Consider the following 53,389-nt stretch of genomic DNA (forward strand, 5'->3'; position numbering starts at 1 on the left):
AGGTGGCGCTACAAAGTATTATCTTAAGGGGGCTGAATAATTTTGCACGCCCAATTTTTCAGTTTTTGATTTGTTAAAAAAGTTTGAAATATCCAATAAATGTCGTTCCACTTCATGATTGTGTCCCACTTGTTGTTGATTCTTCACAAAAAAATACAGTTTTATATCTTTATGTTTGAAGCCTGAAATGTGGCAAAAGGTCGCAAAGTTCAAGGGGGCCGAATACTTTCGCAAGGCACTGTAAGTGGAGAGCGTTTGAGGGTCGCTTTATGCACGAATGGATAGGACCAATGATATCCGTGTTTGTGAGCTTTTTTGTCTGTTTCGCTAATCCAGCTCGGGATAGGACGTTTTCTAAGCAACGTCTCTCATTGAATTGTGGAATCTCTCTCTCTGACGTATGACAGCGAAGCACAAGGGTTGCCTAGCGGTGTGTGTGTTCACACTAGAGGTGTGGAGGCTGCTTGGGCATTATCCAGGGCATAACAATTGGTGAAAACTCTGCTGCAGCGAGTTGGGGTTCGTGACATACCTTTGAGGTTTTATCGCTTGCATGTAACTGCTCCAAGTGTGGCTCATAGTGTTCGTATTGCTGGGCCCGGGATTGGGTGTTTGGCAGGACGCAGGTTGCACATTTATCCAGGTTACCACAGTTCCCAGTAGGTTTGAGCCTTCAAATTAAAGTTTATTCTCCACGTGCGCCGAATACAACAGAGTGAGAGTGAAATGAGTGAAATGCTTACTTATAGGCTCTAACCAACAGTGCAAAAAAGGTATTGGTAAGTAAAGAAATAAAAACAACAGTAAAAAGACAGTGAAAAATAACAGTAGTAAGGCCATAACTGTAGCGAGGCTACATACAGGCACCGGTTAGTCGGGCTGATTGAGGTAGTATGTACATGTAGATATGGTGAAAGTGACTATGCATATATGCCGGTGGAACCTGTATGTGTTTGGGCTGCCATGGGTACCCTCTGAGCCGGCTTGGGGCGTGATTGTATGTCCCCATAGAATTTTATACATAGTGACAGACTGAAAGGAAGTATACGGTTATGAATATAATCACTGTTCCTTGAAAGAGGGAATGAGGTGTAACATATTTTTGCCCAGCGCTGTCAGGGGATTTATGCTCGCTGAAATGGGTGCAAGTCTGTTGGGTGTGATTTCATATTTGATTGGTCGTTGACTCCCCTATAGTATGTTATAACTCATTCCCTTCTTCAGGGAACAGTAGTTATATTATGATCGTATGTTTTGCGGTAATAATTCTAATGTATTGTTGCTTCAGGATTATTTTCCTGCTGTAGCAAACTGTCTCAAATTAAGATCCTATATCTGGATCCTAAAGATTTGGTTCTGTTTTGTCTTGAAGTGGAGCAGAATTTATCACATCAAAGGATCTGAATTAAAAGTTCTGATAAACTGTCAGTTATTAGCATACTGTTGATAATACAAAAGTATTGTACTATTCAAATGACTCTTCAATCTACCCGCCGTGGCTGGTGGTTTTTGCAGATTGTGTTCTTGTCTTAAGTCTGCCCATCCATGTTCAATACCTCTTGCACTGAGATGCAGTGCCTTAGACCACTGCGCCACTCTGGAGTACTACATTCATGGAATTGTAAAACACTTGAACTCCTATCAATGGCTAAACTTTGATTTCACTTAAGATAAATTGACAATAAATCTATTTGACTTTTTCTACAATGTTGTGCTTATGAGTTTCTGTCTCGAAATAGTCAGCATCGACGTAGGCATACGAGAACGGCCTGTGTATGGTAATTGTGAAGGAGTTGTGCGGTAGTATTGCTCAGTTTCTTTAACACTGATTGCTGCCTGCCAGCATGGAAGTTCTGGAATCACATTTCTATTCCTCAAAGATGGGATGTCATCCAGAACCTATTTGAGGTTCGTAATTCACACAAACATTTGAGCTGTATATGTTCACTCACCTAGATTTATTGTCAATTTATCTTAAGTGAAATCAAAGTTTAGCCATTGATAGGTGTTCAAGTGTTTTACAATTCCATTGATGTAGAACTCCAGAGTGGCGCAGTGGTCTAAGACACTGCATCTCAGTGCAAGAGGTATCACTACAGTCCCTGGTTCAAATCCAGGCTGAATCACATCTGGCTGTGATGGGGAGTCACATAGGGTGGGGAACAATTGAGCTGTATTTGTTCACTCACCTAGATTTATTGCCAATTTATGAAATCAAAGTTTAGCCATTAGCCGTTATTGTAAATAAGAATTTGTTCTTTACTGACTTGCCTAGTTAAATAAAAGGACTGGGATTCAATCCAATGTTAACACTGCACATTTTATAGGCAATGTTGGTAAACACTGCATATGTCTGCTCAATCCACATTTTTATTGTGTTTTTTCCACCTCATAATGTGGAAATATAATTTAAAAATACAGGGAAATTACGTTTTTGACTGCGCTTCCCTTAAAAAAAAGTCCACTCTACTCTGAAGTGTTGAAGGCAACACAATTTATCTGACACAGCAGTGATCTTTAGGGAACAGTTTGTTCATAACACCTTTTGAAATGTATACATTGGCTTTAAAAGCAGTGACACTAGAAACCACTGCAAAGAACAGCTGACAAGTAACAAGTCTGACAATAAGCCTACACAGAACTCTCCTCTGAAAATCCAGGTTTAGGTAATTCTAGGTGGGCTTATAGTGCCATCTATTGGGACAATTGCACCGGGTCTCTCACAGATCTGCAATGCTGTGAAACCATCAACCAAGAAATTTGAAAGGGAGGACTGTTTTACACGTCTTCAGAATGAGGTAATACAGTACAGAAAGTGAGCAATTTGAACATGTTAATCTGTCGTAGTGTGATTATAATTAAATACAAACATTCAAATCATTTAAAAGGCTTTATTTGTTTGGTAACAGCTTAAACAGCAGGAAAGCAGTATACTGTGCAACATATTTGTTTGTTTTACATTAATATCCTGTATGTTACCTTGTAATTGCAGAAGTTATGGCACAATTGCATTGCAATCTGGCCAATTCATTGTGAATTGATTTTGTATAAGAAACCAAAAATATTGAACTATAAACAACCATGACTATCTACAGATCCCAGCCTAAAACCAAAACAATGTTGATCTTTCTAAATGTTTACCTTATTCATATACAAAAATACAATGAGCTTAAACATGTTATATAACGGTAGGATGTGGGTCAGGGGCAGAATTAGATAATGCCTTGTGTTGTACAGAATTTCTCTTAATACAATAAGAAGAGAGGTTAAAGAGTATGTTAAATATTTGAGCAACTATATAGATAAAGCAACTACATAGATTAAGCAACTACTGTACGTCAATCAATCACATTTATTTATAAAGCGCTTTTTACATCAGCCGATGTCACAAAGTGCTATACAGAAACCCAGCCTAAAACCCCAAACAGCAAGCAATGCAGATGTAGAAGCACAGCTTATACGTAACAAATAAAAAGGTGAAAATTGTGGTCCATCCAGATTTCAATTTCAGTCAACTACCGGTTGCAACCCAGTCACAGTCTAGTACTCTTGGAGTCAAAGGGCCTTAACATGTACTGGGTCAAAGACGTGTAAATTTGGTGTCTGAAGGCTATTCATTTAACAGAAAAATATCAATATGTATGAATATAATATTAAATCATTCAACTCTTACCCTTCTTTTCACCCAGAAATATTTGTGTTGCAAACTATTAAATTAAGAGAGTTATTGAGCTTTAAAATGTCAAAATGTCCTTCAGTGTAACTGTCCGGGTAAAAATTTGAATGACAAAAGTGTTTTTAAAATGTAAAAATTCATCCTAAAAATATAAATGAACACCCATGGCATAATTGTGTTAGTGTTTGCAACAATGTATAGAATAATGGGCGACATACTGTATCTAAAAAACTTTTGTTGATGAATTTTGAGTTTCATCAAAGTCATTCAGTATAACAAAGGTAAAAAGCCATTTTTAAGCATATCACATGATGGTAATCATTTGACAGTGTGTGACATCACAAAGAAGACCCATTGAAGACCCTCTATCAATGTGATGAGGTGAGTAAATCTCTCTCGAATATTTGATGATTTCACCTTTTCACCCTCTAGTAACCATTGTAACGAAAATGCATGTCCTTCAGTACAATACAGAAAATAATATTTTAATGTTATTATTGTTATGGTGAGTGAATGAGGACCCAAAAGCGAACTAACTTAAACAGAGCTTCTTTAATAACAAAACATAGGTAGGCTCAGATAGACCGGCAGATTCCGACAGGACAGGACAAGGTTACAGCAAACATGACGATAGTCTGGCTCAGGCATGAAACACAAACAAACAAACAAGAATCCGACAAGGACAGGAGCAGAAACAGAGAGAGATATAGGGACCTAATCAGAGGGAAAAAGGGAACAGGTGGGGAACGGGGTGAATGGGTAATTAGGAGGAGACAAGGCACAGCTGGGGAAAAAGAGGGGGAGAAAAGGTAACATAACAACGACCAGCAGAGGGAGACAGGGTGAAGGGAAAGGACAGAGACAAGACAACATGACAATTATTTTATAAAAAGCTCTATTAAATATAAAAAGTAAGAATAATCTTTATAGGTCAATGTCATTAATTTTATATAGATGGCCAAGGAACTGCCTGTTAAATATGTTTATTTATGAAATCCATCCTTAAGGATCACGCTTTTGTTCTTCAGCACAACAAAAGTTTCATGTTATACCACATTGTCACCATTATGCTGAATGACAGTAGCTTTGTTATCCCATGTTTTCACTAGTTTACAACATTTAATCATGCAATTGATATTTACTTGATGTTTGAATACTGAATATTAACATTGTAAACTAATTTATGACATTTTAAGGTATTTCAAGGCACATTATATTTATACTGTAGATGCCGTTGTCTAATAAGAAGAGGGCTGCACGGCACAGACAACAGATTAATGCAGATCCAGTTGCTAGGGAGGAAAGACTAGCCAGAAGAAAAGCAAGGTATTGTTTTCATTGTTTCATGCTACTGTCAGCAACAGAATAGGATACAATAGCATATAAAGCTGGGTGGATAACGCTGAACATTAAGTTGCACTATTACACTGTAGTTAATGTTTTATTGCACTGCAGTTAAGGTATAACTGATGGAGTATATTAGTTAATATAATATTACAAACACACACACAATTATGGATTAAAAATGGATTTTGGTTTATTGCTGCTTCACATTTGGGGCACTATATGAAAAATCGAGACTGTACAAATTTGAATTGAAGTAGTTTGATGGCCATTTTATGTAGCTATTTTGTGTAGGTATCTTGGAATTACATTTGTGTACCTGCATTAAATATACATTTACCAGTTACAGTGTAACAATGTATAATTATAACATTAACTATTATGTAATAATTGTGTAATAATGCAATTTAATGCAACGTAAAGTGTTGCCACAGGCTCAAATTATAGTAAAGTGATTATTATTAACATTAGCAATGAAATAGTAACAAAACATGTTTGAAAGAGAAAAGGAGAGGGAGTTGATTTAACTTTTAAACTTTGATTAAGTGTTATCATTGTATAGCCTACTTTTAATAGACTACTAATAACATTTCATGGATGTGAATCCCATTCTGTGCCAGTGTCTATTACATTTTAGTATTACATTACATGCCAGTGTCTATTACATTTGAGTTTTTTAGCTATCAGAGAAGAAAGAAGGACGTCTATCCTGATCATCCACCGATCCATACAATGACACAATCTCATGCTGAAAAAGAGGGAACATTTGAGATTAAATTAGAGGAAGCACCGTGAAAGAATCGAACAAATGAATGTGGTGATGAACTTAACTCCAGTATCCACTGAAGGAAACTATTTTGAGCAGCCCCCTGAACAACTTGTACAAGTACAACATGAACCTGCACCTCCAGAACTGGAGCAACCATCTGAGTCCTTGAAAAATACTATTGTGGCTACTAATAATCATTCATAGGATCATTGTTGTTGTTGCTAAAGGAATCACATTTAATCAATATTTTTGGGCCGTAGTGATGTGTCATTCAGGGTAACAAAATATTGTCGTACAGTATAACACCAGTATTTTATATTAAAATGCAATAACTTTGTTTTGTTGACTCAGATAGATAAAAACAAATCTCAAAGGATGAAGTGAAAGATATTTTCGTCGATTTTACAATTTTTTTCAGTGTAAGGCAGGAAGTTTTTGTAAAAGACCTTCAATAGATTTTGAGTTGTACCTGTGACACATAAAATATGTGGTATTCAAAATAAAAATAATGGTCATTTTTTCTGGGTAGTTATATTTCTACCAGTCTAAGCATGAATATAACCTTGGGATTATGAAAAATGGGCATACATTTATTTTTTTAACACTTAGTGTTATACTGAATGACATTTTACTAGGGTACATTCATATCAATCACATTTTTTTTATTGACTTTATTCTTGAATATAACTAATATAAGGGCATATATGACACTCCAATGAACATAAAAAGGATTTGAAGGGAATTGTAATTGCTGTTTTATTTTTTTGCTACTTTGAAAACCTTATATGTCTTTGACCCAGTTTACAAAATACATTTTGTATTTTAGGGGGCTCAAATCAATTCATAGAGCTGAAGATTTGCACTGTAGTGCGATTTTAATTGAACGGTCATTTCTGATCGAGCTGACAGCACCTTCTTTGAATGCAGTCTCCACAAATGCGGGAACATTATCTTTAAATTTCTATTGAGCTTTAGTGCAGGTCTTCAGCGCTACAAATTGAATCAAGGCCTTGGTATCAGTCCTTTCAGAGTTCTCCCTCTGTCTGTCTACATGTGCTGAGAATCCATGATGTCCAGATACTTCGCCTCGATTACCCTTGGCAGCAGGTTAGTCCTGGTGAAGAGATACAGAGACACACATTAAACCCAATTTATTCAAAATCAAACTCACTACTGTAGTAAGTGTCATTGAACTACAGTCTTTGTTGTTTTTAATGGTAAATACACCTGTTATAATCTTTGTTAATAGAAAGCCACAACAATCAATTATTGGTGATCTTGAATATTTAACCATGGAAATCAACCAGGCACGTTTTTCTAACCAATAGAGGCTACTGCTACCCTTTGTTCAAAGCCAAACGCCCCTGGTTCAGCTTCCCAGTTTTTTTTGTGGACTTCTCTGCCCCCTGCTGGTCAGGAGGACTATACCAATTCAATAGAGGTACAATAAAATGTGTTCTATTTAATTATGTGTCTGTTACCTGATGGGAATGAGCAGGATCATCAAGAAGGGGAAGATCATCTTAATATAGGGCAGAGGGTACATGCCAAACGCACACAGGATGATCAACTGCAGTATCTGCAGGGCTGTGAAGAAGTGCACCTTCTTCTGGGGCACCCTCCGAATGTAGTGGGTGGGAGGGTAGGAAGTCTGAGGGGAGGGAGAGGAGATGGTTTAACATCATGGTTAACTAGGATGTCTGAGGGGAAGGAGAAGAGATGGTTTACCATCATGGTTGACAAGGACATCTGAGGGGAGGGAGAGGATATGGTTGAACATCATGGTTGACTAGGACGTGTGAGGGGAGGCAGAGGGAGAGGAGATGGTTGAACATCATGGTTGGCTAGGACGTCTGAGGGGAGGCAGAGGAGATGGTTTAACATCATGGTTGACTAGGAAGTCTGAGGGGCGAGAGAGGAGATGGTTTAACATTGTGGTTGACTAGGACGTCTGAGGGGAGGCAGAGGAGATGGTTTAATATTATGGTTGACTAGGACGTCTGAGGGGAGGCAGAGGAAATGGTTTATTATCATGGTTGACTAGGACATCTGAGGGGAGAGAGAGGAGATGGTTTAACATTGTGGTTGACTAGGACGTCAGAGGGGAGAGAGATGGAGAAGAGATGGTTTAACATCTTGGTTGACTAGGATTTTTGAGGGGAGGCAGAGGGAGAGGAGATTGTTTAACATCATGGTTGACTAGGATATCTGAGGGGAGGGAGAGGAGATGGGGGAAGATCTTCAAAGGTAAGTGATTTATTTTATCGCTATTTCTGACTTTTGTGACACTTCTGCTGGTTTGGAAAATGTTTTTAATGCTTTTGTGTGTGGGGCGCTATCCTCAGATAATCTCATGGTATGCTTTCACCATAAAGCCTTTTTGAAATCTGACACGGCGGTTGGATTAACAAGAAGTTAAGCTTTTAAACGATGTAAGACACTTGTATGTTCATGAATGTTTAATATTACTATTTTTGTATTTTGAATTTCGTGCTCTGCAATTTCACTGGATGTTGTCGAGGTAGGACGGTAGCGCCCCACCTATCCCTTAACATCATGAGGGAGGGAGAGGAGATGGTTGAACATCATGGTTAACTGGGATGTGTGAGGGGAGGCAGAGGGAGAGGAGATGGTTTAACATCATGGTTGACTAGAACGTCTGAGGAGAGGCAGAGGAGATGGTTTAACATCATGGTTGACTAGAACATCTGAGGGGAGGCAGAGGAGATGGTTTAACATCATGGTTGACTAGAACGTCTGAGGAGAGGCAGAGGTGATGGTTTAACATCATGGTTGACTAGAACGTCTGAGGGGAGGCAGAGGAGATGGTTTAACATCATGGTTGACTGGGATGTGTGAGGGGACGCAGAGGGAGAGGAGATGGTTTAACATCATGGTTGACTGGGACGTGTGAGGGGAAGGAGAGGAGATGGTTTAACATTGTGGTTGACTAGGACGTCTGAGAGGAGGCAGAGGGAGAGGAGATGGTTTAGCATCATGGTTGACTGGGACGTGTGAGGGGAGGCAGAGGGAGAGTAGATGGTTTAACATCATGGTTGACTAGGAGGTCTGATGGGAGGGAGAGGAGATGGTTTACCATCATGGTTAACCCTTTTAGCTGCTCTGCTATTCACCATTACATCACTTATTGCTAATATAGATACAGTGGGGAGAAGTATTTAAAACACTGCCGATTTTGCAGGATTTCCTACTTACAAAGCATGTAGAGGTCTGCAATTTTTTATCATATGTACACTGTGAGACTGTGAGAGACAGAATCCAGAAAATCACATTGTATGATTTTTAAGTTATTAAATTGCATTTTATTGCATGACATAAGTATTTGATACATCAGAAAAGCAGAACTTAATATTTGGTACAGAAACCTTTGTTTGCAATTACAGAGATCATACGTTTCCTGTAGTTCTTGACCAGGTTTGCACACACTGCAGCAGTGATTTTGGCCCACTCCTCCATACAGACCTTCTCCAGATCCTTCAGTTTTCGGGTCTGTCGCTGGGCAATACGGACTTTCAGCTCCCTCCAAATATGTTCTATTGGGTTTGGGTCTGGAGACTGACTAGGCCACTCCAGGACCTTGAGATGCTTCTTACGGAGCCACTCCTTAGTTGCCCTGGCTGTGTGTTCCGGGTCGTTGTCATGCTGGAAGACCCAGCCACGGCCCATCTTCAATGCTCTTACTGAGGGAAGGAGGTTGTTGGGCAAGAACTCGCGATACATGGCCCCATCCATCCTCCCCTCAATACAGTGCAGTCATCCTGTCCCCTTTGCAGAAAAGCATCCCCAAAGAATGATGTTTCCACCTCCTTGCTTCATGGTTGGGTTGGTGTTCTTGGGGTTGTACTCATCCTTCTTCTTCCTCCAAACACGGCGAGTGGAGTTTAGACCAAAAAGCTGTATTTTTGTCTCATCAGACCACATGACCTTCTACCATTCCTCCTCTGGATCATCCAGATGGTCATTGACAAACTTCAGACGGAACTGGACATGCGCTGGCTTGAGCAGCGGGACCTTGCGTGCGCTACAGGATTTTAATCCATGACGGCGTAGTGTGTTACTAATGGTTTTCTTTGAGACTGTGGGCCCAGCTCTCTTCAGGTCATTGACCAGGTCCTGCCGTGTAGTTCTGGGCTGATCCCTCACCTTCCTCATGATCATTGATACCCCACGAGGTGAGATCTTGCATGGAGCCCCAGACCGAGGTGATTGACCGTCATCTTTAACTTCTTCCATTTTCAAATGATTGCGTCAACAGTTGTTGCCTTCTCACCAAGCTGCTTGCCTATTGTCCTGTAGCCCATCCCAGCCTTGTGCAGGTCTACAATTTTATCCCTGATGTCCTTACACAGCTCTCTGGTCTTGGCCATAGTGGAGAGGTTGGAGTCTGTTTGATTGAGTGTGTGGACAGGTGTCTTTTATACAGGTAACAAGTTCAAACTGGTGCGTCTCTCGCAGTTGAAGTGTACCTATGATAAAAAATTACAGACCTCTACATGCTTTGTAAGTAGGAAAACCTGCAAAATCGGCAGTGTATCAAATACTTGTTCTTCCCACTGTTTATATTTCTACATCAAGGACGACGCACAAGACATTCTCCAAACACCCCACAGGGCCAACATCCCCGTTATTTGCAAGAGGAAGTGACGCAGGTACAGAGGACAAAGAGCCGGATGCCTGGTCAGGACCCGGAGAAGGCGACAGGGAAAGCTGCCGTTACTGCCAATACTACTTGCCAATGTGCAATCATTGGACAACAAATTAGACGAGGTATTAGACGAGGTACGATCACGAATGTCCTACCAATGGGACATCAAAAACTGTAATATCCTATGTTTCATGGAATAGTGGCTGAATGACGACATGGATATTCAGCTAGCGGGATATATGCTGCACCGGCAAGATAGAACAGCACACTCCATTAAGACGAGGGGGGGCGGTCTGTGCATATTGGTAAACAATAGCTGGTGCACAAAATCTAAGGAAGTCTCTAGATTTTTGCTCGCCTGAAGTAGAGTATATTGTGATAAATTGCAGGCCACACTACCTGCAAAGAGAGTTTTCAGCTATACTTTTCGTGGCTGTTTATTTACCACCACAGACAGATGCTGGCACTAAGACCGCACTCAGTCAGTTGTATAAGGAAATAAGTAAACAGGAAACCATTCACCCAGAGGCAGCGCTACTAGTGGCCAGAGACTTTAATGCAGGGAAACTTAAATCAGTTCTACCAAATTTCTATCAACATGTTAAATGTACAACCAGAGGGAAAAAAATTCTAGATCACCTCTACTCCACTCACAGAGACGCTTACAAAGCTCTCCCTCTCCCTCCATTTGGTAAATCCGACCACGACTCTATCCTTCTGATTCCCGCTTACTAACAAAAATGAAAGCAGGAAGCACCAGTGACTCGGTCTATTAAAAAGTGGTCAGATGAAGCAGATGCTAAACTACAGGACAGTTTTGCTATCACAGACTGAAACATGTTCCGGGATTCTTCCGATGGCATTGAGGAGTAAACCACATCAGTCACTGGCTTTATCAATAAGTGCATCGAGGACGTCGTCCCCACAGTGACTGTACGTACATATCCCAACCAGAAGCCATGGATTACAGGCAACATTCGCACTGAGCTAAAGGGTAGAGCTGCCGCTTTCAACGTGCGGGACTCTAACCCAGAAGCGTACAAAAAATCCTGCTATGCCCTGCGACGAAAGATCAAACAGGCAAAGCGTCAATACAGGGCTAAGATTGAATCATACTACACCGGCTACGATGTTCGTCTTATGTGGAAGGGCTTGCAAACTATTACAGACTACAAAGGGAAGCACAGCCGCGAGCTGCCCATGACACAAACCTACCAGACGAGCTAAATCACTTCTATGCTCGCTTCGAGGCAAACAACACTGAGGCATGCATGAGAGCATCAGCTGTTCCGGACGACTGTGTGATCACGCTCTCCGTAGCCAACATGAGTAAGACCTTTAAACAGGTCAACATACACAAGGCTGCGGGGCCAGACAGATTACCAGGACATGTGCTCAGGCATGTGCTGACCCATTGGCAGGTGTATTCACTGACATTTTCAACATGTCCCTGATTGAGTCTGTAATAGCAACATGTTTCAATCAGACCCCCATAGACCCTGTGCCCATGAACACAAAGGCAACCTGCCTAAATTACTATAGACCCGTAGCACTGATGTCCATAGCCATGAAGTGCTTTGAAATGTTGTTAATGGCTCACATCAACACCATTATCCCAGAAACCCTAGACCCACTCCAATTTGCATACCGCCCAAACAGATCCCCAGATGATACAATCTCTCTTTCCCATCTGGACAAAAGGAACACTTATGTGAGAATGCTATTCATTGACTGCAGCTCAGCGTTCAACACCATAGTACCCTCAAAGCTCATCACTAAGCTAAGGATCCTGGGACTAAACACCTCCCTCTGCAACTGGATCCTGGACTTCCTGACGGGCCACCCCCAGGTGGTGAGGGTAGGTAGCAACACATCTGCCATGCTGATCCTCAACACTGGAGCTCCACAGGGGTGAGTGCTCAGTCCCCTCCTGTATTCCCTGTTCACCCACGACTCCAACACCATCATTAAGTTTGCAGACGACACAACAGTGTTATGCCTGATCACCGACAATGACGAGACAGCCTATAGAGAGGAGGTCAGAGACCTGGCCGGGTGGTGCCAGAATAACAACCTATCCCTCAACTTAACCAAGACTAGGTAGATGATTGTGGACTACAGGACAAGGAGGACCGAGCACGCTCCCTTTCTCATCGAAGGGGCTGTAGTGGAGCAGGTTGAGAGCTTCAAGTTCCTTGTTGTCCACATCAACAACAAACTAGGATTGTCCAAACACACCACGACAAAGCCTATTTCCCCTCAGGAAACTAAAAATATTTGGCATGGGTCCTGAGATCCCCAAAAGGTTCTACAGCTGCAACATCGAGAGGTTCTTCAGCTTGCAATCCTCCCCCTTTTTCTTCCAAACATAACAATGTTCATTATGGCCAAACATTTCTATTTCTGTTTCATCAGACCAGAGGATATTTCTCCAGAAAGTACAATCTTTGTCCCCATGTGGAGTTGCAAACCGTAGTCTGGCTTTTTTATTGTGGTTTTGGAGCAGTGGCTTCTTCCTTGCTGAGCGGCCTTTCATGTTAGGTCGATATAGGACTCGTTTACTGTGGATATCGAAACTTTTGTACCAGTTTCCTCCAGCATCTTCACAAGGTCCTTTGCTGTTGTTCTGGGATTGATTTGCACTTTTTGCACCAAAGTACATTCATCTCTAGGAGACGGAACGCATCTCCTTCCTGAGCGGTATGACGGCTGCGTTGTCCCGTGGTGTTTATTCTTGCGTACTATTGTTTGTACAGATGAACGTGGTACCTTCAGGTGTTTGGACATTTCTCCCAAGGATGAAACAGACTTGTGGAGGTTTCCAATGATTTGAGGTCTTGGCTGATTTCTTTAGATTTTCCCATGATGTCAAACAAAGAGGCACTGAGTTTGAAGGTAGGCTTTGAAATACATCCACAGATACACGTCCAATTTACTCAAATGAGGTCAATTAGCCTATCAGAAGCTTCTAAAGCCATGACATCATTTTCTGGAATTTTCCAAGCTGTTTAAAGGCACAGTCAACTTAGTGTATGTAAACCTCTGACCCACTGGAATTGTGATTTAGTGAATTATAAGTGAAATAATCTGTCTGTAAACAGACAGGGAAAAATTACTTGTGTCATGCACAAAGTAGACGTCCTAACCGACTTGCCAAAACTATAGTTTGTTAACAAGAAATTTGAGTGGTTGAAAAACGACTCCAACCTAAGTGTATGTAAACTTCCGACTTCAATTGTATAAATAAAGAAATAAAGAAATAAATACATACATACATACGGATGGATGGACAGACTTATGGATGGATGGATGGATGGAATAGACACACACACACACACACACACACACACACACACGTCCCTATTTTCCTCACTCTCACCTGTTCTTTGAGGAGGAGGAGCATGCGGTCAAACATCTGGTTGCCGTCGAGGGAGGTGGCTGCTATGTAGAGGAAAAGGCCGTAGAGGACAGGCTTGGGGATCCACTGCAGAGGGATGGGTAACAAGAACACTGACAGGCCGATCAGGATGTTAGCCGTCAGAGCCGTGATCCGCGTCTCCTTCACATTGACAATGCTGTAAACCGACAGAAACAGAAACAGGCATTCTTGAAGAGAGAGCCTCTTGTTTAGTCTCATTAGAAACACCCACCCATAATCTTGTTTCAAGGGCCATTGAACAACAGACTCCAGATAGAATATTGGAGATCGCACAGACTACAGGAATAAAACTGTTAAATGAAAAATCTTCATTAAAGTAGGTTTAAGTTGTCTTCATCTGGGACTCTGCAACCGTCCTTGTAAGTAACTGTTTCAAAAAATAATAAATGTTCACAACAAGTTATGCAGAAAACTGCCTCTAAATCTTTGGTCAAGCTGCCCTCACTCACGTTTCATAGAGGTGTCCCCCCTCCACGTGCAGCTCCACCTTGGCCAGCTGACGTGCGTGCAGGGAGGAGTGTGGGAATGCAGCGTGCATCCACGGCAAACCCAGACACGACATGAGGATGTTGATGAAGCCGGTCAGCATCAGGTCCCAGTGGAATGCAGTTCCCTTCAATAACCTGAAACATTACCACATAGACACAGAACAGTTTGGCATTATACAATTCAGACATACATGGACTAATCGTGGACCATGGATGACATCGCGCTGGATAGGCTACCAACATACTGGCTGGATAGGCTACCAACATACTGGCTGGATAGGCTACCAACATACTGGCTGGATAGGCTACCAACGTGTTTGTTGAGCTGGTCAAAGCCAGTGCTTAATTTGTAAAGGGGCTGGAACAAAAACTGAGCAAAAGAGTGGGGCACCGAAAAGCATTGCATGCATATCATCATATTTGTGTAGTGGTATAGAGCAGTAGAGTAGAGGCACTTACAGAAGTAGCACACATGGGACCCTAGGCCACATTTTAGTGGCCTATGGTCCAGGACATATTGGGCCTTTAATAAACTAATTTCATGCAATTCTACCTCATTTTACATGAATGTAGACTTTGGCATAATCTTTTTATGGAAATCTCAGACTTCCGACTTTAGTGCGTTCAAGAACTGGATAATGGGGGAATTTAACGCAGGTTTTTTTCAGAGTTAAAAGCACCATAATATGGAAATGGCAGGCTACTTTGACACTCACAAACTGAGTATCTGAGATCAATGAAAACGACCTTGTCTTGAATCCATCAATAGTCTAGTCCTGTGTGTGTGGACGCATATTGTAGGCTACAATATGAGGAGGAAATTATAGTCCTAAAAATGCTTTCCAGTTTCACTGACTCTCCCAATGAATCGCAGCTCACTCACTGGTGATGGCATAATGCACTCATGCCAAAAGCCTCTCTCTCTTGTTTTACTTTGTTAAACAATATTTGGAAGTTTATCAAATATTTGGTTAGCTTACATCTGACAAATTTGAGTATTCTCCTTTCAGCGTTAGACATTTGCTTTCCAACCTGTGTTTTCCATGATTGTAGACTATTTGAAATATTGCGAAAAGCCAGTTTTGTCTGCATGCTGTTTGTTCACTGAGAGATTTGTCGCGCATTCCCTACTGTAGGCTAATGCCTCATTGGGCTACACTCCACAGCTAGGCTATTTTTTAAATAAGCAATTTATCCTCTGTGGCAAATATTTTGTCTTTCTCATGGTGTAGTAAGCTATTCTGAATTATTTCATTTATTTCGGAACACACAGCAGTAACTCTATAACTTTGGAAAATGTATTTCAATTTATCAGGCGTGCTGAAGCTCCTCCAGAACCCTTCGCACGGCTCTAGAATTAACAAAGAGGCAACTCGAATGAACTTTGATCGCGTTTGTTAGAATTTTTACATTGCAAAAAGTGACCATTTTTCATGCCACGAGAGGTACCGAATCCACCTCAAATTAAGCACTGGTCAAAGCCTTACGACAAAGTCATATTTAATGAAAACCAAATACAATATACAGCATAATAGAGTAGCGTTATAGAGTATACTATAAGGTTGAGTGTGTTGAAAAAATGCATGTGCTGTGCTGCAGCAAAAGTACATAATTGTGACAAACTCTCTTGCAGGTTTGTTTGCAATCATCAAACGTTAATGTAATGATTCTGCAATATTCTCCTGGCGGTGCAGTTATATCCACTCTGCAGCACACATTCTTAACCTAGAGTATAAAGTAAAAATATGGAAGATCCTACTTTGCTTCGGGGACGTGGGTGAGTGATATGACAATATTCTGGTCGATGAAGATGAGCAGCGCCAGGAGGAAGCCTAAGCCTACAGCGCTCAGACAGTTCATGCCCGTCAGCTTGTCAAACTGGGCCAGCCTGAAGATCTTCCCGTTGTGGAAGTTGAACACAGGAACTGTTTTGAAATGTTGGGAACAGTTTAGAAAAGTGGCATGATTTGTCTTGTGGCATTTATCTAGTATTTTTCAAGGCTTGCTTGAAACATTTTGATCAATGACAAATTGGCCATTTTAAAACAGACAATTCCCTTTTCTGAACAATAATGTGTACTACTCACGCTCTACATCAAGGAAAAGGAAGGAACCAATGAAGGAGAATATAACGACAGCGATGGGTAAGGCACAGTCGGACACCACCTCTCTCACTTTGGCATGCAGATAAGGACTGTGGGAAGTAAACCAAGCCACAAGGCAGTATGTCAACTATGCATTGGGCACACAATAACATTTTGCTACTCTAAATTATATAAATTGAATTTAGCAGTAGACGGTTCGACAATGAAGTGATAGTGCTGGAACAAAAACAATCAGCAGACTGAAGTTGGAGACCCCTGAGATAACGTGTGTCCTTTAGCCACCATTGAACGGGGCGGTGGTCAGCCTGGTAGTGGTCAGCCTGGCAGTGGTCAGCCTGGCAGCGGTCAGCCCGCATATTTGTGCAACTTGATCTGAACTTACCTCCTTCTCAGCTGGTAGAGGGCATACCCCAACCACAGAGTCCCCAGCATGAGCAGGAGACAGAGGATAGGCCTCTCCCTGGTACACAGGACCAGAGACTCGGGCAGAAACACATGCGTGACATGCTTCACCACAGGGGCCCCATCGCTGGTCCTACTCCCCAGCCTCTCTGTTGCATTTGCAGCCTTCTCCATTAACTCCTTGATCTCTAGAAGCACCCGAGTGCTGTTATTGGTTGCCAGCGTGGGCCCGTGGTAGAAGTAATTAAAGACTATAGAGAGAGAAAGAAAGGGGTAGAAATAGGGATAAGGGCAGGGAAAGAAAGAGTTAATCGGGCAGCCCAAGGATAAGGGAGAGACCGCAACATATGTATACGCTCGTCTGCCACTTCCTCAGCCACTGATTTGTGCTTAACTCAAGGGCGTCCTCCGGAACACATGTCAGTTCCCTTCAGAGCCTGCCCGGGAGAATAGTTTGATTGCATGCTTCGCTGGCCTCTTAAAAAGACTGATGGATATATGCTGGGTACATTTACTGTGCAGATGACCGGTAGCCCGCTTAGGTACCTCTACATTTACACTAAGATGGATTTCCCTGGCGGGCGGAACACCTGAATATGTTGTGTAAATGTAAGCCCCCCATCCCCAGACTCACTTTTGACAGTGCCTTTCACCGAGTCCCCAACAAAGGCTATTGAAATGAACAGGGCTATGATTTCCTCTGATGAGCTGTAAGGAAAGGGTATAAAAGAAACACAGAGTATACCCCTTTATCTGAACAGAATAAACCACAGACCAAGACATAACAAACCAAGGCAAAGTCACAACACTGATTACAAGTGAGTACCTTCAATGAAATGATGAGTACCTTCAATGATGTTTATGGGAAAAATGAAGTCAAAACAGACAGGAATGTCACATGTTTAGTGGGTTCAGTAGTCATGCTGTCAAGGTCCTTTCCTAACTACAAAGTTGAGCCAAACAAAGCTGAATCAAGCTGTACTGCAATGGCCTGCACTGGTCTGGTTATACATCCAGCAGAAGCCTGATTCACTGAATGGCTGTTTGTCCACTGACCGTTTGAAGAGCTTCATGAACAGACTGACATTCAAAAGTGCTCCCAGGATGAGAAAGAAGCTGTTCCACAAGCCGATGCAGGCATAGAAGGCAGGGAAGTCCAAATCGTAGTCATCACAGATTCCCCGGATCACTACAAACATAAAATATCAGACAAATAATTCAAGTCTACAGGATATTGATGTAGTATTTATGTTGTCCAGCTGTTTCTCTAAGATCATCTTCCAGTGTAGTAGACATACCGCTAATAAAGATGGCCAGGGGTGCTGTAGTCAGTGGGATAACCAAAGGAGCACCAGCAAACAGAGAGTAGATCACTCCTCCGATGCTCTGGCCAACGATGACTTTCCGGACATCTATCAAGAACAGACCATTATAATGTTAGTGTAGGCAAAGATTTATATATATATATATATATATATATATATTTAAAGATGCAGTGAGTGACTATATACATTTTCAGGATTCAATCAACAGAAAATATAATTTTTTTGAATTTAATTGAAAGCTGAATTATTCAAACATTTAAGTCAGGGTCATTCAGGCTTTGACAGATGGACAGGCACAAGACAGAAGGATAGGGAGACATCCAGATGATTGTACCTATCTCTCCCCGCGTGCTCTCATCGTTCAGCGAACCAAAGGCGATGTTAGGAAGTAGAATTGCAATGTACAGGAAGATGGCGGTGGTGGTGTACTTCAGCCAGGAGCGGTCTTTGCCGTACATACCTATACGGACCAACAGGTGAGCAGTTTAGAACTTTGCCAACCAAACAGAAAGCAGTTTAGAACTCTGCCAACCAACCAGAGAGCAGTTTACAGCTCTGCTAACCAACCAGAGAGCAATTTACAACTCAGCCAACTGTAAATACAGGTACAATCTTGGATATGAACTAGCTGTGATAATCGTAATGACAACAGCAATTGTAAGGTGAAAGATTGAGCTTTTTTCACAAGTTTAGGCTATGTGATGTGTTAAATATGATTTAAAAAACTGTATGTCATATTGAAGTCAATTATCAAAAATAATTATCCATGACCGGTCTAAATAGAGGGGCCATAACGGCAAAGTATCTTTTAAAATGTAGTGACAAGAGGAAGGCTAAGCTTAAAAGTTATACCGTCTGTGAAGTCTGAGGGATAGAGTGGTAGTCGCCGACGAAGATCCTCATAGATACCTCGGCCAACTTTAAAGAAATCTGCACACTGTGGAGAAACAAACGTTTTATTGATTGGTTGAACTATCCTGTACTATTATGTGGTCTGTAGGTCTACTGCAAAGCACGTAGTCCTTTAGGGATAATAAATACAGTAATACAAGACACTAAACCAGAGGGGCCTGAAACCACAACATCCACCACAGTTGTGTTTGTTAAGGCACACAGAAATAAAAGCCCTCTGGAATAAGGATTTGACCTGGATTATTGTGGATGCGTTGGTTGGTTATTCAAAATCATTTTTACTAAGGTACTTCAAGCGCAACTTTTCTTTAACCGGGCAGGCATTTCTGTGTTGCGCCTCTGCACACTAAGCCCAGAAATTTCCCCTTGATTAAAGAAGGCTACATAATGAAGTACTTTGTCGTTACAAGAGCCTAGATGCAGTCTGCTGCCAGGGAAATACAACATTTTGGCATACAGCTGAATGTGCAGTCCAGCTGCTTACCATTCCTGAGGACTTGATGATAGAGGGGGGAAAGGGATAAAATAAATTGGCTGAAGTATTACTACATAGTGGAGCGAGTCTTTATATGTCTGGATAAAGGAAAACCTGAGGGTGGTCCATCTCCACATGGGGGAAATCTCATAAGGGGACCACACCACTAACGGGGAAAATACTTTTATCATGCCGCTTTAAAGGAATAGTTACTCAAAGTAAAAGTAAAGTAATGCTCTTTATTTTATTTGCGTTTTAGCTTATTTTCGACTTAGTGTTTCATCCAAACCAAATTTAAGATTGTTAGCTGGTTATTTACATCCAGAATCTTTTGAATGAAACAACCACACCCTGTGTCAAAAATAAGCCTGAAAAACAGTGAACCATCCCTTTAACTAGCAGGTACAGTGACTTCGGAAAGTATTCAGACCCCTTGACTTTTTCCACATTTTGTTACGTTACAGCCTAATTCTAAAATGGATTAAAACATTTTTTTAAATACTCAGCAATCTACACACAATACCCCATAATGACGAAGCAAAAACAGGTTTTTAGAAATGTTAGCAGATGTATTCAAATTAAAAACAGAAATACCCTTTACATAAGTATTCAGACCCTTTGGTATGAGACTCGAAATTGAGCTCAGGTGCATCCTGTTTCCATTGATCATCCTTGAGATGTTTATACAACTTGATTGGAGTCCACCTGTGGTAAATTCAATTGATTGGACATAATTTGTAAAGGCACACACCTGTCTATATAAGGTTCCACAGTTGACAGTGCATGTCAGAGCAAAAACAAAACCATGAGGTCGAAGGAATTGTCTGTAGATCGCCGAGACAGGATTGTGTTGAGGCACGGATCTGAGGAAGGGTACCAAAACATTTCTGCAACATTGAAGGTCCCCAAGAACACAGTGTGTTGATTGATGAGGGGAAAAAACAACTTAATGCATTTTAGAATAAGGCCTAACCGAACAAAATGTGGAAAAAGTCAAGGGATCTGAATACTTTCCCACGGCACTGTGTTTCCAATTGAACAGTGAAGCTGCTACATGTTGGCCATGTCAGTCCCCGTCAGATTGATGAGGTAGTCCCTGCCTACTTTTAGTGTTTTTTTGCTGCGTGGGTCTGTTTCTGCATGGATCATCTGCTTCTCTGTAGCTGGTTTCTCATTGACTATGGAGAGATGATGACGCTGGTGCACCAGCTCTTGTTTGAACTCCTCCTGGGTCTTGGCGTCCAGCAGTTTCTGTCTGAAGGAGATGTCTGAGAACATGGTGGCAAATGTGCGGCCCAGCTCGATAGCAGTCTTGGTGCTTTTCTGGGGGAGCGAGAGAATACTTAGAGAATATTTGAGGAACATAATGGAACTATTAAGATATTAATCAGTTGCCAGTAAATTTCCCAACTCACAAAACACATAAATATGGGCATTACTGTAATATTGCCACAGACATATTGGTATTAGTGTAATATCATGTTCTGCTTGTTAAATCGTAGATGGGTCAAATGGAGCATTACCGTTCTAGGTGGGGAGAGAATGAGGATGACATATCGAGCCTCACAACAGTTTGCTCCCCAGTTCTGTGGTCTCTCCAGACGGGCGATGCAGACGTGGCGTCTCTGGAGGCTCTTCACATTGCATCTGGACCGACGTACACAGACAGACAAATTCATGATCAGAGGTTTGAGGTTTGACTGTGTCAAACCAGAGGTTTGACTGTGTTGGAAACATTACTTACGTAAAGTAATAACAAGTAATGACCGATAATACAGTATGTCAGCTGTTACTCACAGGACACAGAGCCAGGACTGCTGGTAGCGGACTCCAGTGGCAGAAGCAGTCACACCCTGAATGGTCTCGGACAACAATTGCACTGGAGAGAGCAAACAGAGGGTACTAATATCAACAAGTGTATCTTTTTCTAGTACATTGAAAAACAAAGCTAAATCATGATAAATGTTTTCACTGAGATATTAGGCCTACCTTGATATAATATTCCATCTCATTTATCACCAATACCCTGTGTGCTTCAAGGGATACTGCACGATTTTGGGGATTCTACTTACCCAAAGTCAGATATAAGTTTTATGTCTGTACGTAGAGTTTAAAAATAATTGAAGTTAGCTTATTGTTAGCTTAGCACAATTGCTGGAAGTCTCCAGGCACAGTAGCCAGCTTCTCTCAAAAGCATAGAAATTGATCTAACTATTCCAAAGCTGGGTGGTTGGTCATTTATAGTCTGACAAAGCTTTACGTAGTAATCTATCATTTTTACATACAGACATTTTTACTGATAATCTTAAGAAACGAGATTCTATCAACTTCCTCATTTTAGAACTACACTGGCCTCTTCCAGCAATTGCCATTTGCAAACTGCACTTTGCATTTTATTCCCCGATGCACACCATTGTCCTCATCTCCTCCTGTGTCTGTGAACACAGTGTTCATGACCTCGTCCATGTCACAGCCCCTGTGGCCGTCTTCCGTTACATGGGTCAGCATGCACCTTAGCACCTCGTCTAGAGTGGTTGCCTTATCATCCAATAGGATACTGGCCTGGGCCAGGAAGCCATCTAGGTCCCGGTCGCCACGCACTTCCTCCTGGAAGTTCATCGGCTTCACATACTGGTGGAGACAAAGCCAGGGAAGATGTTGGTAGGAGTAGACTTGTAAAGGGTTCCAACACCATACAGATACACTATGCGAATCTCAAACCTTCTCATGCAAACATCCCATTGAAGTTAGTACTCGGTCTGGGTGAAAGTTTGATTTCAAATATGTCATAATTCCACTGGGATTCACTTCTCAAGTTCCTTTAGCTAATATTAGAGCTGTACATAGAGTGTTGTAAAAGAGTAGCTTACTTTTCTTGATGTGTTCAGGAGCCCAAACCCAGGGTCATCCCCAGGGTCATCTGGAACTACAGATTAAAGGTTTTTATGTCGGCATCGTTTTCAACAGACCACATAGGCACATAGCTCTCAAGAGATCTGTTTCTCCATATTTATAAATAGTCAGTTCTGACAGCAGGTGGAATAGTAGAAGGAGACACAATGACAGACTGTTTATTTCCTTGACTTCTGAGGAACTCTTGGCACTGACTAATACCTCATTACTATAACAAAATGTCAACATATGGAAGTTAGAAAATAAAGGAGAGCCGCACACTCTAGTCTAGAAGCTCAGATGCAAAAATGTAATATCCAACGTTTCGACAGCCAAGCTGTCTTCATCACGATTATACCCTGATGAAGACAGCCTGGCTGTCGAAACTTTGGATATTACATTTTTGCATCTGAGCTCCTAGAGTGTACGGCTCTCCTTTATTTTTAAGTTTTCTACTCCGCTAGCCAGCACCTCGCCTAAATAGGTGTGCGTTTCTTTTTCTTCTAAAATATGGAAGCTAGACAGAGAATAGTGGTTTTTGGCAGCCCTTGGTAAATACTATTTAATTAATTAGTATGATGCACACACACACACGCACACAAACACGCACACGCACACACACACACACACACTGACCTGAAATCCCTGTTTGGATCGGAGTGTCATGGTGGTCCTTAGGTGTATTGTCATGGTTCCCCACTTTGCCCTCAACACATTCCTCCCGCTCCACGTCTCGCAACTCTGCAGACACAACAACACAGCAAAGGTCAGAGGTCAGGGATTAGGATACCCTCTCCAATGTCATAAATTACCATGCAGGTTCTTCTATCTCTGAATAGGCTAGTTTACTTCACTGGAGTGCCTTGCTTGATGTTATGGTACATTGATATATGAATGATGGAAAAGTACAGTTATATTTTCAGAACCTTGCCCTCCAAAGACAAAGCTGCAGAAAACGCATAGTGTTAGCCTAATAGATGTAGCTACTACAATATCGATTGATTCACGATAACCCTGTTTTGGTCTCAATGTTAAGGTATTAGACAAGGTCAACAGTATTTAGAGTATGAAGCTATTGGTCTGCCCTCTGGCTGTGTTACCATCTGTTATAGAACACACAGTACAGAACATTGAGGTCCTATAAAATAATCCCCCTAAAACCAGAAATGGCACAATATAACAATAGACGTCCCCTCGTAAATTCTTTCATCGTATTGAAGAGAAATATGTGTTGTAGATTCATGCATGTTTTATGAGAGAGAAAGAGGGCACGAAGACTGTATCCATGAACAACAATGCAGCTTGATCTGGTAATTAGCTTGGCTGAGCTATAACTTTGCACACATGTGATATATGAGTATTCCTCCATGGCATCGGCTCATTTGTCATCTACCTAGTTATTTACTAGTTTGTTTTCTTTGTTACTACCGCTAAAGGCCTGACGGTGCTCATTGGTGTATGAAATGAAGGATTAGCATAAGTAACCACTGCAATCAGTGCATATTAGCTTTGCCCAGAGTGATCTACAGTATTTCTTACCACTGGTCAGTACCTATTCAAAATGTACACATTTTGTCAAACAAATATGAAGTATCTCATCATGTGATATACTGTCATGTCACATCCTATCTATCATCCTATGATGTGAAATAATGCAATGTAACATCCTATCTATCATCCTATGATGTGATATAATGCTATGTCACATCCTATCTATCATTCTATGATGTCATGTCACATCCTATCCATCATCCTATCATGTGATAGAGACCACAGCAGATGAGAGCACCGCTGAGCAAAGGGATCAACAATGAAAATCTGTTCCATACTCACCCATCTCCTGGAAAACATATCCATTCTTTGACCTCCCAGATGATGGAGCCTCTGCGGGGAAAAGAGAGAGAAATATGGGTATTAAAAAAGAGGAAATGGTCTGAGTTTTGTAATGTCAAAGAGTGTTTTCGATATTTTCACTTGAATCGATAAAACAATCGGTCAAGCCAGCTATAATGTGTACCAAGAGACTGAACAAATCAATGTTGTAAATGTTTAATTACTCATGACATATTTGTACTCTGGCTGTACAACATAGATAGCATAGGCCTTACAGTATACAGATGTAGGATCTTCATTTGATCACCCTGTTGAAGGAGAACTTTCCTGCAATGCTGGAAATATAAAATGTGTAGTGTAGTTGAGGTTTAAAAAGGCTTCTGAAGTTTGTAATTTCCACTTAGAAATGTCATACTTGATTTTCCCTTAAGAAAAATGTATCAACCCCTACAAAAATGTTCATTAATTATAATCCACCTAATAATTCACATTTCCTTTTGCTGCAGGATTATTTTCCTGTTGTAGCAAACTGGCTTAAATTAAGATCCTTCACCTGTATTGGCTATGCTTGGTGAGATGCATCAGCAAGCGTTATGATGTCCCTTCTCTTTATACTGTATGTAAACGACTTTGTTATTTCCACATGGGATATCCTGTCCCCTACGTGTTACTAGGACATAGTGGAACCTGGCACCATACAGTGCAAAGTAAAAGGTTAAGGGTGTAGTAGAGAATGTCCCCAGGTCTCAGTGAAAATGGATCTGACACAGAGTCGATCTGACACAGAGATGACACAGGGCGAACCCAATGTTCTTGGCATTAGCATGCCTTCAAAAACAGCTCACAGAATGCAGGCGACAACAATAAATGTCGTTCGTTAGCTTTCAAATCCACCGGCAGGCTCGTAGCACTGAAACGCCTGACAGATATGCAGCAGCAAGTTGTGTGTAAAGTCATAGCATTGCAAATGGCATTACTAACATGGTTGAAGTCAATTCCATTTAATCTGGAAGCTTTTTATTTCCTATGAATTTATAGTTTTATGTATGCGTCTGTAAGGAGAAATATTGTATTTTGTAGAATGCCAGAGCACTATGAGAAGATATTTAGGACATTGAAAGAGGTGTCTTCTCATATGTCTCTTATTTGTATCATTGAAAGTGTCAAGACATTTGATCCCCAAAAGAAACACATGAATTCAGTTAAGTTACTGTGAACCTGACCCCAGATGGTGTTTGAAGGGCATGAGGAAATGTTTGTGTGTGTAGTCAGGTATCTCATAGAGACAGTCCTGTTCCTAGCAAACTACTGGGAGAGAGTAGCCTCACAGCCTTTCCACTATAGAAATAAAAGGACTAGAAGAGAGAAAAAAATTCAGACCACAGCACATCGACTTGAATGGGAGCGTCCGTTCAATGAATTCTATTTCTATGGCTCCAGTATACTGTATCTCTATGGTGATTAGAGGGAAGATTCTCATGCCTCTCCCATTTCACAGGGTTTCACCTCATCAACTGACTGAGGACCTTACGTAACAGGGCCCTTATGTGAATGTGAGCAATGTGTGAGGAGACCCTATGATATTTTATGCCAGCCTTTTTTGTGTGTTATATAGACGACCACTTGGCAAGTTGAAGTCTTCTGTCAATAGTGTATATTTTAGGTCATGAACATCTATAGGTATAATTATAATTATTTTTATTTTTTATTTTATTTAACCTTTATTTAACTAGGCAAGTCAGTTAAGAACAAATTCTTATTTACAATGACGGCCTACCAAAAGGCCTCCCGGGGATGGGGGCTGGGATTACAAACAAAAATACATGAAATTATGCATAATGCATTATGAAGTGGTCATAACCCACTGAAATACTTCCTCATACGGATGTATGATCCCTTACAGTGTGTTATTGTCATCTCAGAAAGACAGTGACTAAATAACAGCCATTAAGTCTGTTGTAGATGTTTCCTACGTGAACAGATGTAACAGTACGGTGTACACATGCAGTAAAGGATGATCCCTGTGGGCTGGTAAAGTCTTACCAAGACATGTAAAAAATAATTGTAGTACCAATTGAAGCCTACTGTACACCTCCCTCCACTACAGCATGTCCCCTCCCCAGGGCTTCTTCATGTACTTGTGCTAGAAGGCTGTCTGACTTCCTGAGGGCGCTGTCTCGTGGTGTTGACAGAGATATACTGTCCTGCTGCAGGCCGCATGGCAACTTGGCCATCGAAATCAATCCCCAAAATAGTTACCTTCCACTGTCCTGCTCCTGGTTGTATTCAGTTGCTAAAATGTGTATCTTCCTGTTTGCTTTGGAAGGTGACATTTTTTTATCTGCTTTTAATTGACCACATGATCTATTTTACAGTCACATTGCGCTCTGAGGCAGATTCTTGGACTAGAAATAGAGTTTTAAATTTGACGGTTTGATATTCCCAGCATGTTTTTCATTAAAATGGCTGTCTTGTTTCCAGAAAGCCATATGGGGTCTGAGCTAACATGTCTTCAGACAACTGCTGGAGGGAAATTCTATTTATCTCCTTTTATATTTCTGTTCTAATGATGCTGTTTGGTTTGTATTGCCTTCCAAAGTATGATAACATGTCATTCCTATGTTCTTTTTGAGGTACACAGTATGGTAAACTGTATGGTAAACGGTAGGGTTAACTGTACCGTTAATGGTATGGTAAACTGTATGGTAAACTGTATGGTAAACTGTATGGTAAATGGTATGGTTGATGGTATGGTAAACTGTATGGTAAACTGTATGGTAAACTGTATGGTTAATGGTATGGTAAACTGTAAGGTTAACTGTATGGTTAATGGTATGGTTTCAACTCTCCGAATGACAGCTAATGAGGGTATATTTGTGGTTTGGGGAAAAATTATTACCTTGAATAAGGACAAGAAGCTAGGTTCATACCTGGGGCGTGGCTCGGAAAGCCTCACTATCGTTGTTTGGGGAAAAGGCTATCAGCTTGAGGCAACTGGCCTTGGGAGTTTAGAAACAGAATAGCCTTGTCCTAGTTAAGTCTTTTCAAATAGTACATTCTGCTAGTTGCAAAACGTGGGAAATGTTATGAATTCTTTATTCTGTTTGAGCAGTTCCTTTTACCCTCTTTGGGATAAATATTATCAAGGTCATAACCCCTCTGGAAGAATGGGATACATTTTGCTAAATCAAATGATTATCTCCCCTTCTGAAATACAGTCTCCCCATATTGTATAATTTATGTGGATGAGAAATTAAATTAATGAATAAAAAATGCAGGACTACCGTAAACATGAAAAGCAACCGGCTGAAAAAATAGTCGTACTGCCTCACATGTACAGGGTGTAATAACATTAACGGCAGGTTGTGTTGTGTAATGTAGACCATGTCACTACGCCAGTGTGAAAGCAAGACATACAGCTCTTTCTACCACAATACCTTACACCAGTGAGAGTGCTTTTGCATGCCAGGTGGAGTGATTACCTCGTCAAGGTGCACAATAGGTTTGTCTCCGTAAAGATAACCGGACCAATAGTGTATGATTGTGGGGTTTCTGGCATCCGAATCTCAGATGCCAACTACTGCCATTGTGCTCTCCCGTTGTTTCAAGGCACTGAAGCCCTACCCTGCAGCTGTGCTGACATTACAGATATGCACACACATGCTGTAGAAGAACAAGGAAATCAGTCAAAGTATAGCAAGTTCCAGCTTGGTGCCAATACATGAATAGTAAAAGACAACTTCAAACAGTTGCTTCTCCTTGACACCAATTCTGTGTGGCAATGAGGGATAATCCTTTTTGGAGGCAAAGAATGTAACGACGAGAAAAATCAAGCTAATTATCTTCCGTTTTTAAGTGGATTAAATAAAACTATCTCAAGCAACTGGTTCAAAGTAAGGCCACAGGGAAGAGCGTCTTATCCTCTCCATGAAGTGCCTTATTAAATGATTCCGTATGGTCATGATATTTGTATTATTAAATAAGTCTCAACAAACCATCCCAGGTCTAATAATACATTCAACGAGTGGAAACCTTGAAATTTACCAGATTAGAACATGTGGCTTTTTTCTACTGGATAATCTTACTTAATCCATTGCCTGAGAAAATTCAACCAGAGCAGATTAACCCATAAAGACCACAGAAGAGCCAATACAGGAAGTGGAAAGGGGTGGATGCCCCAATTATAACTACGGAGATTGTCTGAGCTACCTGTGTCGTACATATTTTTAGTAAAAGGCTGTGCTATTCATAACTGCCCTGTTGTGCTATTCATATATAGTGCCCTACATACTGTAACTAATTGTTTGGTGGCATGCAGCCGTCTACGTTGTTTGTACAGTGAGAAGTTTGTGTGGTGAAGGACTTGAGTTGGTAAGACGTTGTAGTACAAATGAAATCCAATCAAATGTTATTAGTCACAGGCTACAAAAGGTGTGGACGTTGTGGTTGTATGTAGCCTATGAGTAGGAATAAGTAGGAGGTTATCTTGGTGTTTGGGAGGACGACTGTTACAGAGGCACATCTTCTGCCCTAAGAAAACCCATAATACTATTCACCTCAGGCAAACAGTTCTGTGCCTCAGACAAAGAGTCAGTCACCAAGCAAACAACCCGAGTCATATCAGAAATGGTCAAATACGCATCAGATGATATCCTTGTTATGTTCACCCATGGGCAACCAAATAAAATGTGTCAGCCCACTTCAGAATGATAGTTAACGGGTGCAGCTGTACTTCCCATGGCACGGCCAGGGTTCCATTTACAGTCATATTGTAAATATTGACCCACACCATTTGCTTTTGAAATTTCCAGCTGTCCAGGCCAATAAAGGCATCTCATTTAGCATGAATGGTTTCAATATCAAAATGTCAAACATGATTCATACAGTAACCAGTAGTAACAAGTTGTAAACACACATAGATAATGCCACAGATTCATTTAAAAACAATACTCACTCACACATTATACATGTAAAACTAGACAAAAATCAAGGCAAGTCTTGTTGAAGTGTAAAAGGACAGTCCTACCCTAAAATTCAACTTATTCACTAAACATACAAGACTTCCCTCCGGGTTGTCAGGTGTAAAGTCTAGAAGGCAAATGGCACACGCTTGCAAGTCTGGCACAAGGGTTCTCGGGTTGCACAGCAGGGAAACCCTACAATCCTGGGCAAACTGACTTACCAGATGGCACAAAATGAAGGACCTTTATGGCTTCCATAATTTCCAAGTTTTCAGGTGAGAGACCCTCCCAGGTCAACCCATCATCCTCAGAAGTTCTAGTGGGATCACCTCAGCTATACTCCCTATGCCCAGAGTCTTCACTGGAGTTCACACTCAGGAAGGGAGGATATCAGTACCTCCCCTAGCACATGGGGAAGGGGGGGGGGCTGTCAACTCCTGGGTCCTTGTGTCCATCTTTCATGTACAAATAGTAACATGCCCACTTTTTTGATATTTGGTAAACCTGGTTAATTTCAATGTCTGTATGGCCTTCACTCATGAAAGGTGCCTATTCAATCAAAATGGATTTCTGGGACAACGAATAATGAATGCTTGGAAGTTAAAGGGACAAATTTATGCAATTTGTTTCCACTAGCATTGCTACATCCAAAAATAGCAGCCAAGTGACTCAAGATGTCGGTAATTAACCAGCTAACAATTTGAGGAAAATAAGATAAAATAAACTATCACTTTAAAGCTATAATCTGCATTTCTAACATGAAGGGAGTTCGATTAAGCTGAACCACTGTGCACCAGTCTTTGGATCGTGACGTGAACGGACAAAAGCTGTGAGGGAGGAGCACCCTTCTTTAATCAAATCGTAATCTGAGTCGCTCTGTCATGTCGTCAACAAGGCAGCATAATGCATTGTTCAAAACATACAACACCTTTTCCACATAACATACATTTTCATAAAGGTAGGGTACAGGGGGAAGGTAGGGTAAAGTGTTTTTTATCAAAAGCAATCACTTTTGTATCACTTTTGCAATACTACTCATTACTCCACATGCTTAAACCAGGTCACTTTTGTTTTGAGCCGACATTGCCGTCAGCCAGAACAGGGTACCTATGATTTGTCAAACTAATACGTATTGATCTTAGCATGTATGGACTATAAGAAGATAGAATAAATCTCATGTCCATCAGATTACTTTGAACCTGGTAAGAGCATTGAGAGTCTGCCTGTAAATGAAAAGCGCTCTACAAATAAAATGGATTATTGGTATAAATGGATTAGGATCGAATACAAAAAAAGATGAAATGTGACATGCAGCTTTGTACACCTGATACAGATGTTGTTGTTGTTCAATATGTCCTAGAACATCATATTGTATAAACATAGGAAAATAAAAGACAATATGCATTCCGCTACTGCAGTTTTAATTTGTTGGAATGGGTTTGTATAAAATCTCCATTCAGGGTATGGCCTGAATAGGCTTACTCATCAGGGAGTGGAAGGTTGTTGTTGTAACACTGTGTACGATTGAAGACATAGAAACCGTTTTGGGCCTTGAGACCATATCTACTGGCTGGGGCCAAGAAAACTGACCTTGATAGGAAAAATAAATAAATGAAGCAATGAAATGTTTTACGCCATAGTCTGAATTTGTCTAAAGATGCATCAGAATATCTGCAGAGCCTGGTGTTTTTACTGTAGGTGCTTTGGATGCATGTGTCTTACTGATTACCAAATAGCATAATAATGAATTACCCTGTTCTGTTGGGCTGGTTGGTTATAGTTCCTCCTCCTCCTGTGGTTTGTCCAAGATGAAAAATAGATTTTGGAGTCAGATTTGCATATCCTTAATTCCTTTTTACTTTTTGAATTTGATACGGTAAAACATTCTCAGAAAATAGTTTCAGAGGGAAAAGATAAAAGGATGGGGGACTTCAAAATCATTTCCCAACCAAATAATGAGCTTAGTGATTTTATGCTCATATTTTTAAAATAGGTCTGCTCTGTTTGGATGACCCTGTGTTATATTTCCATGGATACCTTCCATCGAATTCATCCTATCGGGATGTAATTACAACTGTCGTACCTGCTTGTTATTTCTGCAAAGGTTACAAACCTTGTAAAACCTTTTAAATTGACATCAAAGGCAGTTCTGCAACACACCGTAGGCTCACAGTAAACTTTAATTTCAGATAGTACAAAGATTGCATGTGTGTTAATAGACAGATGCCAAACAAGTCTAGATAGTAAAGCCTCTCGCTGAGATGCTATAGGCATCGTAATAAGGTGGGAAAGGCACTGTGTTACCTCTGTGCATGTGGTTTCATTGCTGGTTTCTGTTGCCAAGTGTGATGTAGCCTGAGGCTAAAGCCAGGGGTCGGGAGCAGCACCTTACAACGGTAGCTCTGAACTATACAAGCTGTCTGAGCTTGAGAAGACAAGATTCTGCAGGATATACATTAAGTTTACGGATTTATAGAAGAGCGAATAATGAAAACCCCTTAAAATATAGATAAAGATAAAGATCTCTGAAATATTTTACGTGTAATGGTTGCTGTAGGTTTCACGCTTATGGGTGGCACAAATTGTGAGGGGATTGGGAATAGCATATAACAATTAAATACTGTAGTATTTACTATAGTTAAAGCAGTGTGTTTTTGTTGACTGTAGTGTTTTTGCAGATATTACTGTAATATTTACTACAGTGCTTTTTTTTGCTGATAATACTGTAGTATTTACTATTATATAACATGGTTGAGGGATACTACAGTGTGCATTATATTATTCTACAGTATACTACAGTTTACTATATAATTCTGTAGTAAGTACTGTAGTATTCTATAGTAAACTGTAGCATTTTTTCATGTGGGAGATCATTCAAATGTAGGACTGTATGACGGACAGTTGATTTACACAAGAGCTCAGGGCATGGAGAATTTTGCACCCTCCAATTTTTGTTGACATGCGCTTGAGCATTCAGCCTTAAGCATTTTGGATAAATGGGTAACATACCACTCCCAGTCAGAGTAATCAATTAAAACATAAGCTTTCATACAGAGGCTCCCCTCCTCCAATCCTAACACTAGCCATTAGTGGGGAAAATGCTAAACTGACCCAAGATCAGGCTCGAGAGGCAATTTTATCTGACACCCATATGCAGCTGAGCTGTGGAGTCGGACTGTGTGCTTAGCATAGGGTGATGGAGGGAAAGGGAGACAGAGTTCCCAATCACATCAACATAGCACCATCTTGTGGACCAATTGGGAATAGCCTTACTAGATCTGTCGTGATCTTAAAACCAGAAAACTGGCTGTTCATGACTCCAATGAAAAAGGCTTCTCTGCTCATATCTGGCATGTCTGTATGGATATTAAATGTTACCTTCATATAACCTCACCCAAAGTGGGATACCGCTATGTCCAAGATCAGCTCAAACACATACATTAAAACATATACATGACACTATTTGCTAACATACAGTGAAAATGATACTGTTTACAGTAGTAGTTGCAGAGTCACATGTACAAAGGCTCTGTGCTGGAGCCTTAAAGAGCCACTGAACTCTGGCTAAGCTATTAGATAGATAGAAATGACCGCAGCTGTTCAGCCCATGTTAGTGGGCTGATGGACATCTTCAAATCAAACCCAACCTTAATTTACCTGTTGTGACACATGGATGTTCCAAACTCTATTTTTGCAGAGTGACTTTATGATCAAACTATCCTATTTACACTATGTACTCAATTTTGACACTAGAATAACTGTTTCTGACTCATAGGCTGTTTCCAAAGGGGTTCGCTCTTTAAGGCAGTCGCTCTTTAGAAGGTGCAATATGCAGAAATTGCTCTGCCATTACCTGGTTGCGAAAATTCTAATAGTTCTCCTAATTTCATTTTATGTGACAAGATAATCATTGTACCATCTAAACCACTGTGAAATATATTTTCAAGAACCGCAAATATTGTATTTTCAGCTGTTTGAAGCTAGTGTACCAAACCCCAAAGCAAAAGACGCAAAAACTAAACATAACGAAAAGGAAGCATGGAAATAGCACACAAAGAACAGATCTACCGCTGTCACGGCTGATTTCCTCCTCTTCGTCTGAAGAGTGTAGCAGGGATCGGACCAAAATGCAGCGTAGTTCGTGTTCAACATGTTTAATGAAAGACGATAACGTGAACACTACACAAATACTCGCTACGGCTCTAGCAGCTCTGTACAGGCGGGAGACTCTAGCGGCTCGGGACAGGCGGGAGACTCTAGCGGCTCTGGACAGGCGGGAGACTCTAGCGGCTCTGGACAGGCGGAAGACTCTAGCGGCTCTGGACAGGCGGGAGACTCTAGCGGCTCTGGACAGGCGGAAGACTCTAGCGGCTCTGGACAGGCGGAAGACTCTAGCGGCTCTGGACAGGCGGAAGACTCTAGCGGCTCTGGACAGGCGGAAGACTCTAGCGGCTCTGGACAGGCGGAAGACTCTAGCGGCTCTGGACAGGCGGAAGACTCTAGCGGCTCTGGAGAGGAGGAAGGCTCTAGCGGCGCTAGACAGGCGGAAGACTCTAGCGGCTCTGGACAGGCGGAAGACTCTAGCGGCTCTGGACAGGCGGGAGACTCTAGCGGCTCTGGACAGGCGGGAGACTCTAGCGGCTCTGGACAGGCGGGAGACTCTAGCGGCTCTGGACAGGCGGGAGACTCTAGCGGCTCTGGACAGGCGGGAGACTCTAGCGGCTCTGGACAGGCGGGAGACTCTAGCGGCTCTGGACAGGCGGAAGACTCTAGCGGCTCTGGACAGGCGGAAGACTCTAGCGGCTCTGGACAGGCGGAAGACTCTAGCGGCTCTGGACAGGCGGAAGACTCTAGCGGCTCTGGACAGGCGGAAGACTCTAGCGGCTCTGGAGAGGAGGAAGGCTCTAGCGGCGCTAGACAGGCGGAAGACTCTAGCGGCTCTGGACAGGCGGAAGACTCTAGCGGCTCTGGACAGGCGGGAGACTCTAGCGGCTCTGGACAGGCGGGAGACTCTAGCGGCTCTGGACAGGCGGGAGACTCTAGCGGCTCTGGACAGGCGGGAGACTCTAGCGGCTCTGGACAGGCGGGAGACTCTAGCGGCTCTGGACAGGCGGGAGACTCTAGCGGCTCTGGACAGGCGGGAGACTCTAGCGGCTCTGGACAGGTGGGAGACTCTAGCGGCTCTGGACAGGCGGGAGACTCTAGCGGCTCTGGACAGGCGGGAGACTCTAGCGGCTCTGGACAGGCGGGAGACTCTAGCGGCTCTGGACAGGCGGGAGACTCTAGCGGCTCTGGACAGGCGGAAGACTCTAGCGGCTCTGGACAGGCGGAAGACTCTAGCGGCTCTGGACAGGCGGAAGACTCTAGCGGCTCTGGACAGGCGGAAGACTCTAGCGGCTCTGGACAGGCGGAAGACTCTAGCGGCTCTGGACAGGCGGAAGACTCTAGCGGCTCTGGAGAGGAGGAAGGCTCTTGCAGCGCTGGACAGGCGAGGCACACTGTAGGCCTGGTGCGTGGTGCCGGCGCTGGTGGTACTGGGCTGAGGACACGCACCTCAGGGAGAGTGCGGGGAGGAGGAACAGGGAGTACTGGGCTCTGGACACGCACAGGAAGCCTGGTGCAGGGGGCTGCCACCGGAGGGCTGGTGCGTGGAGGTGGCACTGGATAGATCGCACTGGAGCTCTTGAGCACCGAGCCTGCCCAACCTTACCTGGTTGAATGCTCCCGGTCGCCCTGCCAGTGTGGCGGAACCAGGGACACCATGCGTAAGGCTGGTGCCATGTACACCGGCCCAAGAAGACGCACTGGAGACCAGATGCGTAGAGCTGGCTTCAAAGCACCTGGCTCGATGCCCACTCTAGCCCGGCCGATACGAGGAGCTGGTATGTAGCATAACGGGCTATGCACCTGCACTGGGGACACCAAGCGCTCCACAGCATGACATGGTGCCGGTCCCTCTCACTCTCCGGTAAGCACAGGAAGTTGGCGCAGGTCTCCTACCTGGCTTTGCCATACTTCCTGTGTGCCTCCCCCAAGATATTTTTGGGGCTGATTCTCGGGCTTCCAGTCCTGCTTCCGTGCTGCCTCAAAATGCAGCGTAGTTCGTGTTCAACATGTTTTAATGAAAGACGATAACGTGAACACTACACAAATACAAAATAACAAACGTGGCAAAACCGAAACAGTCCTATCTGGTGCAGAGAACACAAAGACAGGAAACAATCACCCACAAAGTACCCACAGAATATGGCTGCCTAAATATGGTTCCCAATCAGAGACAACGATAGACAGCTGCCTCTAATTGAGAACCAATCTCGGAACCATAGACATACACTATACCTAGAAAAGAGACAGCCCCATAAACATACAAAAACAAAAAAACACATACATCACCCATGTCACACCCTGACCTAACCAAAATAACAAGGAAAACAAAGAATACTAAGGTCAGGGTGTGACAACCGCCTCTTAGACTTGCTTTCAATGAGAATGACAGATCAATAACTTACATTTCTATGTGAATTTGGTCGGGACGCGCAAAAAGTTACATATTGCAGCTTTAATAGCTTATTGGTTGGTGATGTTTGTGAACCATGGTGCATGGTCAGCGGGTTCATTGCAGGGACAAAGTTTTTCACACAATAGCTACTGTAAAACATTAATCAAATTCCATGCCCAGTACAGACAAACTGGGAGAAACACTGTCTGGAATACTACTATAAAAAATATATATATATTTCTAAACAATTGTTTACAATTGTTTATATTTGTAAACAATTGTAAATTGTATGCTCTCATAGGTCCAATACAAAATATAGAAAAAAAAGATAAACCAATTGAAATGGCTTCTGCATGCTCTCTAATTTCAAACCTTGGCCACAATTCATTGTGTATCGCCTAAGACAACCGCAAACTTCAAGGAGTAGGCCATTCAAGGAGTTGGTCTAATGGGGCTTCCTCATGCTATCGGCCTCCCCCCTCGCTTAAGGAAGAATAGAGGAGCAATAGAGAACAAAAGAGGAAAGCTCTCCCCCCTGTGGCATGTCATCATAACAACTCACTGGAGGAATGTAAACTGTGAAATCATTTACTGAACTGGAGCTACAAATGTATAACCAAATTCCCTCTGGAAAAATAAAGCTATTTTATTTGGTCAAGTACAGATTGAACTCATGTTAGATCAACAATCCAGTTAACAATTTAATTGAAACTAGAAACTTGAAACTAAATATGCACACACACGGAGGGACTCAATGATCTTAAATCACAAATCATACCAAACAGTCTGAATGAGGTGGTCAAACACTGACAATAACACTAGGCCTTAATCAACTACAGTACTTGTCTTTCCTGGATAAGTCAATAAACAACTATACTCCCCGCAGTGAATGAGATTGTTTGAATATGTTCTACAGTTCAGGTACTTTTTCATTCCATACTGTAATAGGATTGTGTTCAGTACAGGAATACAAAAAAAAATGAAGGCAGTATATGGAGATTTATGACCGCATGATTCACTCCGTGTCCATGCCTTTGTTGGGAAATCACTGTATGCTTTTTAAAATGTCTTTCAGATAAATCAGTTTAAAATGTTCCCATCAAGATGATCTGATTCAGACAAAACTTTAGAATAGCACATAAGGTAGCTACAGAATGGTTAAAGGGATATGTGACTCTCCATACCCTTTACAGATTAGCAAATGGCAAGCTGTGCCTGCCTGGGTGTGGGGGATGCGGTAGCTGCCTGGGCGTGGGGAATGCAGTGCCTGCCTGGGCGTGGGTCATGCGGTGGCTGTGCAGTCTGTCGCCGGTTACGGGAGTCTACTTGAAGACAGAGGGCGGCCAGGTTTGGTGGGAACCCCCTGCCACCTCGGTCAAGCACAGCTTGCCTCTCTTCCCAGACTTCTTGATGAATGGATCTGGTCCTAAGTGGACTTTTGAGACCAGACTAGCTAAACGAGGGCTGCATAGCGTGCTAGCCAGGGTAACTTGTCGAGGTGAGCTAGCTATTACTAGCTATTCCTCCCTGCCCATGGTGGATTTTCTGGGGTAGCTCTCCTGTTTAGTATACAGAGATTTAAGTTGTTAAGTTATTCTAAACGGGGCCTCCCGGGTGGCGCAGTGGTTAAGGGCCACCAGAGACTCTGGGTTCGTGCCCAGGCTCTGTTGTAACCGGCCGCGACCGGGAGGTCCGTGGGGCGATGCACAATTGGCATTGCGTCGTCCGGGTTAGGGAGCTACATCGCTTGGGGGATGCAGTGACAGGGATATCCTTGTCTCATCGCGCACCAGCGACTCCTGTGGCGGGCTGGGCGCAGTGCACGCTAACCAAGGTTGCCAGGTGCACTGTGTTTCCTCTGACACATTGGTGCCGCTGGCTTCCGGGTTGGATGCGCGCTGTGTTAAGAAGCAGTGCGGCTTGGTTGGGTTGTGTATCGGAGGACGCATGACTTTCAACCTTCGTCTCTCCTGAGCCCGTACGGGAGCGATCTAGCGATGAGACAAGATGGTAGCTACTAACAATTGGATACCACAAAATTGGGGAGAAAAAAGGGGGTAAAATTAAAAAATTTAAATAAATTAAAAATAAGTTATTCTAAACGGACTGTGCTGTGGTCAAAGAGGCTAGATAGCCTAGCTTATGCTGACTAACTTCAGCTAGCATGCTTAAAAGTGAAACTTGCAAGATTTCCCCAAGCGTTATGGCAGTGAAGGAAACGGGGTTGGCATGCACCTCTGATGAAGAAGCAGCCCCCGATCACTTGGCTGGGCTGACCCTGGAGCAAGAGGCCTTGGCACGGGTCTGAGTGACCACTGCGCCCCTCCGGCAGAAAACAATGTGACAAAAATGCCCCCCATGTTTGGCAAACAAGGTACTATGTCAGAGCCCCCTTTGCCCGTAAAGGTGCCAGGCTTCATGCAGGCTATACAGTCTCATGGAAGTACAGTGTATGTTGGATGCTTGTCCATGTTTATTGCTGCCCCCTATGTTACTCCACATTCCACAGTCTTCGCAGGGTTCACAGTTAAATAAAGGTTAAATTAAAAAATATACTTAATCATTCTCCCCAGAGTGAAAATGACAAGTTGGGTCACTGTCCACAAGGGGGCGCCCCTCCCCCATGGGTGGCTCATTATTGGGATTCCTTGCTGATTCCTGCCTGTAGCTCATTAGTCCCTATGAGGTGTCTAGTGGTACAGGTTATTGGCTCTATAGGCGATTAGTTGTTGGTAGCGGAGTTGAGGAAAGGAGCAGAGTTGGATACGACCACCCTATTATCCCACACACAGTCTCTGTGGTTATATGAGCCCCCAAATAAGCTGTCTGTCTCCAGTTCAATGCTTTTCATTCCTGGGAATTCAATTCAATTACAAATTGCCCATGTCTGTTACAACAGAAAGGGTACATTTTTCAGAGCTGTCTGTCCCATTCCTTTGTCACCAGTACCCATGACTGGTCGGTAGGGTAACCTCCATAATAAAGTTTTTTCTCTGGGTCTATTTTGAATGTGTGCGGTCCAGCACTGGGTTCCAGCCGGTTACCTGAACGCATCTTACCACCTAAACTGAGTGAGGTTAGTTGTGACAACGGTACCCCCAAGTGGCATGGCCAATCGGGGTACGGCACTGATCGCCGGAGCCCGTGTACCAAGAGTGGGCCGGGCTTTAGGGAAACCTTGCCACATAAACACAGTTGATTCAACTGAGTTCCACAGTGTTCACAGGTGTTAAAAGTTCTATGAAAAGTGTTCCTTCTCCATGCTCTGACACATGGTTTTCAAGAGTGGTTGAAATGGAAGAAGAACCAATCTCTCCCAGTCCACAAGGTGGCATCCGACCCCATCAGATGGTACTTCACAGGAGTCTCGCTGTCTGCTCCGACCAATGGAGCGCATGCGCAGTGTCGCCCTGGATCATGCTAACAGTGATGTCAGGGTACAGGCTACAATTTGTTGTGTGTCCCGCACACTTCTGCAGCGTCATCACATCGACTGTTCATGAGGCGTCAGTGCCTGTTTTGTGGAAATATCCTCCCTTCTCCAGAAGCAGGCAATCCAAGTGGTTGCTATGTGGAAGATCTGGGACTGCTGGTACAGCCGGTATTCATGGTTACGAAAAGGGGCGGGACTTTGCATTGTGTTCTAGACCTACGTGCCCTCAGCAAGTATCTCAGAGTCTACATGCTCAGAATGCTCACGAGCTGCCGGCTGTTACAGCGATTGGCTGGTGGCGGTGGAGTCGAGGGGGCAAGCATTGTTACACACATCCATGCTACTGTCCCATATTTAGTCTCTAGGCTTCATAAGAAACCAGAATAAGAGCTGTCTGACTCCAGCTCAGTGCATTCTGTTTCTGGGTCTCGAGCTAGACTCACTCACGTATCACGCTTTTCTATCCCCACGGAGGGTGTCCGGGTTATGGCTTTGCTTAGCCACATTTTGGCTGGGTAACACTGTGCGCTTACGCCACTGCCTATGCCTACTGGGGCAGATGGCTTCTGTGAGGAAGTAATTCCTGTGGGGCTATTGTTGATACTGTGCTAGCCCCTCACCTGGACGCATCTCACAGCCTTAGCCGATCACTTCAGGTGTCTCTGTTAGGCCTACGGGCCATGACCCAGTGGTGGGACCCTCTGTTATTGTCAGGGGGCTCCTATGGGCTGAGTTGTATCCTGCAAGGTGATCACGACAGATAATCCAGAGTTTCTGGCGCTCAAGCGCATCCCCCTGATTTTGTTGGGCCGGCTGGTGGCATGCATCAACAGATGGGGAGAGACTGCCTCCCTCCTAACCTTGGCTCGCTCCCTATTGCTGGAGAGCAGTGCGCACATGCTTTCGCTTTGGAGGATGCAGATCTTTTATCTAGGTTGGACCATCTCTCTCAGGAGTGGAAGCTCTCTCAGGTATGGGACATTATTGGCAGGGGGCGATGTAGATCTTTACGGATGGGAAATTAGGTACAACACATGTTTAGCCCCTGGGCTTGTCGAAGAGCGGTATTAAATTGAAGGAATGAATCCAAGCCTCACGCTTATCACCTGTGGAAGGCGGGCTTCCAGTGAGGCGCAGATTTCATTGGCCTTGTCAGGAATGATTGTAGATCCTTCAACCGTGCGACTCCAAATAGTATGTTGTACCTCCAGAAGTGCATTCATCTTATGATAACTCTGTGAGACAAGCACATATCACAGTCAAATATGCAGGATATGAACCGTGTATTCCTGCTAAACAATGGACATATAGCGTTTTGCAAAAAACACATACAATCTATGAATAAAAAATCTGAGAACAGTCATATTTTACACACACACATGAAGGAGCCATAGGCAATTATAAAAAATTGGTGAATATAACGTTTTGGAAATAAAGTTTTCATTTCCAGGTACAAACCAAGTGTGATGGAGAGAGAGGGTGGGTGTGTGAAAGCCGGTATATTTCTGCTTGTGAGAGAGGGTGGCCCGGAAGGGTAAGAGTCTAATTACACACACCTGAATATAATTAGCTTGGAGGTTAGGTGGTGGCTGTTTTAACCTGGCTTCAGCCAGATCTGTTTTTTTGGTCTGGAGCAGCAAGAGCTGACATGCAGGGCCCTCCTAATACTGGGAGGGAAATTAAACCCAACTGGACAGGAACCTACCGGATGTTACTTGGCCGTAGACCTGATCCCAATAAGGGCAAGTCTGTTGGATCTCTGTTCTCTTTTGTTGGATATGCCGGTAAACAGCTTAGCTGTCCATTAGCAGAGAGGGACCGGAAGACCCATGTAGAACGGCTCAAAGTGGAGCTAGGTGTTGGTTTGGTTTTATTGTTACTGTTACACTCCTCGTTTGGAGAATGACCGGACCAAGGTGCAGCGTGGTAGGCGTACATTTTCTCTATTACTGTTCCACCAAAAACCAATAAACAACACAACGAACGTAAAACTTCGTAGTGCTAAACCTGCAACAAACAAATACAAAAAAAAACACACAAAAAAGCGTACAGTTCTGTAAGGCTAAAAAACTATGCGGAAAACAAGATCACACAAAACCCAAAAGGAAAATTACAACTTATGTGTGATCCCCAATCAGAGACAACAATAGACAGCTGCCTCTGATTGGGAAACACACACGGCCAAAAGCAAAGAAATAGAAAACATTTTCCCACCCGAGTCACACCCTGACCTAACCAAACATAGAAAATAATAAGGAACTCCCCCACCATTTTTTTGGTTGATGACACAAACAAACCAAAATATATTTTTTATATAAAAATAAAACTATGAAAAAAGGTGACTGAGCCTTTAAGATAATAGTTTTTTGTTGTTGTTGCACAATGTCTCTGTGCATTTTACCAGTAGGCCTATGGTCTCTTAACTACCCACTGTGGATAGGCCAAGTACCCCCAGGGGTCCTAGTACCCTGGTTGGGAACCACTGTACTATAATGAGCCTTTAGCTGATCAGTGGGCAACGGCCGGCCCCCCTACCAAGATGGGCCAGCTGAGCTGAGGTCATGCAAACTCAAATACAGCATCCGTAAAGAGACCTGCTGGGCCTCTGTCATCGGAAAGGGTGCCTGTAAACGTTGAAAAAAATACATTCTACATTGTCACCTCACTCAAAACGTCCTTTTTTTGGGAGGCTAAAACCATGATTTGGTCAAACAGTAAAGTGCATTATCCACAGGATTCCTGTAATGAAAGTGTCTGCCCTGCCCCTGCGCCCTCGCCTCCTCCCCCACCCATGCGCTTGAAAGAAAAATGTGTTCCGATCATGTAACATTTCAAAATGCAATTACAGGAAAAACACAGCCTTGGAAGCTTCGCCCCCATGTCCCTGTCGAAGAGAGGAGGGCCTCAGCTTTCTGTAGGTATAATTTGCATTTCCCAATATTCAACTCAATAGCAACTATTTTACAACCAAGATATTTTATATGGCTTTGAGACACAGTATGTCCCAGTCCGCCCCTGAACATTTATCAAAATACTCCAAACTCAGTCCATATGTCTAACTTGACTGCTGACAATTAACAAGCTTTCATAAATAACCCACATTCAGTGTTTCATAGTGTTAATCATCATTGTACTTGAACCATCATCAAGTCGTTGTAGACCGTGAGATACACAATACACTCTCTTACCTTCCAAAACACTATTCGCTGGGATGAGTACGACCCCCGGCTCCTTCTCAGTTTTCATCTCACCGTCAAGGTTGTTGTTTTGTCGTTTTGTCAGTCACTTCAGAGTCAGAGGTTGCTGGACACAGACCAGAAATGCTACGTGAAGCTATGAGACTGTGTGACAGAGACTCGTAAGGCTTTGTCGGATGTGTAGCATGAGTGGTTACTGTCACAAAGCCAGCCAGGCCCCACAGGTAGAGTACAAGGGACTATCAATGAATAACATTTCACAGTCTTCTTAACCAATCACAGTGGAGTTGGTCACTTATGCTTGAGGTAAGAAGGGGGGGCACCTTTGATATTTAAATGTAGATGACAGATTGAACGAAGGACCTTCCACTAACCAATGGACTATCTCACTGTTATACTGAATGTTCTGCAATGGACCACCTTGGTTGTGGCTGCAGGACCAACTGCTGCAATGGCACTTAGCAACCTGTGATGTAACAACTCCTAAATTCCATCAAAGACAAGGGGTGGGGTGTGCAGCCATATATATTGAGCAAACAGTAACACCTTCAATGGCTAAGATGGCACCAACAGATGGCGCATCGCCTAGAGCTGCTAAAAAACATTTTATTTTTGTCTAGTGCTTTTCTCAAATGTGCTTACTCAGTTTGTTTTGTGCATCACTTCATACACCTGGGCAGAAATATTGAAGTATGAATATGTGTATGGGTACTCACTTTCCACCCGACTGTAACAAATTCCTGGAGACGGCGGAATAATGGTCACAGTTGTAAATATGTATATATTATAAGTATTGTTATTATTCTATTTTATTTTTCTTGTTTCATTCACACCTCCACTGTTGGAGCTTGGATCTTAAGTATTTCACTGTACACTGCAACTACATCGGTGACCGTGTGCGTGTGACTAAATAAACATCTAATCTAATCTAAATCTAATCTAATGCGTTCAACATACTTATGTTGCCACCCATGAACTAGTTTAACATTTCTCAGATAAAACTACAGCTCTGTCAGCCTAAAATACAGTACTTTCAAATGTACCACAATTGAAGTAAACAAACAAAAAAATGTGTTAGCATGAACCCAGCTCACCTCTAACCTCCCCAAAATCTCACACCTTTCCCAGAGCCCCCCCTTGGCTCCCTTCTGCAGCCCCAGACCCTCAGCCCACCCCTACCCCTGGAGGGTAGCGCTCGTGGAAAGTTGTGCCATTGGTCTCTATCAGCTGCTTTGTAGTATTTTTAGGTCTGTCATCCCCTCGCCGTGGAAACCCTACACATCCCAGCCCCGAGGAGAGACACACAGAGTATAAAACAGACACAGGTTCGGGAGGTGAGATCTGTCAAGACATAGATGGAGAGAACACAGACAGACAGCCAGACATATTTACCATTGCTGACAAAGCATCAACACCAGGTAGGAATAATTTATCTTTATTGGGATCCCCATTAGCTGACACCATGAGGGAAACTAATCTTCCTGGGGTCCATAAACGCAACAAAAATACATTACTCTCTTACCAATCCATTTTTTTGGATTTATTGAGATCATCACTTGAATATGAGGCATGGCGTGTGTGTTTACTTCTGGGCATTATTACGATTAATTTGCAAGTTATTATCTGTATAGTTCAGTTTGAGGTTATCATGAAACTCTGCAAGCTGCTGCGATAAGACAAAGGGCTCAATTCAATCTGTTGCGCTGAAGATCCACTTTATAGTGCGATTGACAAAGGCAATGAAACTGCATTCACGGTAAACGCTCAATCGGAAGTTACCAACACATTTTAATGTTGATCTTCCAGGATACCTCGGCGATATGGATTGAATCCAGCCCTAACATAGACATAACATAAGACTAACTGTACAGACTGCTGCTGCTGTATATGATTAACATAGCACACACTAAGACAACATCGTCTGCACATAGCACAAATAATCTGCAACTCACATATTGCTGTCACATTTTCAGAAACACACAGAGAAAACTGGTATTTTACCTTAATTAACATGTCAAGTGCAATAGCATGGTCTCTCTTCGTAATGACTTCGTCTGTCATTTATTTGATGTGTTTACAGAAGTATATTTGTGTGTATGAAGGGCATATGAGTACAGATGTATAGAGGAAGTAGATATCATAAAGCTACTATTTACCCACACTATCAATAGCAACCATCTGCTTTCAGGTATAATTTGATGCCTATATTTTTTCTCCAGCAGCATTGCCTTGAGTGTGAACCTTCTTTTTTACACCATTGTCTTTTTTGAAGATACCAAGTTTCAGTCTGAATTTAGTATTATTTGCCCTTCACTTCACAGTGCAGAGGTGCAGATTCAAATAACTTTCACTCTTATTGCAGTGTTATTATTTACACCTCTGTGTCCCAGGATCAGTTTTAATTGGTTTAATATTGCGTCTTTAATTAACAGTTATTTTTCTCTCTCAGTTTTCTGCTCCGATATAACCAAAACTGGAAACGATGGGCAATGTTCTTCACATGAGCTCTGTAGAGGTCCCTTTCCCAAAGAGATCCCTCAACCTCTGCAGCGTCCATTGCCCCCTCCCTACCAACAATTACCAACAGCACTACTGCTACAACAGCAACAACAGCAACAACACTAAAGTGACCGAGGAGGAGTCCTACCCTCAGGCCACACAGAAGGCCTCAGGTCAGGAGGTCAAAACTGGGGAAAGTGGTGAAAAGAAAGCCTCCAAACCCCAAGATGGCCACTCTAAAGACACCTCAAAAACAACATCAGATGACAAAAAAGGTCCGTCAGTTGTCCAGCAAGAGTTGAAGCTAGAGGTTCTGTCACTAAATAACAGCAATATCATGAAAAGCCACAAAACTGTAGCGTCAACCGTAGCAACCAAAACGACAGTGGCAACTGTTGCCGGTGCGGCCCAGTCCAAGACTAGTTCTGTGTTTCAGAAATGGGCTGCCATGGAGTTGGAGGTCCAGAGACCCATGACCAAGCGACAGCTGTCAGATGAGTGCGCTGCTTACTCCCTCAGGGTGGTGAAGAAGAGTACAGTGAGGAGAGAGGAGGGGGACATACAGAGGGATGTGGAAGGACGAGCCCCGGTGAAGCCCAAACTCCAGCCAAGACCAAGGGAGAGCTCCAGTACAGTGAAGAGCGGAAGCGTCTCAAAAAAAAAGCTCAAAAAGGAACTCTTTGCCACCACAGAAGTATTCAGCAGTGTGGATAATCATGCCATCAATACTGGAAAAGTCTGTTTCTAATACTGTATTATTTTTGTGTGTGCATGTAGGATACCACTGTGTGTGTGTGTATGTGTATGTGTGTCTATGCGTATATTTGTACATCTCAGCGTGCGTGTGTATATTGTATATGGTTTTGTATATTTGTGCACTTAAATGCTTGAGTGAGTGTGTGTGAGTGTGAGTGTGTGTGTGTGTGTGTGTGCATTTAAGTTTATTTTTCTCCACAAATCCTGTTTGTTTTGCAGTTGCGCAGTCAAAAGATCTTCTCAGTTCCGACCATCACCCAGACCATCACCCAGACCATCACGCAGACCATCACAGAAGGAGCACAGAATGAGCTGGAGAAACTGAGAGCCATCTGGATCTGGCTCTGCCACAACATCGGTCAGTAACACACACACACACACACTTTTAACAGCCGTACACTCCTACACACCTTCTCAATTATCCAATCCACGGCTTACTCACGACAGCGCAGCGACACTGCAGCAACCTGCCAATAACATAACACCACTTAGAACACTGTGCATCAGAGAGCTTCACTCTAGAGCCCCATACTATAAGGTAAGAGTTGGTCTCATTAGGCTCTTTACCATACTAGATGTACATCCCAAACTTTCCATCCCTACACAGCTGTCCTTACAATGCTACCCTAAGGTCTTTCCACTGCGTATATACAGGGATCAGCTGTTGGTGGATGGGACCTTGCGGTTCAACCTAACGAGGACAGACGTTCATTAAAATAGACATTCATTCATCTCACTCTGGGTCCACTGGAAATGTTAATGAAATAGCCGCACAGTTTCAGTCTGACGTGATAAGTGGCCTCGTTATCTAATTAAATGGGCAAGCAGTCCCGTGGTTATAGTGGGGGATTAAATCCTTATAATTCAATTTAAGTTACACTGTGTCTTTTTTCATATGTCCCAATGTTAGACATGGAGTCTTTCCAGGGAAGTTGATTGCAGAATAGCTTGATCGTGACATTTTGAGTTATGCAAGATAGTGGCATAATTCTCGACATATCCTTCCCTAAATGTTATCGGGGGGCGGTTCTTTTTGCAGAGTACGACGTAAGTGGCTACCTTGGCCTGACGGACAAGTTGTGCTCCCCAGAAAGGGTCATTGAGACGGGTCGGGGCGTGTGCTGTGGGTACTCCAGCGTCTGCATGCAGATGTGCCAGTAAGACAGCATTTGGTCCATTGAAAAATTATTTGTAAAAATCAAATAAAACCATCAAACACATTGACAATTGAGTGGTCTAAAATTGCATACCATTGTCAGTAATAAACACATCAGGCACTCCACCCTTACATGTTTCCTGCTTCATTGCAGGGAGGCAGGAATCGAATGCCAAGAGGTGTCTGGCCATGGCAAAGGTATTGGGTACAGGCAAGGCCAGAGCTACCAAAACACCAAGTCCCTCCACATGTGGAACGCAGTGAAACTGGGAGGCCACTGGTATCTACTGGACGCATGTTGGGGAGCAGGGAGAGTAGACATGGACAACAAAGCCTTTATTAAGAGGTGAATATGAGTTCCAAGTAAAGCAATTGGCCTACATGATTGGTAACTGTGCTAGCACAGAGTTAAGTACATACTATACTGTTGAGCACAACATTTATTATGTTGACAAGCTGCCAATAGATGCAATTGAATCACTAAGAATAGCAAAGAACTAGTGTCTGATTAGCTATTCTAAAATAAACCCTGTTATTCGTGCATGGAATGTCAAGAACCGTGTTACTTGATAATGATGAAAACAAGTAATGATGATTGCCACTCGTTACAAAGGCTATTTTTGTAATGGACCAATTCTAACAAGGTGGTCCACAGGACCATACATACAACAGTACTAGTGCCAAATATGACTGGAATTATCTCACTACAATCATATAAAAATAGAGTTCCAAAAAGGATTCTCCGGCTGTCCCCATATAATAACACTTTTTAGTTCCAGATAGAACGCTTTTGGGTTCCTCCTCTGTGGAAAGGGCTTTACAATGGAACCTAAAAGAGTTCTACCTGGAACCAAAAAGGGTTCTTCAAGGGGTTCTGCTATGGGAACAGCAAAAACTTTTAGGTTCTAGATACCATCTTTTTATCAAAGAGTGTACTTGTGGAATTTATTTTAAAAACACTACTGCAACATCTCCCAAACATTGTCACTTTCGATTAGCATTAGCATTAGCTTTTCTGCTATTAAGCCATTCTCCTTGTCATCCAGGTACGATGACTTCTACTTCCTGACAGACCCTGAGGACTTCATCAACTCCCACTGTCCAGATGAGAAAGAGTGGCAGCTTCTGGACAATCCCATTCCACTGGAGGAGTTTGAGAAGAGGGTTCTAAAGACCTCTGAGTTCTACAGACTGGGTCTGACCCTCCTCCATCCCAAACACTTCCTGCTGGTCACAGGTCAGTCCCGGATCCATATAAAACAAAAATGGCGGCACAGTCCATAAAAAACTGGAGACTAGTTAGTGCTCAAGGTTGAATTATACAACATAAATGGTTTTATTTTATTTTATTTTACCTTTATTTAACCAGGCAAGTCAGTTAAGAACAAATTCTTATTTTCAATGACGGCCTGGGAACAGTGGGTTAACTGCCTGTTCAGGGGCAGAACGACAGATTTGTACCTTGTCAGCTTTGGTTTGAACTCACAACCTTCCGGTTACTAGTCCAACGCTCTAACCACTAGGCTACCCTGCCGCCCCAACATAAATGGTAGGCTAACACGTTGTTGAAAGTGGACACTGTTCACAGAAGTTATTCACAGTTAGTCATAAAGTAGTTGTAGATGAATATGTCATTGAAGAGTTACCATTGAAGAGGTACCATCATTCAGGCCTATACTGTACAATATGTTGATTTTGCTAATTGCTGTTTCTGTTTCTGATCAGAAAATGGTGAGGCCTCGGTGTCCATGAAGTTCACCAAGCCTGTCGACTTCACCTACCAGATCTCTCAGCGGAGCGGCTGTGAACCCAAAGCGGTCAATAGCTCATCTGGCCTGCTCACTGTGACCCGGGAGAGCATGAGGTTACGACTGCTGCCCCCTACAGGTGGCACGTATGACGTCATGATCTTTGCCCGGTCAGGCAACAACTCAGGGACGTTCAGCTGGGTCTGCTCTCTCCTGGTGGAGTGTCCAGAACAGGAACCAACTGAAGAACTCCCTGAGAACCCCTTCTTGTCCTGGGGTCTGCAGCGGAGCGCAGAGAGCCTGGGGGTGAAGAAGTGCAGCAACGGAGCAGAGGCTGCGGTGTCGGAGACTGGCTCCTTCGAGCTTGTTCTGCACACCTCCAGACCACTCATGATGCTGTGTGAACTGACCAAGAAAGACCTTGACCCGTCCATAGCCAAGAGGTGTCTGGCAACTCAAATCCAATCTGACCGCCTCACCTGTAACGTCCTCTGTCCCTATCTAGGTTACTATCGGTTGTCTGTGTTTGTTCGGAACTACGAGCGGCCCCAAGACGGCTTCCAGAATGGAGGCAACTTCCTCTTGCACTGCACAGGAGGCGCTATCAACCTCAATGAGCTCTTTCCCCCTGCCCTTAGCACTACTTGTGGGCCTGGCATCCGGACGCAAGACGCTGGCCTCTCAAAGTTCAGCCACACGGGGGCGCTGGTGAGCACCCAGCAAGGCAAATGCAACATTACTTTCCAAAACCAACAAGACCTGGAGCTCCACGCTGTGCTGTTCAAGGAACAACGCAAGAGACTGGGGCACCCACTCTGCCGGCACGTCTTCTTCACCTACAACAGCAGCAAAGTGACCATCAGCGTGGCTCTACCCGAGGCCGGAGTCTACAAGCTGGGCCTTTACGCCAAAACCTCCACTGACCAGGACTTCAGTCTGCTATGTGACTTTGTGCTGTGCAACAGCTCAGGGAGCAGCTGGCCTCCGTTCCCCTGCACCTACACAGCCTGGCAGAGGGGCAGCGTGCTGTTCGAGCCCCGTGGGGGTCTCCTGGAGCCCATGTCCTGGGTGCTGTTCAGGGTCAGGGTGCCTGGGGCCCAGAGGGTGAGCGTGGTGGGAGAGCAGCTGAAGGAGCTGCAGCTCAGTAAGAGCCGTGTGTGGGAGGGAGAGGTGTTCACCGGGGCCAGCATGTCCCAGCTCAAACTGGCAGCCAGCGGGGGTGGTGGGGGCTCCACTGACATGGCCATTATCATGTCCTTCGACGTGCTGAGCCAGCAGAACGAAATGTAAAGCGATAAGCAGGTGGGCGGGTAGGCGAGGGATTAATAAGAGACTGTATAAACAGTTCTTTTACCATAGCCTTGTTGAAGCACAGTAAAGCACGGATGGGTTAGGCTCAAGGAATAAGGTGCTCCATCAGAAATACCTTGGTTTGACAGAGGTACTGAATGGCATAAATGTGAAATTATTTGTAGCTTTCGTTTCTGGTTCCGATTTGTTTGTTTGTTTAGTTCATAAGAAAATGATATCTGACCTCAAAGTTTCCTTGCAAGGTGCTGTATGAAACACAAATGAATTCTTCCTATGTATAATAATTATTAGTATGGACTTTGCTGCTCTGTATAAAAATGCATTTAGAATCATTACCATTTGTCAGAATCCTATTAAATGTATAGTAACATGAATTTCTGAATGCTTTATGAGCTGTGCAATGATGGATGAAATGATTATTATACGTACAGTACCAGTCAGAAGTTTGGACACACTCATTCAAGGGTCTTGGGTTGAGGTCGGGTGATTGTGGAGGCCAAGTCCTCACTATTATTCTACAATGTAGAAAATAGTCAAAATGATAGTTATTTTATCCTGTGCAATACTTTGATCCTATATTGTCTGTTACACGTTATGGATTTGTGTTTTTACTGCTAAAGAGGGTGCTAGCGGTTAGACTTAGTGTAATCAAGTTTTCGAAAAGGTTCTGTTCTCTTGAAGGTTAATAAAACCCTTTTAGATCAAAAATCATTGTTGTTTCCTTTTTTATTCAAGTCTTTTTTTGTCTAGATGGGTGTTTATCTCTATATTAGTGTCACGACCTGACCTTAGTATTCTTTGTTTTCTTTATAATTTTGGTTAGGTCACGGTGTGACGTGGGTGATGTATGTGTTTTGTACTGTCTAGGGTTTTTGCATGTTTATGGGGTTGTTTACCATCTCGGTGTTTATGTATGTCTATGGTTGCCTAGATTGGTTCTCAATTAGAGGCAGCTGTTTATCGTTGTCTCTGGTTGGGAACCATATTTAGGCAGCCATCCTCTTTGGGTATTTGGTGGGTTATTGTCTATGTCTAGTTGCCTGTGTTTGCACTCAGTATACTATAGCGTCACGTTCGTTTTGTTATTTTGTATAGTTTGTTTAGTGGTCTTCGTCTTCATTAAGGTATCATGTATTCACATCACACTGCGCCTTGGTCTCCTCCGTACAACGAACGTGACAATAGATTTTTTTCATTATTGACAGCTTATATGAAGGTGTCTGAAGCCCTTTACACCTTTAGCTTGTACTTGGCCTCTAGCACAGAAACTCATTTCATAATGAACACTATGTACTGATACTGTATGTCTAAGTAATGCAACACTATCTCATGTACAGTCTTCTTTATAAGCTGTTATGAAATCTGAAGAGTTATGAACCCTGGCTCTGTGGACATTGTCACCACCTCACCATCAACTTATTTTTGGTTTTATTTTACATCTGACCTGTGGATCTCACCTTCTTTACTGTTGTGTCAGTTGCTATGTCAACAGCGAGCTCAGCATATTTTCCATTAGTCATCCTGCCTGCTAGATGATGTCACCGCCTGGCTAAAGCCAGACATAGTCTTTTAAATGTGTAGGATCTTAATTTGAGCCATTTTGCTATACCAGTGAATTATTATGTGGATTATAATAAATTGACATTGGTGTAGGGGTTGATGTTTAAAAACGTTTAAATCTCAGATACACTACATGTTTTAAATGTTTAAAGTTCTACTGCAACAGGGTGATGAAATTAAGATCCTACACTTGTAGGCACGGATCATGTTCATCCCTGTTCGCACCATTCCCTGTACCTGCTGCTCGCTCACGCAAATCAAAGACCATTTTTCCCCTCTTGCACTTTGCTTCACACCTTCAATATTTATACACCAAAGAGAATGACAAACATTTGTTCAGCCAGTCTGTAGTTGTGAACATTGCTTGGCAACATCAAAGGTAGAGGCTAAGGCAAAGAGTATGAGACTGCATGTTTGAGACCTAGCAATACACTGATCTCCATGAAATTGCTATTGTGGTACACAAGCAAACCATTCATGTCTAAGAGTGGTCTAGTTAAAGCCGCACAGTCCATTTTGATACACATCCAAGACTCGATAACAGCCAATTACAGGAGCAACATGTAATATTTAATTACACTTTCTATGAGATTTACACATATAATGCCTTACACAGTAAGTACATTTATAATGCCGTATAATAGACTTATAGTTCCTTATAATACTCGCTATAATTGCTCATAAGTAGTTATAGTATCATTATAAAACATTGATATGCATTATAAGTGCAGAAAGCATAATTCATTATATCCCTACTGATCAGGAAATTGTGTTTTCAACAACATATATTTGGAAAAGCCAACACTTAACTTGCTATCTAATTGTTTGATAGGAGACAGTTGGCTGTGAAGGAGGCTAACGAGCTAGCAGAAGCTAATGACACGACTTATGCTAACTATAAGAAAGCCTGCAAGCTGCCACTGCTCTTGGGAAAGGCAGTCAGTGCATCTTTTCCAACCGAAGTTGGACACATTAGCCGATGTTGTTAACTTAAAGTAGCAACGGTCATCAAAATTGTTCAAATGTTTTCAAAACAATTCTAATAAATGTAAAAGTTGAACAAAGGATGAAGATACTTTTTATTTATGAATTCATTAACATAAAGGGGCGTAACAGGGCTGCAACCACAAACACTTCCTCTGGCTAGGCCTACCTACACCAGAGAGGAAAATGCGAAGCGAGAGGGATAACTGGGCCCAAAATCTGTCTTCTCCTGCAGGTGGCATTTTTTTATGTTGTTTTTTTCGCTCACCAAGCAAGGAACTTTTGTATGGAGGTCAATGAGAATGTCTGTTTATATCCATCTGCCAGAGAGAAGTAGAAAAATGGAAAGTGGTCAGGAATGTCAATGAAAGTATATCTGTACTAGCCACATTATTCAAAGAATTTGTACAATTATTATTGATAAGGGTAGACCAATAAGAAAGTTCCAAACCTCTCTGCAGTAATAGCTGGTTTTCAGCTTTCAACTCCCCACTCAGACCACTCCCAGAAAGTGCTAGCGGGGTTCTTGCTTGGGAGATTGCTCTTTGCTAAGAAGCTATTTTGGTTTTTTACCAACGTAACATCATGACGTCGCAATGTTAATGGGGAAAAAACAACAGGCACAAGCAAGAGTATTAAAGAGTCGTAGTAGTAAAATGAAAAAAAATCAATCGAAGGAAATGTAAGTGAAACGTGTATTTTGCACCCCTAAAAACACAGGAAATAGATGGCTGAAAAAGACAGATCCTCAGATGGGTGGGTGGGGCATTGCTACTTAAAGACTGACCTGCCTGTGCCAGCGAGCTACATTTTTTATAATGGAGGGAAATTTGGTGGAAAGATCATTATAGCCAAAACATGTCAATTAGATTGAACCCCATGGACATCAATAATGACAGTGAAATTTTGTTCAGTTTTGGAACCAAGCGCAAGCTAGCTAAGTTACCTAACTAATGCCC

General features: G+C 42.7%; 2 protein-coding genes across 5 annotated transcripts; one reads left to right on the forward strand and one right to left on the reverse strand.

The window, feature by feature from the left end:
* Window positions 1-5,191: 5,191 nt before the first annotated feature.
* LOC110488999 (solute carrier family 4 member 11) lies at window positions 5,192-42,636 on the reverse strand. 2 transcript variants are annotated; one of them, XM_021561527.3, is made up of 20 exons: window positions 42,408-42,636; window positions 24,327-24,377; window positions 23,130-23,234; window positions 22,472-22,527; window positions 22,013-22,232; window positions 21,399-21,480; window positions 21,125-21,248; window positions 20,706-20,924; window positions 19,067-19,151; window positions 18,549-18,674; window positions 18,188-18,301; window positions 17,946-18,078; window positions 17,524-17,597; window positions 16,870-17,140; window positions 16,470-16,576; window positions 16,142-16,307; window positions 14,344-14,517; window positions 13,835-14,030; window positions 7,271-7,440; window positions 5,192-6,903 (listed from the first exon to the last, which is right to left on the reverse strand). In XM_021561527.3, the coding sequence occupies exons 1-20, from the start codon at window positions 42,463-42,465 to the stop codon at window positions 6,837-6,839; spliced, it is 2,598 nt and encodes an 865-aa protein (XP_021417202.2). In that variant the 5' UTR covers window positions 42,466-42,636; the 3' UTR covers window positions 5,192-6,836. The 2 variants fall into 2 exon arrangements, with proteins under 2 accessions (XP_021417202.2, XP_021417203.2); XM_021561528.3 differs by lacking the exon at window positions 42,408-42,636 and adding an exon at window positions 29,509-29,689.
* A 908-nt stretch (window positions 42,637-43,544) lies between these two features.
* ky (kyphoscoliosis peptidase) lies at window positions 43,545-50,594 on the forward strand. Of its 3 annotated transcripts, XM_021561529.3 has the most exons (7): window positions 43,545-43,834; window positions 44,866-45,651; window positions 45,891-46,029; window positions 46,711-46,828; window positions 46,982-47,173; window positions 47,874-48,064; window positions 48,553-50,594. In XM_021561529.3, exons 2-7 carry the CDS (start codon window positions 44,899-44,901, stop codon window positions 49,863-49,865), a joined length of 2,706 nt encoding a protein of 901 aa, XP_021417204.3. In that variant the 5' UTR covers window positions 43,545-43,834; window positions 44,866-44,898; the 3' UTR covers window positions 49,866-50,594. The 3 variants fall into 3 exon arrangements, with proteins under 3 accessions (XP_021417204.3, XP_021417205.3, XP_090054723.1); XM_021561530.3 differs by lacking the exon at window positions 44,866-45,651 and having other exon boundaries at window positions 43,646-43,834; XM_090198597.1 differs by lacking the exon at window positions 43,545-43,834 and having other exon boundaries at window positions 44,185-45,651.
* The last annotated feature ends 2,795 nt before the right edge of the window (window positions 50,595-53,389 follow it).

This window comes from Oncorhynchus mykiss, chromosome 14 (assembly GCF_057628025.1).
Source record: "Oncorhynchus mykiss isolate SJ-2025 chromosome 14, ASM5762802v1, whole genome shotgun sequence".
Classification (NCBI taxonomy): domain Eukaryota; kingdom Metazoa; phylum Chordata; class Actinopteri; order Salmoniformes; family Salmonidae; genus Oncorhynchus; species Oncorhynchus mykiss.

Coding starts and splice junctions, on each gene's coding strand:
- LOC110488999 (XM_021561527.3), bottom strand. CDS start 42,465: ATGAAAACTGAGAAGGAGCCGGGGGTCGTACTCATCCCAGCGAATAGT. Junction 22,528..23,129: donor GATCCAAACAGGGATTTCAG/GTCAGTGTGTGT, acceptor TTTAATCTGTAG/TTCCAGATGACCCTGGGGAT. Junction 14,518..16,141: donor ACCCACGTCCCCGAAGCAAA/GTAGGATCTTCC, acceptor GTAATGTTTCAG/GTTATTGAAGGGAACTGCAT.
- ky (XM_021561529.3), top strand. CDS start 44,899: ATGGGCAATGTTCTTCACATGAGCTCTGTAGAGGTCCCTTTCCCAAAG. Junction 45,652..45,890: donor ATGCCATCAATACTGGAAAA/GTCTGTTTCTAA, acceptor TTTGTTTTGCAG/TTGCGCAGTCAAAAGATCTT. Junction 47,174..47,873: donor AACAAAGCCTTTATTAAGAG/GTGAATATGAGT, acceptor CTTGTCATCCAG/GTACGATGACTTCTACTTCC.